This window comes from Chenopodium album, chromosome 20 (genome assembly GCF_948465745.1).
Source record: "Chenopodium album chromosome 20, dcCheAlbu1.1, whole genome shotgun sequence".
Lineage (NCBI taxonomy): Eukaryota > Viridiplantae > Streptophyta > Magnoliopsida > Caryophyllales > Amaranthaceae > Chenopodium > Chenopodium album.
The window spans coordinates 18,178,770-18,250,858 of NC_137853.1; the positions used below are offsets into that span (position 1 = coordinate 18,178,770).

Consider the following 72,089-nt stretch of genomic DNA (forward strand, 5'->3'; position numbering starts at 1 on the left):
CCCCGCATTTGACTTCGGAGTAGCTTGACATTAGGCAATATACATTCAATTTCCATTCCTTTGGGTTCGACCTTGACTTACCACTAAACTTCCATAGGGGTTTGATGAGTTATAAATATTGTTTGATTGGGTGGGGTGGTAGCCCAACGACCCACCATTTCTTGTCCCATCAAAATGGCCCCGTTGCCGGGAAATGGTGTCTTGAGTGCATATTGTTTTGAGTCTATTCCACTTTATTTGCAAAATACAAAAAGATTTTACTCTTTAGGCTACACTTGTAGCCGTGCTACTAATATTTTCTTTGAGTTTTGTATGCATAGGTCCTGAGATCGTTCAATTGTTCCCTTTGATCCGGAGATTGAAAGAACTCTCTCAAGGAGGAGAGTAGCAAACAAGGCATTGGATTGATTGAGCAAGAGCAAGTCATGGGAGAAAATCCGAGAGTTGCCTTGAAGGAATTAGGAGTGCCCGGTGCATATAGGTTTGAGAGCGGCATAGCTCCACCTACAACACCGGCAAACGACTTTGAAATTTGGGCGGCAATGATCACCATAATTGAGAGGAGACAATATAGTAGGGCTAAGAATGAGAGCCCATTGAACCATCTTAAGGAGTTTGAAAAATATTGCAACACAATCAAGGTCAATGGAGTGTCTCAAGAGTTTATCCGCCTTAAGTTGTTCCCTTTCTCTCTCATAGGAAGATCTTTGGAATGGCTAGACAAAGAAGTGAAGCCCAACTCATTGAGAACGTGGGATGATGTCACTAAAGCTTTCTTGTCCCGTTTCAATCCTCAAAAGAAGACGGCGGAGGCAAGGGCTTTAATTCAAGGGTTCAAGCAAAAGCCAAATGAGAGTCTCTATGAAGCATGGGAAAGATTTAAGGAGTATCAAAGAGAATGTCCTCACCACGGAATTCCAACATACCAAGTGATCCAAATCTTCTATGGTGGTTTGAGTCCTCAAGGCAAGTCATGCCTTGATGGAGGGGCCGGTGGTGCTATCATGAACAAGACCGAAGAAGAAGTTGTGGACATTATAGAGGATGTGGTGACTTACTATAGAGATTGGCAAGATGGGGAAAGAGATTCTTCAAGCAAGCAATCTTCATTGTATCCGGTGGACCATCTCAATGCCATCAACAATCTTTCCTCTCAAATGACAAACTTGGGAACGGAGGTGACCACAATCAAAGCCAAGTTGGAGAGTGTTTCTTCCTCTTATCAAGCTTCAAATCTTCCCTCCCAATTTAAGGGGAGAGGTACTTCTTCTAACTCTCAAACCCCTCCCACTTCACATAATATGCCTATGGGATGTTTGTTTTGTGATGCATGTGGATCATATGATCATGACTCTAGCAATTGCAATAATGAATCTGTTGATGAGTTTGATAACAATGAGTGTGAGCATGTGAATTTTGTGTCAAACAACAATGTTCAAAGGTTTGATAATCAAAGAGGTCAATGGAATAGGAATTACCAAAACCAAGGCAATTTTGACAACTATAATCATGGTGGTGGTTATAGGAACCAAGGGAATCAAGGTTGTCGTGGTAACCATAATAACCAAGGTTATAGTGGCCAAAATCAAAACCAAGGCTATGGTAATCAAAACCAAAGTTATGGAAATCATAAACAAGGTAATGGTAACCATAATCAAGGTGGTGGTAACCATAATCAAGGTTATGGTCAAAATCAAAATAGGGGTACTTGGAACAATCAAGGAAGGGATAATTTTCAAAACAATGCTCAAAGAGGTCCCCCACCCGGATTTGTTCCAAAGACTCAAGGTGAAAATTCCTATTCACAACCTTCTTCTCCTAGGACTAATTTAGAAGAATTGATTGATAATCAAACCAAGATCATTAACACCTACATGGCGGTTAGTGATAAGAAGTTCAATGAAATGATGACTCACAATAAGATGCTTGAGACTCAAATAACCCAACTAGCAAATACTCTCAAGGATTATGCTAGTCCTTCTTCTTTACCTTCCCAAGGTGTTGAACCAAAGAAACCCGTTTATTCTATTACCACTAGTTGTGGGAGTGACCTTAGTGAGGGAGTTTCTTGTTCAATGGAAGGAGAAGATGAGAGGAGTGCTTTGGAGAATGAAGTTGAGAGGGTTGAGTCTAAGGAAGTCTATTGTGAGGATGAGGAAAAAGAAGAAAGTGTTGTTGAAAAGATGTGTGAGGAAGAGAGATTTCCCGATCTACCATACCCCCAAAAATTCTTAAGATTCAAAATGGATGAGCGATTTGGGAAGTTCCTTGAAGTTCTTAAGGAAGTTCATGTTTCCACACCCTCTACCGAGCCAATTCCCGAAATGCCTAAGTACTCCAAGTTTCTTAGGGAGATACTAGAGGAGAAGGAAGATTGTAATGAGGGCAATTCAGTGGAAGGAGGGAAATGTTTTAGTGCTCTTGTCCATGGTGAGCTTCCGGAGAAAATGGAAGATCCGGGAAACTTTTCAATTCCTTACAAGATCAAGAAAATGATGTTTGAGAATGCTCTATGTGATCTAGGGGCTAGTGTGAGTATCATGCCCTACTCGGTTTTCAAAAGACTTGATCTAGGTGAGTTTCAACCATCCAATATAACCCTTCAATTGGCCGATCGCTCTATTAAGTTTCCTAAGGGGAGAGTTGATGATGTCCCTCTTATGATTGGAGAGTTTGTTTTTCCCGTAGATTTTGTGGTTTTGGAGATTGAGGAAGATGAACATATTCCAATCATCTTAGGGAGACCTTTCTTAGCTACCTCAGGAGCTTTGATAGATGTGAAAGGAGGCCGCATTACTTTGAGATGTGGTAAGCTAGCAGAGAGTTTTAAGTTGAAACCAACGCATGAGTCTTTATCTTTTGTGCAAGATATAGCATGTGCTAGTCTTTCTCATTCTATTGACAATGTATGCATGGTTGATTCTTCTACTAACAATGCTCTTGAGAATTTTGATGATGTTTTTGCAAGTTTTGATAGCATGAAGGTTAGTGAAGAAGAAATTGTGATTCCCAAGCTAAAAGATGAGGAGGAAGTTGAGATTCCAAGGTTGTTTGAGCTTAATTCTCAAGAGGAAGAGAAAGTTTCTATGGTTGTAGATGTTGAAGTTCCATCTACATTGAACAAAAATCCGAATAAAAAGGCTCGTGATTCAAAGAAGTTGAGAAAAAGAAAGAAGTTGAGAAAAGAGAAAAGTGAATTTGAGAAGAATTTTGTGGAGGTTTCATCAAGCAACAATGAGAAGTTGCTTAAGATTGAAGAAGATTTTGCTCTTTCAACTACCTTGAAGAAGGTGGTGTTCTTTAACCCTCCATGATTTGGACGAAGGGTCGAGCTTAGGACCTTAAGCAAGCGCTTCCCGGGAGGCAACCTAGAGATTCTAACTTTTCTTTTTTATTTTTGAGTTTTCTTGTTTTTGTTTCTTTTATTACCTTTTCTTTTCTTTCATTTTTTCTACTTGTTTGGATTTTTAGGATGAATTTTGCGGGATTGGATTTCTTCAAGAATGCATGGTGAATGGAAGGATTTTGTGGCACCACTAGGCGAAAAATAGGGTTGGCCACCGGTTCAAAACCCCCCTTTGCCACCGGTTTTGAACTGCTGGCCAGTGGGGGGGTGGCAAAACCTAGCACAAAAGGCCACCGGTTCAAAACCGGTGGCAAAAACAAGAATTGCCACCGGTTAACCGGTGGCAATAACCTTTCCCGCTTTTTTTTTTATTGTGTATTAATGAGTATTGCCACCGGTTAACCGGTGGCAATAAAAGCCCTTAAAAAACAAAAAAAAAAAAAAAATTTTTTTTTTGCATTTTTTTCACTTAAAATGTGACAGAAACATATTTATATGTATAATATAAATAAAAACACATATATTCATGAATATGCAAGTAATTGTATACTTTTAAGAGTGAAAAACTAAATTAATAAATACAAATAAATTCCTCGTACAACAATTCCAATTTAGAAGATCTAAATTAATCAAATTATACAAAACAAAAATCAAATATAAATAAAAAAAATTACAATATAAATAAAAAAAATTACAATATAAAAACAATATTCCTTCATCTTGATTCTTCGATTCCATTTAAGATCTAAATCAATAATATTTCCTGCATCAATCAAAACAAAAAAAAAAAAATTCGATTAAAACAAACACCCACAAAAATGCAAAAACCCAGGAAAAAAAAATCCACAAAAATAAAAACAAAAACAACTGAAAACCCAAAAAATCTACAACTAGTAATACCTAGGAGAAAACCCAGAAAAAAAAATAAACAAAAATGAAAATAAAATCCCAGAAATAATTTTAAAAAACCGAGAAAAAAAAATCAAGATATTGATTCACGAACTCAAACAACAAAAACCCAGAAATAAAAAAAAAACCCAGAAAAATCAATTAATTAAAAACAACTTAAACCCTTTAAAAATTGAGGAAAAACGAATTAAAATCCCAAATTGATTATAATCGCATAATTAAACCCCAAAAAACGCATGCAATTTAAACAGAAACATCAAAACATCACACCCTCAAAACATCACACCCAGAATCTGATTATAATCGCATAGTTAAACCCTAACCTCAAAACATCACACCCAGAAACTGCGAAAAAGGGCGTAAATTGCTATTGATGATGTAGATCTGTCGGTGTTGTTAATGTTGGTGTTGCTGGTGTGGTGGTGGCGTGGTGGTGGTGGCGGCGATTTCGTGGGTAATGGGTAGGAGGATGCAGGAGGAGAACGGAGGAGAGAGGATGAAGGAGAGATTAGAAAGAGATGGATGAGAACGGAGGAGGACGCAAGAGGAGGGAGGACGACGCAGGAGGAGAACGCAAGAGGAGGGAGGACGCAGGAGAGATTAGAAAGAGAAGAGAGCTCAGATCGAAGAAGGAGATGAGAAAATGAGAAAGAGAAGAGGAGATCGAAGAAGGAGGACGAAGTGAAGGAGAAAGAGGAAAGGGGAGAGCAGGAGAGAGAAAGAGGAAAGGGGAGAGCAGGAGAGAGAATGAGAAAGAACGGCTGAGGGATGATGATTGAGGTAGGGTTTGGGGTTTATAAGGGGGGGCTTTTTTTTATTATTAATTAAAATGGCTATTGCCACCGGTTCAAAACCGGTGGCCTTATTATTATTGCCACGGGTTTGGTTTGAACCGGTGGCAATACCGGTTTGCCTCATCCCGCCCATTATTATTGCCACGGGTTTGGGTTGAACCGGTGGCCAATTAGCGGTGCGTTTTTCAATTTTTCTACTAGTGCACATATCATATTTTGTTTGATCCTAATTCAAAATTGAGGTAAAAGGGGTAAGAATTTTAGAGAGGTAAGATAGGAAATTCATGTTTTAAAGGTTGGAGGAAATTGATACTTAGTGAATTTTTGTTGTGAGCACATGAATCTTCAACTTTGAGATCTTTAAAAATGTTTTTAGCTACTGCCTATGGTGTTCCTCATCACCATCATGATTCATGTGCGCACCCAATTAGGCAGTAAGTATCAAAGAAAAAGAAAAAAAAAAGGGGAAGAATAGGAGCTGCAGTGTGCGGCCGCACACCCATCAGGTGCGGGCGCACTCGATGCGTGTGCGGGCGCACAGCTGCTAGGTGCGGCCGCACGTTTTGCGCCGTGCCCCCCTTCTTATTCTCTTTCTTCTTCTTCTTCTCATTTCCTTATTTCCCCTCCTGTTCTTCACGGCTATCCTCCCTTCAAACCCTCCTTGTGCGCACCTCCTCACTCACCATAAACCATCAAAAGTCCTTCAAATCTTCACTAAAATCACTCCATTTTCATTCAAATTCACTTACAAACCTTCCTACACATAAAATTCCTCACATTTTGACCCAAATTTCACTCAATCTCTTTCCTACAATTGGTGATCGAAATTTTGGGGCTTTTGTTTGGGATTGAAATTGGTGGGTCAAACTTAGTTAATCTTGCATCTTGTATGGTATAATCACTTATCCTTGCTTTAATTTTGTCAATTATATCATAATTTTGCTAAGATTGAAATTTTATATGAGCATGAATAGTGTAGTATGGGTTTGGTGATTTTTGATGCTTGATCTTGATATTGGATGTGATTTTGTGATGTTTGTTGATTGATTTTGCATAACATTGTGTTGTTTGTTGGTTTTGTAGCGATTTTCATCATCTTTGGTTGATAATTTGTGAGTTGGATATTTTGAAATTGGGTAGTAAGTGTTGATTGTTGGTATTGGTTTTTGGTTGTTCTTGGAGATTGTTTGAAAGGAGTTTTTCTTGGATAATTGGTGTTTTTGATTGGATTGGAATTGATTTTGGTGGAAGGAAGTGTGAAGTTGTGAATTGGTGAATTTGGTAGTAAGTTGTGATTTTGGTGTGGTGTTCTTGGTTCATTGGTATTGCTCTTTGATTGTTATTGGTGACCTTTCCCAAAACCTCAAACATGTCTAAATACCTAAAGAAACTCACCAAAAAGAGAAAGACCGATGTTATCATCGAGGAACCTCGCCCAAGTACTTCTTCAAGGCCTAGCACTTCCTCTAGGCCAAGTACATCAAACCCCTCTTCCTCTCAAACATGACCACCCACCTCTCTTCCCAAAAAGAAAAACTTCACAAACGAACAAAAAACCTTCTACCAACAATTGAAGGAAGAAAGAACCCTCAAACAAACCCGCCACTATCTCCAGCGTGATATGGTTAAATTGGGGATAGATGATGATGTGCGGTCCTTGCTCTTGAATCTACGAATGGGGTCTTTCATCAACAATGCCTATCGCACCTACAAGGAGCCAACGTTGGAGTTTTTGGCTACCTTGGAGCTTGTGCCCTTGGGAGGGCAATATAGGGTGCGCTTCCAAATATTCAACCACTTCTTTGATCATTCTTTGGAAGAGTTCAACGCGGCTTTGGACTTTGATCCCCATGGGGATATCTTGAACGTTGAACATTACATCTTCCCGGAGTACGACCATAACTCTTGGTGGGAAGACATTTCGGGTGGGAATGAATTCATTACCAACAAAGCCAAGATCTCTTCGGTGTACCAACCTTGCCTTAGGGTTGTGCACCGCCTTTTGGGCTATGTGGTGTTCCCCAAGCAAGAGTTGGGGAAGATGAGCAAGCTTGAGCTCAAGGTGTTATAATTGTCTACTCGCCCGGAGTATGTGGGCCGTTTGAACTTGGGGTACATTTTCGCCCAATATTGTTTTGATCTTCGTGGCCGGAGCACAGGAGAGATTCCATGCGGGGGCATGGTGACTAAGCTCTTGACTCGCCTTCGCCTTGATGCATATCTTCCCTTTTACAAGGAGATTGGAGACAACACCACCCTATACCTCGACTTGAGGCAATTGGGTCAAATTCAATTCATCTCCAAGAACTACAGGAATAGGAGATATGAGTAGTTAAGGAACAATGAGCATTGGTTCTTTTTGCCTAACCCCAGTTGACTTCATTGGCCCGGATCGCCGACAATGTGTGGCATGTCCCTAGGTCGTTTCGGCGTCCAACTTCGACTCCGAAGAGGATGATGAAGATGATGATGGAGAGCTCCAAGGAGCCCAACAACAACAACAACAACAACAAATTCCACAACAACAAGTTCCTGAGGAACAACAACAAGAAGGGCAACATGCTTATGAAAATGCCGACATGAGGGCTCTTAGTGAGCAAATGAGTGGATTGAAAATCCATTTGGACGGCATGTATGATCAAGATTTTGGGGCTATCTACGAACAATTGACAGGTATCCAAGAAATGCAACAAGGTATGTTTGCACAACAACAACAAATCTATGATGCGGAAGTTGACCGCGGGAACATTGTTCCCCCAGTTAACTATCCGTACTTCCCGCCCCAACAAGGTCCTCTACCTTCGTATGGGCATCCATATTGGTCGGGTCCTTCCGACCCCCATACCGAGCGTCGCTACTACCCAGATGAGCATGGTAACTATGATTACAAGGCTCCGGGTGGAAGTGACTATAGGGGTGATCCTAACTACCCCCATGTCCATGAAAACCACCCCTACGAACTAACCTTGCCCGATAACTTCACCCCTCTTGCTCCTTGGCAACAAGACCTTTTCAAGGGGCATTATGGGTGGCCCGAGGGTTACACCGGGGGATGGGAGCCTTAATCTCATCCCTTCGATGACCCCGAGCGCAACATTGACCCCAATGGGGCCGGGCCAAGCGGTAGTGGTAGTGGTGGTGGTGATGGTAGTAGTCATTAGTTCCCTTGTGCTTTTTGTGCTTTTTGCCTCCATCCCTTATATTTTTTATGCTTGTTTTATATTGATTGGGATGTTGAGATATATTTTTATCTAGCTTGGGGGAACTAATGCTATGCTCGGTGACCAATATTTGTTGTTGTGTACATACCTTGGTTGTTTACATGTTCATTTTTGTTCCTCTTGTTTGATTTCCTCTTTTTCTTGATCTCTAGGCTACTTTCCTTGTAGCTAGTATGCTCGCCCGATTTGTTTGGATGCTTGTTGTATGTGTTGATGCTTTGCTTGAGATGTTGTTGTTGTGGTTGATCCCTAATATCCAAATCCCTTTAATCCAAAACCCTTTGATCCAAATCCCTTGAATCCAAATCTTGTAGTTTAGTTTAGTCCTTTAGTTAGTTTAGTTACTTTCTTGCTTTCTTAGTTTCCTTTCTTTTATTCTTTTTATTCTTTGATTAGTTTAGCTTTTATTTCCCTTAGTTGTATATACTTTTTGCTTAGTTTAGCTTCCTTTTATTTGTTGTTTTCTTTTCTTTGTTTTGAAGTTACTAACCATTTTCTTTGTTTATAGTTTCTTTTATTTTCCTTTTCTCACTTAGTTTCTTGAAGAAGCTTTTGGATATGGAATGCAACGAGGTGGTTTCTACTTGCTTTGTTAATTTTTGCTAAGCTTGGAGCCCGGTGAGATCCTTCTTATTTTTTTTTTCTTTATTTGTCTTGGTTGCATAGAATAGGATTAGTTTAGGGGAAGTTGAATGGTTCGAGGATGGATGCTTGTTAATACGTAATGTGTTTGGGATCGATGACAATGATGTCGATCGATCACTTGTTTGTCGATTGGGAATCTTATGTGTTTAACTTGCGTTCTAGTCCATTTCATATTATTTCTCCTATTTTCCTTTTCTATGTCTCCATTTCTTTTCTTTTATTTTCTTTTATTTTCCTTTTCTTTTATTTCCTTTTATTTTTATTTTTCTTTTTATTTGTGGTATGATTTTGAGGCCTTATTTTTCATTTTTCTTTTGAATTGAACTTTGTACATTGGACTTGTCTTTTGCATGATTTTCTTCCTAGGTTGTAAAGGTATGCACGGTTTGAGACTATGTTTGGTTGAATATAGGATAGGTGTATGCTAGGGCAGTTGGTTTGAACTAGGAGGATCATGAAGCCGGATTCTACTTGTTTGTGGCATGCTTGGAAGTTGCTCCCGATAGTCAATTTGACAACATTAGTGAGTTTTTGCTACATCCTTGTGAGGTTACTTGTTTTTCAAGCGTTCAACATTCTTTGTATGAGCGGCGTGGATCTTTGACTATGCAAACCTAATCTAATAAAGCTTGATGTATGATTCTTAAATCCGAGACCGAACTATCTAGGAAGGACAAAGGCACGTTTTTCGGGGTGGTATTTTTCATTTTTGTTATATTTTGTATTTTCTTTATTTTTGGGTTTACATTTGCCTTCTTGCAACCATTTGAGCCTTATACCTTCTTTTCAAGCCACATACTTAGTTCTTTGACCTTTTGTTTCATTTTCTTTCTATTCTTGGTTTTTGTGAAGTAAACTGATCATTTGTGATGGAGTTTGTGGTAGATGAGTTGGAGTTTTCGTTTTTATGAATGCAAGTTTGTGATATCATTTTCTTTGTGAATAATGGCAAATATTTGAGAAAAAGCCGTCCTTCTTTATAAAAGGCATGGACTAATAAATTGCATAATAGAAAAGGTCGTCCGAATTAAGTAAAAGGCAAGGACATTGCAAATTCAAATATAAAAAATTGAAAAAGTGAAAAAAATCAAAAATATTTTGATGTATTCTTTTCTCCTTCTAAGCATTGAGGACAATGCTTCATTTTAGCTCTGGGGAGAAGCGTGTACGCTTTGTATATATTTCTTTGTGAGTATAGCTTCAAGCTAAGTAAGCTTGGGGGTGTTGTTTTTGTTTGGTAATTTCTTAATTGTGGTGTTAAGGATTGATCAACCTTTTGCTTCACTTTTTAGGAAAATCACCAAATTTTAAATTTTAGCCTACCTTCACCCTTTATGCCTTATGTTACAATCTTGGGGAAAGACCTTTCGACCTTGATAGTTGAGTCACTATTCGGGGGAGGGCATCATGGGTCATTGCCTAAGGAAAGGGGATGCATAGTCGAGATTGTCGAGTAGCCTAAATAAATTTTTTGTTCCGGTTCCTTCGAGGAATCATTGGGATACTCACTAAGGGGAGATTTGAGACTAGTGGGGAGAACGCGGTAAGATTGTTTGGGATGAATATGGATTGTGATGTCTAGTTCCTATGCCTAGCATACCCTATGTTTCAATCAACCTTAGATATCTTGAAAAGTGCATACCTTAACTACTTGAGAAAGATTTTCATTCATTTGCATTATAGTCTTTATGTGAGTTCATTTCGCAAAGTTTAGTTTTCATTTTCTTTTCTTTTATTCTTATGGTTTGCCTCATTGATGTTTGGTGGAGAGTTATGGGTCAAACTCTTAGGATACCCATACGAGACCTCACTCGTCCTCATTGGCGACTTTGGGGTTTAAATGGCTTGTTGTAGCTAAAAACAACCGTGATTCCTATGACAGTGAGTCTTAGTGTATATTCTTATCTTGAGTCTTTCATTTTCTTTTTCAATAAATTTTCATCCTTGATCTTTCTTGCTTTGTTTTGCTCGAGGACGAGCAAAAGTTTAGCTTGGGGGAATTTAATGAGTGACATTTATGGCACTCATTTGATCTCTTTTTGGATTAATTTCATTTCATTTTATTACTCTTTTCTTTAGTTTTCCTTAGTTTTATTCTTATTTTCTTCATTGATACTTTTCTTAGTTAGTTCCTCTATTTTGTGCATTTTCTAGTTTACTTGTTGTTTTTCCCTTTTATTTGCTTTTTCACCTTTGTTTCTAGGTTGTGATTGATTGTCCAAGAATTCCTGACCTTCCTCTCCATGGTTTTTCATTGCTTTTCATGCCTTATGCTTGTGCAAAGAGTTTCAGTCAAGGGGGATCCGATGAGCAAGCTTCAAGACCTTGGTTATGCTCTTTTCTTGGCTTATATTCTTCAAGAATTCCAAGGAAGTTGCTGCGTACCTTGTCCTCCATCACCATCATCTATGATGTGTGCACCACATGAGCTAGGACGAAGAGAAGAAAGGGTCTCTACCCAGATTGGTGCGGGCGCACTCGGGGAGTGTGCGGCCGCACATATGTCGAGTGCGGCCGCATATCTGGTGCGTGCGGGCGCACCTATCTGGGTGTGTTTCCTGTGCGCGCCACTCTCTCTCCTACGTGCGACCGCACCGGCGTGGGTCTATTTTTGGGCGTCAAAACCGACCTCCTCTTTGTATATATAGTTATTTCCTTCTATTTTTGGAAGAAGTTTTTACATTAGATTTCATTTTGCTTAGTTTTTTATTAGAATTTTAGAGAGAGAAACTCAAGGATTGAAGAGAGAGAAACTTATGGTTTTTGGTTGATTGTTCAAGAATTCTCCATTGTAATTGTTCTTTTGATCAAAGTTTGTAAGGATCTTTCATCTTTGATTTCAATATAAGTTTGTTTTTAGTTGATTTCATTTGTTTTTCATATTATTGTTGATTGATTGAAGTTTGTTTGATGTTTGATTGGAGTTAATTGAAGTTTGATTGATTGTTGATTTGATCTTTGATTTCTAATATGTTGATGATGAAATTGTTGATTATTGTAGTTTTGATCTTAATTTCCATGGCTAGTGAGTAGTTTTCTAGCTAGGGAAATGGTGAAGCATGTATGAGTGATGGATTAGGGTAATTTGGGGATAATTAATGGAGTTGATGATATGATTAAATTTGGTTGATAATTCATGTGCATGTGTGTAATTGATTGAAGCTTGGCCATCTTTTATTGTTGCACTAGATTGCATTGTAAGCTTGCTATGATACGGACCATTGATTAGTAACTTGCAATTTCTCGATTGAGGTATCTTGTGATGTTTCCTAGTTAGTGTTTAGCGTAGTTGGTGCTAGTTAGACCTCTAGGAGAAATATCTTGGTATGCTCTTTTGGATACATGTTTGATCTTCCTTCATATCACTTGACTTAGTTGGTTTGACCTCCCAAATTACCATTCTCCATTACAATTACATGTGGATCCATTCCCCTAGTGTCTTTTATATTGATTTTATACAAGTTCATTGCATCGTTTAGCTCTAGCTCTAGTTCTTACCATAAACCCCGCATTTGACTTCGGAGTAGCTTGACATTAGGCAATATACATTCAATTTCCATTCCTTTGGGTTCGACCTCGACTTACCACTACACTTCCATAGGGGTTTGTTGAGTTATAAATATTGTTTGATTGGGTGGGGTGGTAGCCCAACGACCTACCGTTTCTTGTCCTATCAGTATTTTTATAAGTATTTTATTTAAAATAAATATTTTGTGAAGTATATAAATAATTTAAAATATTTTATTATGGTATTTTAATTATTTATTTTAAGTAAATTTGGAAATAATTTTTAAAAGGAAAGTTTGTTTAAGTATTTATTTTATTAAAATTGGGCCTTAATTATTTAGGAAAGGGATTAGGAAAGAGTAAAGAGGGAAAGTTTAGGTATGAAGGGTTTCTAGAGAAAAGGGCTAGACATGTTAAGACTCATGGTATGATCGTATGGGTAGACGTGAGGACGTTGTGAAAAAAACAAAGGACACAAGGATCAAATAGCACGAAAGACCAAAAGACAAACTAACTTGATTAATTTTGTTTAACTTTAATGTTTAAGCTGTTTACTAGGTGAAAAAGGTACATTGGCAATCGTTAGTCATAAATAATATCAACCACAATCTAAGGCAAAGAGCACATGTTAAGGTTAGCACAAAAAATCACAAGAACTAGGAAGACGAGTGGAATTCTAGAAGAGTTAGGACTCATGGGTATAAATAAATAAAAATATAAAATTCTATAATCCTATGTTATATGAGATGACACGGATTAAAGGACTTGGCTAAGACTAGCTTGACACGAAATGAAAAACAGAAAAATAAAAAGTTGCACACTAAAAAGACACCTAAACTAGACATGCTGTAGCATATTGGTTATTACGTTTGATATTGGACTCTGATTGTGGCGAAACCAACGCCAAATGAAACATAAAACTCGGGGCTACAGATTCATAGGTGGCATGACACGTAACTCTTTTTAGAACTCCGACTATGACCAAAACAAGTCGACGCTTGTGACGGATACGAGAATAAAAATCGGGGTTGACTCAAAATAAAAAATAAAAAAACTATAACTCGACTCTAATAAAAAGAAAAGGGTTTGATAAGAGAAGAATAAATAATTAGATAAAAAGCCAACAAAAGAAAAGCACATATAAGCATATTGTCAAGCATGATGTAATGAAATTCGCAACTTAAAGTCAAGTTCTATGTTCCACTACGGTCAAGCTTTTGGGTGTCAAAGGGTACCATGGTTAAGAGTTTGGACGCATTAGCAAGGCAGCCTCCCAAGTTCGTGATGAAATCGAATTCGACTCCATTGTAATACCCCGTATTTTTATATGTATTTTATTTAAAATAAATATTTTGTGAAGTATATAAATAATTTAAAATATTTTATTATGGTATTTTAATTATTTATTTTAAGTAAGTTTGGAAATAATTAATAAAAGGAAAGTTTGTTTAAGTATTTATTTTATTAAAATTGGGCCTTAATTATTTAGGAAAGGGATTAGGAAAGAGTAAAGAGGGAAAGTTTAGGTATGAAGGGTTTCTAGAGAAAAGGGCTATAAATACTCAACACTTGGGCAAATTAAACTTTGCCCAGAGTGGAGAAAACACAAGGTAAAATTTCTCTCCCTTATCCTTTATTTTCCTTTTCTTTTTCTTTCTTTTTCCCCTTCCCCTTTTATCATGGTCGGTCGGCTCCCCCACCACTGGTCGCCACCACAGCCACCGGCGCAAGCGCGAGCAGCCGCAGCGACAACGGCAGGGCGCGACAGCAGCCCAGTCGTGCCGTGGTGGCTGCTACCTTACGGTTTTTCGCAAAAAAATAAATTAAATCTTTGTTTTTAAATCTTGATTAAACCTCTGATATAATTATAAGGGAAATTCTACATGGTGGCGTCCAGGTTTCAATTTTTCTACGTGGAAGACACACTTTTTTCCAATTCTCTCAAGTGGCACCCAAGTTTTGAAAAATTACGTATAGTCCCTTTTTTTGGGTTTTATGGATAACCTTTTGATTTTTTGGTTAACCATAATTAATTTTTTTCTTAAAAAAATTAATTTTTTCAAAAAAAAAAAAATCACAACTCCCAACCTACGACCACCCTCCCTACCACCAGCCCTAGCCACCACCCCACTGCCACCATCAGCCGCGCCTAGAACCTTCGCCACGCCCAGACCTAGCGTCAGTCGCCGTTCCTCCCCCAACCCCCTTCCATCGCAACTAAATCACCCCCAACCCCCTCCCGTCTCCACTAAACCACCACAACCAATCAATGATTACCGGATTTTCACCCTAGCTAACCCCAAAACCCCTTCGAAACCCCACAAACCCTAAGCCTTTTCGATACCCCACCAACCCAGATCCCAAGAAACGGAGTAGTTGAAGGTAAGTGGGGTCGGAGTTGGGACGGAAAAAGGGTAAGGGGGCTAAGATTGAGACGGAGAAGGAGTTTCGAGGGTAGAGGGATGGTTTTCCTGGGTTTTTGTGGGGATTGGAAAGGGGTTGGTGGTCCGATTCGTGGGTAGGGAGGGATAGGGGACGCCGCGCTGGGGGAGGGGGAGTTTGGGTGGCTAGAGTCGCGGCGTAACTAGGGGAGTTAGGGCGTTAGGCAGAAAGCCAGCGGAGACGATCCAGTTTATTTTTTAACTTATTTATTTATTTTTTTAACAAAAATTTAACATTTTTTTAAAACATTTTATATAATTTTAGTTTTATTGTTTTAGACCAATCACAGGCTGCCACATGTCAGGTTAACCATTTTTTTTTTTTTATAAAAGTTAGCCATAAACTAAAAAAAAGGACACTATACATAATTTTGCAAAACCATAGTGCCACTTGAGAGATTTGGAAAAAAGTGTGTCTTCCACATAGAAAAATTGAAACCTAGAGGCCACCATGTAGAATTTCCCTAATTATACATTAAGGGTTTTGTGTTAATATTATGATGTTTGATTATAAGTAGTATTTAATTTTATTTTCAGAGTTTTAATTCTAATTCAAAAGCCTCAACTTTGAAACCCTAGATTCATAAATAATTGATGATTGAAGGATTATGATTTAGGGTGGTTTAAACCTTTAATTTAAGTGTTGAAAAGTATAATTACAGCAAGTTTTTTATATAATTATAATTCCGGAATACTTCGTAGTATGCTAAAAATCAAGTTTCTTTAAGGAATTTTAATTACTCAATATTTGGGATTAAAGTATGAGGTTTTAAATAAAATTTTATCTTGTTTTCAATTAATTTATAGTGGTTTTATAAGAGTATATATTGCGGGAAATTTGTGTGGAGTAAATATTAATGCTTCCTTATAATTTTGGTTTGTAGGTGTAGCCACCCATTTGTGTCTCCCCAAAACCAAACCCAGTGATGAATATATTTCGCGTCGAATCATATTCGAATAAAGTGAAAGTGTGAAAAGTCAAGTGTTGCGGATAGTTTTTATTAAAATTCTTTCTCTCTGTTTTTGAAAACCACTCTATTTTATTAAGAAAGACAATCCAGTTTAGTTTGGTGACATGGATCCAATAATAGTGTAGTTGAATGGGGCTCGCAAAGACCTTTCCAATGATATATTATAAGCCCAATTCCGATAAATAATGAGGAAGTTATGGCCAAAGTACTAAACAGGGCTCGGTTTGTTCATTACAAGCGGCCCAATGATCTAGAGGAGGGCCCAATGTTAATTATTAATCCTAAAATTATTAGGATTAATTATAATTTTCTAGAAGTCTCTAGAAAGTTCTTTTAAATTATAATAGAGTTAGGATTAATGATTATATTATGATGAATTTTTATTTGGAATAAAATATTATTATTTTAATATTTTATTAAAATACGATTTTAGCTTTTGTACGGATTCCTTAGATCAAATTCGGTTAAAGAGTAAAAGCCAGGTTGCCGCCAAACGACAAGTCTGTCGCCTCGCGACAGACCCTGTCGCCAAGCGACATAGTGATTTTGCGGCGACAGCGTGTAGTTTTATTCCTTATCATATTCTATGCTTTTCCGGACTTTTTTTCTTATAAATCGGGTCCTCGACCTCCGTTTTTCAATCATCAACTCTCATTAAAGATTACTTCATATTTTCTTTCTCTTTCTAAACCAACTCTTTTGCAAACACAACATCGCATACACAAGGTCTTGACACACCTAGCCAAGTTCGAAGTTGCGTTCGCCCTAGACGAGAAAGGTTGATAATTTTTGAGGGTTTGGTCCCAAATCCAGTTTAAACTTTTTAACTCTTTCTTTTTGTTATTTAATTTAATTCTTTAATTTATTATTTTCATTGAAATTTACTAACGCGTTCATTTTGTTATTAGAAAGAGGTACGGGGCTTCGTGATGGGAGAAGAAACGGTAGGTCGTTGGGCTACCTCCCCACCCAATCAAACAATATTTATAACTCAACAAACCCCTATAGGAGTATAGTAGTAAGTCGAGGTCGAACCCAAAGGAATGGAAATTGAATGTCTATTGTCTAATGTCAAGCTACTCCGAAGTCAAGTGCGGGGTTTATGGTAAGGACTAAGGCTAAAGCTAACAATGCAAATGAACTTGTGTAAAATCAAATGTAATAGGCACTAGGGAAATGGATCCACATGTAATTGCAATAGAGAAGGGTAATTTGGGAGGTCAAAATAACTAAGTCAAGTGATATGAGGGAAGATCAAACATGCATCCAAAAGAGCATACCAAGTTATTCTCCTAGAGGTCTAACTAGCGCCAACTACGCTAAATACTAACTAGGAAACATCACAAGAAACCTCAATCGAGAAATTGCAAGTCACAAATCAATGGTCCGTATCAAAGTGAGCTTACAATGCAATCTAGTGCAACAATCAAAGATGGTCAAGCTTCAATCAATTACACACATGCACATGAATCATCAACCAAGTTTAATCACATCATCAACTCCATTAATTATCCCCAAGTTACTCTAATCCATCACTCATACATGCTTCACCATTACCCTAGCAAGTAAACTACTCACTAGCCATAGAAATTAAGATCAAAACTACAATAATCATCAATTTCATCATCAACATATTAGAAATCAAAAGATCAAATCCAAAATCAATCAAACTTTAATCAAACATCAAACAATCAACAATCATAAGAAAAACAAATGAAATCAACTAAAAACAAACTTATATTGAAATCAAAGATGAAAGATCCTTACAAACTTGATCAAAAGATCAATTACAATGGAGAATTCTTGAACAATCAACCAAAAACCATGATTTTCTCTCTCTTCAATCTTGAGTTTCTCTCTTTGAATTCTAATAAAAAACTAAGCAAATGAAATCTAATCTAAAACTTCATAAAAAAACTTAGCCAAAAATAGAAGGAAATAACTATATATACAAAGGAGAGGTCGGTTATGACGTCCAAAAATAGACCCACGCCGGTGCGGTCGCACGTAGGAGAGAGAAAGGCGCGCACAAAAATGTACCCAACTAGGTGCGCCCGCACACGCTTGATGTGCGGCCGCACGCGCCACCTGTGCAGCCGCACATCCCTCGTGTGCGCCCGCACCTGCTTGGGTGAACTTCCTTCCTTCTTCGTCCTCGCTCATCTGGTGCACACACCATTGGTGATGGTGATGGTGATGGGGAACGAAGTAGGAAGCAACTTTCTTGGTATTTTTTGGTGAACACAAGTCATGAAAGGTGCACACACAAGGTCTTGAAGCTTGCTCTTCGGGTCCCTCTTGACTTGGAGCTCTGTATACAAGCATAAGGCATCAAAAGCAATGAAAACCATTAAAAGGAAGCTCGGGAATTCTTGGACAATCGATCATAACCTACAAATAAAAGAGAAAAAGCAAATAAAAGGGAAAAACAACAAATAAACTAGAAAATGCACAAAATAGAGAAACTAACTATGAAAAGCATAAAATGAAGAAATCGAGAGTAAAACTAAGGAAAACTAAAGAAAAGAGTTATAAAATGAAATGAAATTTATCCAAAAAGAGATCAAATGAGTGCCATAAATGTCACTCATCAAATCCCCCCAAGCTAAACTTTTGCTCGTCCTCGAGCAAAACAAAGCAAGAAAGATCAAGGATGAAAAATTTATTGAAAATGAAAAGAAAGACTCAAGATAAGAATATACACTAAGACTCACTGTCGTAGGAATCACGGTTATTTTTAGCTACAACAAGCCCTTTAAACCCCAAAGTCGCCAATGAGGACGAGTGAGGTCTCATAAGGATATCCTAAGAGCTTGACCCATAACTCTCCACCAAACATCAATGAGGCAAAACCATGAAAAAAAAGAAAAGAAAATGAAAACAAAACCTTTGCGAAATGGACTCACATAAAGACTATAATGCAAATGAATGAAAATCTTTTTCAAGTAGTTAAGGTATGCACTTTTCAAGATATCTAAGGTTGATTGAAACATAGGGTATGCTAGGCATAGGAACTATACATCACAATCCACGTTCATCCCAAACAATCTTACCGCGTTCTCCCCACTAGTCTCAAATCTCCCCTTAGTGAGTATCTTAATGATTCCTCGAAGGAACCGGAAAAGAAATTTATTTAGGCTACTCGACAATCTCGACTATGCATCCCCTTTCCTTAGGCAATGACCCATGATGCCCTCCCCCGAATAGTGACTCAACTATCTAGGTCGAAAGGTCTTTCCCCAAGGTTGTAACGTAAGGCATAAAGGGTGAAGGTAGACTAAAATTTAAAATTTGGTGATTTTCCTAAAATGTGAAGCAAAAGGGTGATCAATCTTAACACCACAATCAAGAAATTACCAAACAAAAACAACACCCCCAAGTTTACTTGAAGCTATACTCACAAAGAAATATATACAAAAAGTGTAAACGCTTCTCCCCCAATCTAAAATGAAGTATTGTCCTCAATGCTTAGAAGGAGAAAAGATTACATCAAAATATTTATGAATTTTCACTTTTTCAATTTTTTGTTTTTTATTTATTATTTGAACTTGCAATGTCCTTGCCTTTTGCTAAATTCGGACGGCTTTTTCTATAGTGCAATTTATTAGTCCATGCCTATTATGAAGTAGGACGGCTTTTTCTCAAACATTTGCCATTATTCACAAAGAAAATGATATCACAAACTTGCACTCATAAAAACCAAAACTCCAACTCATCCACCACAAACTCCATCATAAATGATCAATTTGCTTCACAAAAACCAAAATAAAAAGAAAATGAAACAAAAGGTCAAAGTACTAAAGATGTGGCTTGAAAAGAAGGTATAAGGCTCAAATGGTTGCAAGAAGGCAAATGTAAACCCAAAAATAAAGAAAATAACAAACTAAGTCAAAAATGAAAAATACCACCCCGAAAAATGTGCCTTTGTCCTTCCTAGATAGCTCGGTCTCGGGTTTAAGAATCATACATCAAGCTTTATAGATTAGGTTTGCATAGTCAAGGATCCACGCCGCTCATACAAAGAATGTTGATGGCTTGAAAAACAATGAACCTCACATGGATGTAGCAAAAACTCACTAATGGTGTCAAATTGACTATAGGGAGCAACTACCAAGCATGCCACAAACAAGTAGAATCCGGCTTCATGATCCTCCTAGTTCAAACCAACTACCCTAGCATACACCTATCCTAGAGTCAACCGAACATAGTCTCAAACCGTAATCACCTTTACTACCTAGGAAGAAAATCATGCAAAAGACAAAGTCTAATGTATAAAGTCCAATTCAAAAAGAAAATAAAAATGAAAAATATGCCTCAAAATCATACCACAAATAAAAAGAAAATTAATAGAAAATAAAAGAAAAGGAAAATAAAAGAAAAGAAATGGAGACATAGAAAAAGGAAAATAGGAGAAATAATATGAAAGGAGTAGAAAGCAAGTTAAACACATAAAAATCCCAATCGACAAACAAGTGATCGATAGACATCATCGTCATCGATCCCAAACACATTACGTGTTAACAAGCATTCATCCTCGAACCATTCAACTTCCCCTAAACTAATCCTATTCTATGCAACCAAAGAAAAATAAAGAGAAAAATAAGAAAGATCTCACCGGGCTCCAAGCTTAGCGAAAATAAACGAATCAAGTAGAAACCACCTTCGCTGCATTCCATGATCAAAAGCTTCTTCAAGAAACAAAGTGAGAAAAAGAAAAATAAAAGAAGCTATAAACAAAGAAAATGGTTAGTAACTTCAAAACAAAAGAAAGAAAATAACAAATAAAAGGAAACTAAACTAAGCAAAAAGTATATACAACTAAGTAAAAATAAAAGCTAAACTATCAAAGAATAAAAGGAATAAAAGAAAGGAAATCTAAGAAAGCAATAAATTAACCAACTAAAGAACTAAGCTACACTACAAAATATGGATTTTAGGGCTTTGGATCAAAGGGTTTTGGATTAAAGGCATTTGGATATAAGGGAACAACCACAACAACAACATCATAAGCAAAGCATCATCACAATCAACAAGTAACCAAGCAAACCGGGCAAGCATACAAGCTACAAGGAAAGTAGCATAGAGATCAAGAAAAAGAGGAAACCAAACAAGAGGAGCAAAATAAACATGCAAGCAACTAAGATATGTACACAACAACAAATATTTTCCACCGAGCAAAGCATTAGTTCCCCCAAGCTAGATAAAGATATATCTCAACATCCCAAACAATACAAAACAAGCATCAAAAATATAAGGGATGGAGGCAAAAAGCACAAAAAGCATAAGGGAACTAATGACTACTACCATCACCACCACCACTACCACTAGGCCCGGCCCCATTAGGGTCAATGTTGCCCACGGGGTCATCGAAGGATGGAGGTGGATAAGGCTCCCATCCTCTGGTGAAACCCTCGGGCCACCCATAATGCCCCTTGAAAAGATCTTGTTGCCAAGGAGCAAGAGGGGTGAAGTTATCGGGCAATCGTAGTTCGTAGGGGTGGTTGTCATGGACATAGGGGTAGTTAGGATCACCCCTATAGTCACATCCACCAGTAGCCTTGTAATCGTAATTACCTTGCTCATCCGGGTAGAAGCGACGCTCGGTATCGGGGTTGGAAGGACCCGGCCAATATAGATGCCCGTAAGAAGGTATAAGACCTTGTTGGGGCGGGAAGTAAGTATAGTTAACCGGGGGAACAATGTTCCCGCGGTTAACTTCCGCATCATAGAGTTGTTGTTGTGCAAACATACCTTGTTGCATTTCTTGGATACCTCTCAATTGGGTGTAGACGGCCTCAAAATCTTGATCATACATGCCGTCCAAACGGATTTGCAATCCGCTCATTTGCTCACTAAGAGCTCTCATATCGGCATTCTCATAAGCATGTTGCCCTTGTTGTTCTTGATCTTGAGGGACTAGTTGTTGTGGAATTTGTTGTTGTTGTTGACGTTGTTGTTGTCGTTGTTGTTGTTGTTGTTGGACTCTCTGGAACTCCTCATCGTCATCCTCATCAGAGTCAAAGTTGGGGCGCCGAAAGGACCTAGGGACATGCCAAATGTTCTCGGTGTTGATCCGGCCCAAAGAAGTCAACCCGGGGTTAGGCAAGAAGCACCAATGCTCATTGTTCCTTAACCACTCATATCTCCCATCTTCATAGTTCTTGGAGATGAATTGAATTTGCCCCAATTGTCTCAAGTCAAGATATTGGGTGGCGTTGTCTCTAACCTCCTTGCAAAAGGGAAGATAGTGGTCAAGGCGGAGGCGAGTCAAAAGCCTAGTCACCATGCCCCTGCATGGTATTTCTCCCGTGCTCCGGCCCCTTAGATCAACACAATATTGGGCAAAGATGTACCCCAAGTTCAATCGGCCTCGATACTCTGGGCGGGTAGACAACCAAAGCACCTTGAGCTCAAGCTTGCTCATCTTCCCCAACTCTTGCTTGTGGAACACAACGTACCCCAAAATGCGGTGTACTACCCGAAGACAAGGTTGGTATACCGATGAGATCTTGGCTTTGTTGGTGATGAATTCATTACCACCCGAAATATCTTCCCACCAAGAGTTGTGGTCATACTCCGGGAAGATGTACGGCTCCACATTCAAAATAACCCCATGGCGGTCAAAATCCAACGGCGCATTAAATTCTTCCAATGAATGATTAAAAGGATGGTTGAAAATTTGGAACCGCACCCGGTATTGCCCTCCCATGGGTACAAGCTCCAAGGTAGCCAAGAACTCCAACGTTGGCTCCTTGTAGGTGCAGTAGGCCGTGTTGATGAAAGACCCCATTCGCAAGTTCAAGAGCAAGGACCTCACATCCTCATCTATCCCCAAACTAGTCATGTCACGTTGGAGATAGTGGCGGGTCGGTTTAAGGGTTCTTTCTTCCTTTAGTTGTTGGTAAATGGTTCTTTGATCGGAGGTGAGGTTTTTCTTTTTAGGAAGAGGGGTAGGTGATCGTGTTTGAGAGGAGGGGTTTGAAGATGTGCTTGGCCTAGAAAAAGTGCTAGGCCGGAAAGATGTACTTGGGCGAGATTCCTTGATGGAAACATCGGTTTTTCTCTTTTTGGTGAATTTCTTGAGGATTTTAGACATTTTTGAGGCTAGGGAAAATCACCAAACAAACAATCCAAGAAAAATTCCAATAATCCAAAGAACACCACACCAAGAGTCACACCTTACTACCAAGATTTTCAATTCACAAACTCACACTTTCTTCCAACAAAATCAATTCCAATTAAACCAAATACACCAATTACCCAAGAACAACCTCTTTCAACAATCCAAAGAACAACCAAATAACCAATACCTATTTCAACACTTACTACCCAATTTCCAAAATTCAATCTCAAAAATTATCAACCAACAATGATGAAAATAGCTACAAAACCAACAAACAACACAATGTTATATAATTTCAATCATCAAACATCACAAATTCACATCCAAAATCAAAATCAATCATCAAAAATCACAAAACCCATACTACTACTATTCATGCTCATACAAAAAATTCAATCAAGCAAAATTATGATATAATTAACAAAATTGAAGCAAGGAAAAGTGATTGTACCATACAAGGAGCAAGATTGACCAACTTAGAGCCTCCAATTGCAAGGACACACAAAAGCCCAAAATTACACCCAACAATGAAGGAGAGAGAATGAGGGTTTATTTGGGTCAAAATGTGTGGAATTTGATGAGTAGGAAGGTTTGTGAGTGAATTTAGATGAAAATGGACTGATTTTTATGAAGTTTTCTTGAAATTTTGATGGTGAATGGTGAGGGTTTGGTGCGCACAAGGGAGGGTTTGAGAAGGGGAGTATGCGTGAGAATGAATGAAGGAATGAGGGCAAAATGAAAGAGGGAAGAAGAAGAAGAAGAAGAGGAATAAGAAGGGGCACGGCAGCAGGGGAGTGCGGCCGCACCCACGAGATGTGCGCCCGCACCATGCGCGTGTGCGGCCGCACATCAGCTGTGCTTTCTCTTTCTTTTTTTTTCTTTTCTTTGATGCTTACTGATCACTTAGGTACGCACATGAATCATGATGGTGATGAGCAACAACATAGGCAGTAGCTAAAAACATTTTTAGTGAGCTCAAAGTTAAAGATTCATGTGCTCACCACAAGAACTCACTAAGCATCAACTTCCTCCAACTTTCAAAACATGAATTTCCTATCTTACCGTCCTAAAATTCTTACCCCTTTTACCTCAAATATCAATTGGAATCGAACACAACCATGATATGTGTCGCAAACACCTTCCATTCATCACGCTATCTTGAAGAAATCCAATCTCGCAAAGTTCATCCTAAAAATCCAAACAAGTAGAAAAGTGAAAGAAAACAAAAGGTAATATAAGAAACAAAAACAGGAAAACTCAAAAATCAAAAGGAAAGGTTAGAATCTCCGGGTTGCCTCCCGGGAAGCGCTTGCTTAAGGTCGTAAGCTCGACCCTTCCTCCAAATCATGGAGGGTCAAAGAACACCACTTTCTTCAAGGTAGTAGAAAGAGCAAAATCCTCTTCATTCTTAAGCAACCTCTCATTGTTGCTTGATGAGATTTCCATGGAATTCTTCTCAAATTCACATTTTTCTTTTTCTCAACTTCTTTGAATCACGAGCCTTCTTCTTCGGCTTTTTGTTCGATGTAGATGGAACTTCAACATCCACAACTATAGAAACTTTCTCTTCTTCTTGAGAAATAAGCTCAAACCAACTTGGAATCTCAACTTCCTCCTCATCCTTTGGCTTGGGAATCATAATTTCTTCTTCACTAACCTTCATGCTATCAAAACTTGCAAAAACATCATCAAAATTCTCAAGAACATTGTTAGTAGAAGAATTAATCATGCATACATTGTCAATAGAACGAGAGAATTTAGCACATGCCATATCTTGCACAAAAGATAGAGACTCGTGCATTAGTTTCAACTTAAAACTCTCCTCTTGTTTACCACATCTCAAAGTAATGTGGCACCCTTCCACATCTATCAAAGCTCCCGAGGTAGCTAAGAAGGGTCTCCCTAAGATGATTGGAATATGTTAATCTTCCTCAATCTCCAAAACCACAAAATCTACGGGAAAAACAAACTCTCCAATCTTAAGTGGGACATCATCAACTCTCCCCTTAGGAATCTTCATAGATCGATCGGCCAATTGAAGGGTTGATGAGTGACATTTATGGCACTCATTTGGTCCCTTTTTGGATGAATTCTATTTCATTTTATCTCTCTTTTCTTTAGTTTTCCTTAGTTTTATTCTTGTTTTCTTCATTTTATGCTTTTTGTAGTTAGTTTCTCTATTTTATGCATTTTCTAGTTTACTTGTTATTTTTCTCTTTTACTTGCTTTTTATTATTTGTTTGTAGGTGGTGATTGATTGTCCAAGAATTCCCGAGCTTTCTCTCTATGATCTTTCATTGTTTTCATGCCTAAAGCTTGTGCAAGAAGTTTCAAGTCAAAGGTGGATCCAAGGGGCATGCTTCAAGGCCTTGTATATGCCTTTCTCATTGCTTATACTCTTCAAGAAATTCAAGAAAGTTTCTGCCTACCTTGTCCTCCATCATCATCATCTAGGATGTGTGCACCACTTGAGCTAGGACGAGGAGAAGAAGGGGGAAAGACCCAGCTAGGTGCGGGCGCACCCAGGGAGTGTGCGGCCGCACATTGGTCGGGTGCGGCCGCACACCTAGTGCGTGCGGGCGCACCAATCTGGGTGTGTTCCCGTGCGCGCCACTCTCTCTCCTCCAAGCGCCCGCACCGACGTGGGTCTATTTTTGGGCGTCAATACTGACCTCCTCTTTGTATATATAGTTTTTTCTTTTTTATTTTAGAAGAAGTTTAGATTGGATTTCATAGTTAGTTTTTGGTAGAATTTTAGAGAGAGAAACTCAAGGATTGAAGAGAGAGAAACTCATGGTTTTTGGTGATTATTCAAGAATTCTTCATTGTAATTGATCTTTAGATCAAAGTTTTGTAAGGATCTTCTTCTTGATTTCAATACAAGTTTGATTTTGGTTGATTTCATTTGTTTTCCATGTTATTGTTGATTGATTGAAGTTTGTTTGATGATTGATTGAAGTTTTATTGATTTTTGATTGATTGTTGATTTGATCTTTGCTTTCAATTATGTTGATGGTGAAATTGATGATTAGTGTAGCTTTGATCTTGATTTCCATGGCTAGTGAGTAGTTTTCTAGCTAGGGAAATGGTGAAGCATGTTTGAGTGATGGATTAGAGTAATTTGGGGATAATTGATGGAGTTGATGATATGATTAAATTTGGTTGATAATTCATGTGCATGTGTGTGATTGATTGAAGTTTGGCCATCTTTAATTGTTGCACTAGATTGCATTGTAAGCTTGCTATGATACGGACCATTGATTAGTAACTTGCAATTTCACGATTGAGGTGCCTTGTGACATTTCCTAGGTAGTGTTTAGCGTAGTTGACGCTAGTTAGACCTCTAGGAGAATTATTTTGGTATTCTCTTTTGGATACATGATTGATCTTCCTTCATATCACTTGACTTAGTCGGTTTGACCTCCCAAATTACCATTTTCCATTACAATTACATGTGGATCCATTGCCCTAGTGTCTTTTAGATTGATTTCATACAAGTTCTTGCATCATTTAGCTCTAGCTCTAGTTTCCTTCATAAACCCCTTTACTTGACTTCGAAATAGCTTGACCTAGGCAATATACACTCGACCTCCATTCCTTTGGGTTCGACCTTGACTTACCACTACACTTAATAGGGGTTTGTTGAGTTACAAATTTTGTTTGATTGGGTGGGGTGGTAGCCCAACGACCTACCGTTCTTCATCCCATCAAAATGGTGCCGTTGCTGGGGAATGGTGCTTTGAGTGCATGTTGTTGTTGAGTCTATTTCACTTTATTTGCAAAATACAAAAAGATTTTACACTTTAGGCTACACTTGTAGCCGTGCTACTTATATTTTCTTTGAGTTTTGTATGCATAGGTCCCGAGATCGTTCAATTGTTCCCTAGAATGAAAGAACTCTCTCAAGGAGGAGAGTAGCAAACAAGACATTGGATTATAGTTCCTCAAGCGAAGAAGAGATTGAACAAGAGCAAGTCATAGGAGAACAACCAAGAGTTGCCTTGAAAGAGTTGGGAGTGCCCGGTGCATATAGGTTCGAGAGTGGCATAGCTCCACCTACAACACCGGCAAACGATTTTGAAATTAGGCCGGCAATGATCACCCTAATTGAGAGGAGACAATATAGTGGGGCAAAGAACGAGAGCCCATTGAACCATCTTAAGGAGTTTGAAAAATATTGCAACACAATCAAGGTTAATGGAGTGTCTCAAGAGTTTATCCGCCTTAAGTTGTTCCCTTTCTCCCTCATAGGAAGGTCTTTGGAATGGCTAGACAAAGAGGTGAAGCCCAATTCATTGAGGACGTGGGATGATGTCACTAAAGCTTTCTTGTCCCGTTTCTATCCTCAAAAGAAAACGGCGGAGGCAAGGGCTTTAATTCAAGGGTTCAAGTAAAAGCCAAATGAGAGTCTCTATGAAGCATGGGAAAGATTCAAGGAGTATCAAAGAGAATGTCCTCACCACGAAATTCCAACACATCAATTGATCCAAATCTTCTATGGTGGTTTGAGTCCTCAAGGCAAGGCATGTCTTGATGGAGGGACCGGTGGTCCAATCATGAACAAAACCGAAGAAGAAGTTGTGGACATAATAGAGGATGTGGTGACTTACTAACGAGATTGGCAAGATGGGGAAAGAGATTCTTCAAGCAAGCAATCTTCGTTTTATTCGGTGGACCATCTCAATGCCATCAACAATCTTTCCTCTCAAATGAAAAACTTGGGAAAGGAGATGACGGCAATCAAGGCCAAGTTGGAGAGTGTTTCTTCCTCTTCTCAAGCTTCAAATCTTCCCTCGCAAATTAAGGGGAGAGGTACTTCCTCTAACTCTCAAATTCCTTCTACTTCACATAATATGCCTATGGGATGTTTGTTTTGTGATGTATGTGGATCATATGACCATGATTCTAGCAATTGCAACAATGAATGTGTTGATGAGTTTGACAACAATGAGTGTGAGCATGTGAATTTTGTGTCAAACAACAATGTCCAAAGGATTGATAATCAAAGAGGCCAATGGAATAGGAATTACAAAAACCAAGGCAATTTTGACAACTATAATCATGGTGGTGGTTATAGGAACCAAGGGAATCAAGGTTCTCGTGGTAACCATAACCAAGGTTATAGTGGCCAAAATCAAAGCCAAAATTATGGTAATCAAAACCAAGGCTATGGTAATCAAAACCAAGGTTATGGAAATCATAACCAAGGTAATGGTAACCATAATCAAGGTTATGGTCAAAATCAAAATAGGGGTAATTGGAACAATCAAGGGGAAATTTTCAAAACAATGCTCAAAGAGGTCCCCCACCCGGATTTGTTCCAAAGACTCAAGGTGAAAATTCCTATTCACAACCTTCTTCTCCTAGGAATACTTTGGAGGAATTGATTGATAATCAAACCAAGATCATTAACACCTATATGGCGGTTAGTGATAAGAAATTCAATGAAATGATGACTCACAATAAGATGCTTGAGACTCAAATTACCCAATTAGCAAGCACTATTAAGGATTATGCTAGTCCTTCATCTTTGCCTTCCCAAGGCGTTGAACCAAAGAAACCCGTGTACTCTATTGCCACTAGTGGTGGAAATGACTTTAGTGAGGGAGTTTCTTGTTCAAAGGAGGGAGAAGATGAGAGTGGTGCTATGGAGAATGAAGATGAGAGGGTTGAGTCTAAGGAAATTTATTGTGAGGTTGAAGAAAAAGAAGAAAGTGTTGTTGAAAAGATGAGTGAGGTAGAAAGATTTCCCGATCTACCATACCCCCAAAAATACTTGAGATTCAAAATGGATGAGCAATTTGGGAAGTTCCTTGAAGTTCTTAAGGAAGTCCATGATTCCACACCCTCTACCGAGCCAATTCCTGATATGCCTAAGTACTCCAAGTTTCTTAAGGAGATACTAGAGGAGAAGGAAAATTTTGATGAGGGTAGTTCGGTGGAAGGAGGGAAGTGTTTTAGTGCTCTTGTCCATGGTGAGCTTCCGGAGAAAATGGAAGATCCGGGGAATTTTTCGATCCCTTGCCAAATCAAGAAGATGGTTTTTGAGAATGCTTTGTGTGATCTAGGGGCTAGTGTGAGTATTATGCCCTTTTACGTTTTCAAGAGGCTTGATCTAGGTGAGCTTCAACCATCTAATATAACACTTCAATTGGCCGATCGCTCTATTAAGCTTCCTAAGGGGAGAATTGATGATGTCCCTCTAAAGATTGGAGAATTTGTCTTTCCCGTGGATTTTGTTGTTTTGGAGATTGAGGAAGATGAGCATATTCCAATCATTCTAGGGAGACCTTTCTTAGCCACCACGGGAGCCTTAATAGATGTGAAGGGAGGCCGAATCACTTTGAGATGTGGAAAATAAGAAGAGAGTTTTAAGTTGAAGCCAATGCATGAGTCTTTATCTTGTGTGCAAGATATAGCATGTTCTAGTCTTTCTCGTTCCATTGATGATGTGTGCATGGTTGATTCTTCTACTAACGATGCTTTTGAGATTGTTGATGATGTTTGTGCAAGTTTTGATGATGTTAGTGAAGAAGAAATTGTAATTCCAAAGCTAAGGGATGAGAAAGAAATTGAGATTCCAAATTGGTTCAAGCTTAATTCTCAAGATGAAGAGAAAGCTTCCATGGTTAAGGATGTTGAAGTCAAGCCGAAGAAAAAAGGCCCGAGACTCGAAGAAATCAAGAAAAAGAAAGAAATTGAGAAAAGAGAAGGAAGAATTTGAAAAGAATTTTGTGAAGATTTCATTAAGCAACGATGAGAAGTTGCTCAAAATTGAAGAAGATTTTGCTCCATCAACTACCTTGAAGAAGGTGGTATTCTTTGACCCTCCATGATTTGAAGGAAGGGTCGAGCTTAGGACCTTAAGCAAGCGCTTCCCGGAAGGCATCCCGGAGTTTCTAACTTTTCCTTTTGATTTTTGAATTTTCTTATTTTTGGTTTCTTTTATTACTTTGTCTTTTCTTTCACTTTTCTACTTGATTGGATTTTTAGGATGACTTTTGCGGGATTGGAATTCTACAAGTATGCATGGTGAATGGAAGGTGTTCATGGCACAAATCATATTTTGTTCGATTCTAATCGAAATTTGAGGTAAAAAGGGTAAGAATTTTAGAGAGGTAAGATAGGAAATTCATGTTTTGAAAGTTGGAGGAATTTGATACTTAGTGAATTTTTGTGGTGAGCACATGAATTTTCAACTTTGAGGTCTTTGAAAATGATTTTAGCTACTGCCTATGTTGTTCCTCATCACCATCATGATTCATGTGCGCACCCAAATAGGCAGTAAGTATCAAAAATATGAGAAAAAGGAAGAAATGGGAGACACATAGGGGTGTGCGGCCGCACACGAGGCTTGGCGGGCGCACGGCATGCGTGTGCGAGCGCACACCAGTTTTGTGCGGCCGCACATGGCTGGACGTGCAATATATCTTCTTCCTCCTCCTTCTTCCCTTCATTTCATCACTTCCCCTTATCTTCCTCACGCATAACCCTCCTCCAAACCCTCTTGTGCGCACCTCTAACCCCCTTATTCACCATCAAAAATCTCTCAAATCTTCACTAAAAACACTCCATTTTCACTCAAAATCACTCATAAACCTTCCTATACTCAAAATTCCTCACAAATTGACCCAAATTTCAGTCACTCTCTCTCCTACTCTTGGTGGCCGAAAATTGGGGCTTTTGGTACTCATTCCATGAATAATTGAATATTAATGTATACAACTGAAACCGAAAATCTTACAACTTTTACAACCAAGCAGCCTTTAGTTTTACAAGTCCACTTCAATAATCTGAAGTCTGGGCAGTTTCAACAGAATTCACTATTATGATTATACAATCTTCATTGCAACTCGTATGTTGAAAAACTGAAGCCAGACCTCCCTTCATTACTAGATTTTAACTCCAGCTTCTGGAAAGGACTGCAAAACCAAATTCATGATAAAATCAAGACTACAAGATCTACAAATAGCACGAAGTTTACATTGAAAGCCCCTCTCCCCAACCTTGCCCCAGTTTTCATTTTCATCTTCAATAAAATATAATGAGAACCTGTATTATTGTTAAAAGAAATATGTTAATACCTGCTATTAGGATCGTAGTAGAAGCCATTAATGGAGCCATCCTTACATGAGAAGCATACATAATAAAAGCCCGCTATTGTTAAGCCGCAGTCAGTACCAACATTTACAAAATACTGTTCCTTCCATCTCTGCGTTAGACCCACAAAAAAAATGGTTTAAATTATAATTGATATCCTCCATTTCTGATATAGCAGGAAATCACACTAACTTACCATGAATATGTATGGATAGTTACTCAAGTCCAGTGACTTCCCACCATCAACCTCCGCTTGACTCTAATAAGACATCATATCAGACTACAAAGATCATATATTCTGCTCAGGCACAAAATATATATTTTGGAATTACTTACCAAAAGGGGTGCAAAGGACTGAAATTTTGTCCAGTGCCTAATATCATCCTCAGGCCTACAACAGTATTTCAAGCCAAGAGATAATTTTAATTAGAAAATGTTAAACCGACCTCATATTTATAGCCTAAATGATCCTCACTATGAAAAGATAAGGAGCCTAAATATAAAAAGAAACCTCCCACATTCTTTCAAGTAAATGGATAGAAACCTCACGTTGCCTCCCATTTTCCAGTGAAGAAGGTATAATTCTTGGTATCAACAATTTCTCCTTCCCAAAAAGTCACCACCTGTATGTTGTAAACAGAGAAGCTTGATCAGCAATGCATCATACAAATATTCTTATAGACTATGGAAGCAGAAAAAACAATTTATGCTAATATATAAAAATTATTAGTCAGTAATAGGCCTGTCTCCCCCTCCCTAGATAATTACTTCATATCATCCTTTGTGCTGGTTCTCCATCATAAATATTCCTTACATTCTTGTTTCTCTTCTACTAAATGACTTTTACCCTTCTCTTTCTTACTCTGCTCGTCCCCAATTTGAAAAAACCCAGTGTTACAAAGACAAGCTTCCATTTGCTTCATACATTTCAACACTAACTAGCCTTAGCAGCCTAGTACTCATTTCCCCAAGTTCCAATCAATGTTTTACCAGTCGTTATGAATCTTATGACACATACTTGGCATTCCTTTTTTTTTTCTTTTTTCTTTTTCCTTTTTCTTGAATATTAAAAATCCTATTTTATAACTCTGCATGGCATTCACTGCCGGGACTCTTGTGGTAACTCTATGCGGACGGCATAAAACCTTAGTCACATCTTATGGACATTAAATGTGAGGATTATTAACACTTATGCCAACATAAAATATTGATTAATATTTATGTTGGCAAAACAAAATGAATTCATTTATCAAGGAATGGTAGGAGAAAGGGTCATATTGATTGTAAGTTAAATCCTGGTGAGAGTACAACCTAAGTACCTAACATAGACTGATTGTGGTTGATTTTTGTTGTAAGAGATATGTAAGACCACTCTTAGATCCTAAGCTTAAGTGGTGGAATTTTCAAGGGGAAGAACCAGCAAAAATTTGTTCAAACTATCAAGGAATTTTTTTTTCCTTATAACATGGATTTGGATATGGATTTAGTGTAAATTAAAATGGAGCATAACAAAAAGGAAGTGGTAGAAAAGGTCCTACAAGAATCTTAAAGGAAGCATGTTGCCAAGTAACAACACATCTTGGTGTAAAGCGCAAACGAGAATAGTATACAATGTATGGGAAAGATAAGATTTATAAGTATAAAGAAGCTAGAAGGGAATTAAATAAAGTTGTACGAGAAACAAAACCGAAGGTGAATTTAGAGCTGATGCAAGGTTGGATATGAAAGAAGGAAAAGAGCATTGACTTGCTCATAGACGAGGGATATAGGAAGGTCAAATGTGTGAAGAATATCAAATACAGAGTTTTGTTTGGAGATAAGGGCATAACGGTCTTACTTAATATTTTATTCTATTAGTTATTAGGATTATTCAAAAGGGAGAGAAGATAATATAGCATTCAATAAAAAAAGAATTAAAGAAAGCATTCCTATTAAGGTTGAAATATGTTTGAGGGAGAAAGGAATTGAAGGTCGACAAGATATACAAATGTAATAAGATGCCATTGAAGTGGAGGAAAAGCACTCTAATCCCTTTGTACAAGAAAAAAAATATAATGTCGAGGATTGTGCAAACACTTGAGAGATAAAACTAATGAAATTTACAGTTATACTAACAAACTTTGAAAGCAAGTGATTGGACAAAGGTTAATGAGAAGAGTGAAATATCAAAAGAGCCAATTTAGCTTTGGGTTTATGCTTGGACGGAACGATCATGGAGGTAATTTATTTCATGAGATAGTCAATGGAGAACTATTGGGATAAGGACTAACTTATGGTTTTCATCAATATGAAAAAGTCCTATGACAAGGTCCAGTGATACTTTGGTGGGTTTTAATAATTAAAGGTATTTTTGAAAAAAATATATTGACATCATTAAGGGCATATATGAAGGAGTTAGCACGAGAGTGCAAATCTGGGAAGATATAAGAGCTCGCTATTACAATTTAGTACATCAGGTTTTACACTTGGCCATTTTCTTTTAGCTATAGTCATAAACAAATAAACGAATTCAATTAAGATGTTGTACCTTGTGCATGATGTTTGCTAATGAATGATGCCTAGATGAGAGGAAAGGGGGTGTTAAAAGTATAATGGAATGTTAGAGATGGAATCTGGAATCATTGAATTTTCTATAAACATTTCTCTATTTCTCCTTAGAAAAATACCTTTTATTATCAGTGGCATTTGTATAGGAAACACTAATCTGGTGTTAACCTGAAACCAACGAAACACAACTTGTTTATCTTTGAACAGGTGGGCATGAATTTCTACCATGTTCAAAAGCGGAAAAAATCTCCAATTACATGAGATTGTTAATTACCAAGATTCTTTATCAATTCCTATCTAGTATCTACAAAAGTAATAAATAATAATTCTGATAGAGTGCTCGTATAAAAAATCATATTATCATCATCATTCAGAAGAATGGCTTACCGGTGTATCTGCCATCGGAACATTAAGAGCTTCCATTGTGCCACACAAATATCCATGCTCTAGGTCACAACCTTGTATACGTACATTGACTCTCCAAGCTTCGTCCTTTTGTACACTGGAAACATTTTGAGTTCCAGAAAATGCCTAAAACAGAAGAGAATCACAATCATACATCGTATATTAAACTACACCATTACATCACGCATAACACTAGAATATTGTGGTACTCATACTTCAATCTTGCAAGCAAGTAGCAAAGTATTAATGGCAGTTAATGATTTTATAAGATAAGAAAAGAAATCACAAAAGAATAAAGTGAAATTTACAGTATATAAGGAATAAGAGTCCTCCCATTATGTACAATATTAAAATGCAATCAATATCTGCCAATAAAAAGATCATTACTCATGGCTAATATATCAAGGAAAGATTGTATTGATTTCACATTTGATAGGATGTTTGGTTGGGAGAGGTTTGAGGCAAAAGAGAAGTTTAACTAACTCAAACCTGTAATAGGAGTATTTAAATGAGAGAAAAAGAGCTTTGTGCCCATAAAGCTACTATTAGCAGCTGTTTGATGAGAGAGGTTTATGAAAGTTAAAATGACTCTTTTATTAAAGTTGGTCAAATTTGTTACCTATTACAAAAGTTGCTTAAGAATGCACATAATGATAAACTAGGCATGTATGATTATTGGTTATTTTACATAATATAGTAGCTATTGACCACTTACCAAACACTTTTGCATAGACAACTAATACAACCAGGTAGTGAGACCCTCTAATACAAATAACAACTAATACTCTTTAATAATTAGTGTGTCGAATCCTTATTTTTTTATACAGTTCTTATATCTGTTGTCAATAAAATTAGGAAAGTGATAAGAATAATCCCACCTTTGCTCTCAAAATGAGCCAACCTTTGCGTACTCAGGAAATGAGCCAACCTTTGCCCTCTATTTTCTCAAAACAAACCTTTAACCGATTTTTGGTAACCGATATTAGAAGGTGACATGTGTCAGCTTAATTGGTCTGTTTTTTTTATATAAAAAAAATCCAACAAAAAAGAAAACCCAAAAAAATAGGAACCTCCTTCCTCCATCCAAGATCCCTCACCTGACTCACCCCCCACCACCCCCGGGCCACCCCCATTAGCTACCCCTTTCCCCGCCGGCCGACCCATCACCACGCACCTTCCCTTCCTCTTACAGCACTGACTTCCACCATAAGCAATCAACAAAGCCGCACAACCATCGATCTTTCACCACTATCAGCAGCCCCACATCGACCACCCTAGCAGCCGCCCAACACCACGCACCCTCCTTCCTCGCACAGAAGCATGCCACCATCCCACCACCAGCAATCAACAAAGCCGCACAAGGACCGCAACAATCACTCCTCAACCACAACCAACAGCCCCACACGGACGTCCAATCACCGCACCTAGTAGGTTAGCAGCCACAACAAAAATCATCAAAATAACAACCATCTTCCCAGGAAGCGATTAAACCATCAAAATGGGATGAATTTTAGAACCTTCTTGTAAATGACAATACGACGTCATTTAATCATCATCAGAAGTCAAATGATTCGTCACTCGCCACTTACATCAGCTATGATATTACAGGGCTTTCGAAGTTAGCATCCGCCAAGCTTCGAAATGTTTCTAATAACCTCAACAATCACAGCAACCCATCAAAGAAATGCCCATTCAGTCCAGCGGTCGGCAAAGAGCTGAAACGAGAAAACAACAACTGCAATCGGCATACGTTCATACATTGGCGGAGCGAGATTAAAGAGAAAAAAAATTTGAAAAAAAAAAAAAGAGAACGAATTTGCTGCTGATTTTGGTTATTGCTTCCTGCAAGGGGTGGGGATTGCCGGGGAAGGGAATTGTGTTGTGGTGGTTTTGGTGGAAGAGAGTGGTAAGGTGGTACGGGAGAGATTAAAGAAAAAAACAATTAAAAATAATTTAACCTGTTAAGAAGGTTGTTGGTAAAAAGGCTTGTTTTGAGAAAATAGGGGGCAAAGGTTGATTTGTTCCCTGAATACGCAAAGGTTGGCTCGTTTGGAGCAAGTCGAACAAAGGTGGGATAATTATTTCCAATTTTTCTTTTAAATTATTGAACAATCGCGCATCTATTGCACGGGGTTATTGTAGACTAAATAATGAACTCTTATCCTACATTTTCTCTTATTCTTTATTATTTAGCATCCCATAATTATTCATTGTCATGCATTAATATTATTAAATCATCTTGTTTTTTTTAGCATTTTAGCATCCCATTATAGATTCTTTAGACATCATCTCAAGTTTTTCTGACTCATGTCTTAGAGTTTGAAGGCAAACCTTCTTTTATCTACTTATTCCTTCATTTAAATTTTAAAGAGTGTCCCATGCTTGTTTAAAACTAGTCAAGTTAGCAACTTTCTCCAACATATCATCATCCAAACCTTAATGGACAATCGTAAGTGCATTTTAGTGTTTTGTTCTTGCCCATCCAAAGGTTGTTCCTCTGTTTGGTTCAATTTTAAAGTTTTAGACTCATCTTCATGTTGTGCATAGCCATTCCCAATTATATCCACAACTCCTTGTGCACCTAGAATAGTTTCATGCAAAGAGACCATTTATCATAAGTTTCTTTTGTGAGTCTAGGTCATTGAAAAACTATGACATTATTTTTTTCGCAATAGTTTATAAACCGTCTTTTGATACCACTTTGTTAAAAGACACTCACAATAATATAAAGAGAAAATATATGGACTTAAAATAATTCTATCTTAATGTTCATACTACAAAAATCAAATACAAAATGCATATATAAAATGTTGTTATAAACTAAATAATGAGTTCTATCCTATATATTATCTTATTATCTAGTATTACAGCATCCCATAATTTTCTCATTGTCACGTATTAATAGTGTTACCTTATTTGTCTAGTTTAGCTATTCCCCCCCCCCTCTCTCTCTCTCTCTCTCTCTCCACTTCCCCTTCATATTCTCTCTTCTTTTTAATTCTCTCTACAATAAAAAAAAATTTAAAACCTAACAAATATAGCACTTGAATTTTGAAGAGAAGAAACAATGTTCTTAGTTTGCAAATTTTTATTTGTCATACTAGAACAAAGTTAAATTATAAAATTTGTTATTGATATGTATTAAATAGAAAAACTAGACCTAGGATATAAACATAAGTCTATTTTTGGTACATGAAGTAAAACAAAATTACATTTGGACAAACTCAATTTTGGACATTCATACTCTAAGTAACTAAGATTCATAATGATGTTTCAATTTAAGACCTCCACTCTTTTAACTCCTTTTTGCTCACAATAGCCTAAACAATTAAAGACGGGGAAATTTGCAACGATTTGGAAAAGGCATAAACTATACTTTCTTGTAACAGTTGGTTATACTTTATAAATAGGAATTTTGACAGCCAATTTAATGAAATAATGACATCTTCAAATAGATAACTCATCTGGGCCATCCAAATTTGTAATATAAGAAGAATGTTACCCTGTTTAGGGAGGTAACCAAGTAAGTCAACTACTATTTTATGAACCTGGTTGCAAAATAGAGATCACCAAAGTGGAATTTTATTTAACAGCTATTGCTGTTAATCAAATGCAATTGTGTCATCCCCATTGAACTTCATATTTCATAACCAAAATCTATGACAATAGATTAATATCTTGCTTCTTTGAAAAGTGGAGGGAGAGAGAGAGAGAGAGAGAGAGAGAGAGAGAGATGAAGTCATTATGACAAAGGAGTGAATGACCGGATGATATGAAGGCATAAAGAGGAAGGAGTGGAGAAAATATGACTTGCTAGTGGGAGGGGATTCATTCAGTATGTGAGCTGAGGGATAACTTATTATATTGAGGAGATAACAAAAATAACAAAAGAAACAAACAAAGAAAAGATTTATGCAACTAGAAAACATGCAAATGGATAATTCGGGGCCTAGCCATATAGTCATGGTCACACTGTGTCGTCTGTGCAACGCAACAAGAGAGCAAACCAGGTGCAGAAAGGGGCTTGTGAGCACAGCATTTGGGAAATAGGCGCTCTTGCCGATTGGCAACAAGAGGGGTAAAGGGTTGATCGAGCTTGTGAACGCAAAGTTTGCCAAAGGAAACAAGCAAGATAACGACAATATTTTATCTTGTAAAAAATAAGGCTTTAAAACAAGCGAGCTATAAGAAAAATTTTACCCTGATTAGTTAGACATTTTAACTATGGAACCTCATACCAAGAGGGCAAGAGGGTTCTAACTCTACCCTATCCCCCTAGAAATTCATGCTTACCTCATCCCCTAAGAATAACAATCCATTTGTTTAATGAGATACATAAAAATTCCAATAATAAACCAAACAACTTTAAACTAATACCGGAATTCGTATCCACACCTCATTAATATGAGATTCCGTACCATTTTATTCCAATATAACGAACCCAACGGCCCCTAAAACACAATAAAAAGGAGTTTGATTCAAACACAAATTCTTGAAAAGCTTTCAAAAGCCCAATTATCACTAAGCCTTCTAGGCCGACAATTTTAGCGATTATACTTAGTTTTAAAAGGCGCAAGGCGCACCAAAGCGCAAAAGTCCTTGGAGGCTTGGAGCCTAAGCGCACAGCAAAGGCGCTCACCTTTTGTAGGTGAGGCGCATTTTATTCATGGAGAAAAGAAATAATAATTTCTATTAAATAAGTGTAAAATTGGAATTATGTGAAAAGGTGAAAGGGCCATGTGACCAATAGTTAGGGGTTCTTCAAAATTGAATTGGGGGATATGGGATTTCTCTCTCCTCAAAAAATGAAATAACCTGCCCATCACAAAGTCCCATAGTGTTTTGTAGAAAAAACTAACTTACACGATAGCTTTTGATGTTTTGCAACATAAGGCGCAATAAGAAGCCTAGAAAAAAACTGCAAGGTGTGTGCCTTCTACGGAGCTAAGGTGCCAACTCTTAAGACTTATTGTGCCTTGCGCCCAGTTGCGCCTTACGTGCGCTTTTTAAACTAAGCAATTATATAGTAAGTTTCTAAGAAGCCAGCTAAGAAAATATATGGATAGGAATGAAGGTTGTGGGGGCAGGTCTCCACTCACTTCACTTAATCCCTAACCAAGACGCTAAGTGCCTTAACCAGTATGCCTATGCAACTGAAGCCAACCTATATAATTGAAACATGGGACAAGTGTCAAGTGCAGGTACAGAATCGTTATCTAACACGTCCATACTCTTAATTTGGACACAGGTGCGGGGACACAACACAAATGGAACAAGATGTTTTGCATGATATTGAAGAATTACATATACACACATGTTAAGCTGACTTAATTGTTAACTCTTGTTGATTTGCTGGTGTAAAGCCAATTAACTGCTTATATAAAGCCAATTAACTGCTTAAATTCTACTTTTCCTTCCTCTTATTGTCATTTGCACATTAATATCACATAGCTTTAGTTACTAACTACTCATATAGGAAAACATTGGAGAAACGAACAATTTACAGAAGATTTCAGTAACAAAGCTACTGAAAAGCTTTTTGAGCACTAAGGCTTTAACGTGATGAAGCATACTAGGGAAGGAATTACTTTGTTAAACCAAATACTCAGATTTCAGTGAATAGAAGGCAACCAAGAGAAGATGAAAACATGATCAATGTACAAAAATGGCTAGTTGAAGGGGGGCGAATCCCTGATTTAGAATAGATATTGATTGCACGAAAACATAAATCACTAGCCAGACTCCAACAAAGATATCATAACAGAACAAAAACAATGATAACCGCTACGAAATATATCATGATTTTTCTCAAAGAACAGCATACACACTAGCTTTAGGTTCTCCAAATGTCCAGTAATGCTAGTAGGATCTTAATATTAATAACATTGCAGAACATATCTTGTAGAAATTCAATGCCCATGTAACCAAACAACCAAACCTCAGAATTCATAATTGAAAACAAAATTCAATTTCGCAAATTATGAAACTAGGGTTAAATCAAAATAAGATAATTAATCGTAAAATTAAGTACAAATTGTGAAAGCAGTGTTCAATCAAAATACCTGCCCAACGCTAAGTAAGGTACAGGGTGGAGGAGAGGTGTGCCCAGAACATGAACCTACAGAAATTGACCCAAAATTACATATATTAATATAATTGAGACGGAATTACAAATTCAGAACAATTTTGAAGAACATTGAAACTGTGGCAGATTGCATTAAAAAAAATGTGGGGAATACCTGGAATTTGCGAAGGTATAGAATTCTCGGAAACTCTCACCGGCATCCTTCAAGAATCGAGACGGATGGAATCGACTACAGTGCGATTGATTTTCTTAACCTCCTTTCACGGGTTAAAGTCTTGAACGAACTAATACAAAAAGGTTGGAAGTCTTGAACGAACTAACTTATTACGTGAACATTGAATCTAAGGGTGATCATGAAGGGTGATCATGAATCTAAGCAATTCGTCAACTATTTGAGCTCGGTTTGGCCAAAGCTCACATGAATTTGAGCTCGGTTTGGCCAAAGCTCACACGACTCGAGTTCGGCTTGGAACCTTAACGAGCCGAGCCGAGCGAAATAAACTTATTGTTTAAGTATGAAAATTTAAAATTTGATTTAGAACCACACTTTAACCAAATCTATTTATATGAGTTTGTTTATTTTGGCCCAATAATAAAAGCCCATCTTCACATACTTTTTGGTGTTTTCATATATAAACTTTTTAAAAAACTAGGGTGGCCCGGCGCGCGCGTTGCGCGCGAGGTAGTGTGGTGTTGCTAGTTATTACAGCTAGATGTGTGGTTTTCTAAGGCTAATGTGTATTATTTTTAAGTGTAATTATGAATAAACTAGTTATTGGCCCGGGCGATGCCCCGAGTCATTATAAAATTTATTACTTTAATCAAAAAATATATTTTTTAAGCTTGTTTGTCACTAAGAGTTTAAGTGGTTTATAATTATTTTTTTTAAAAAGGTGATAGTTTAAGTAATTTTTTGTTTGTTTGAGCTGATTTGACTATAAAAACAATTTTTTTGCATTAATAAATATAGGGTAAATGATAAATCAATTAATTTGTTGTTAAAAAAATTGATAAATTAAATCTATAAATTTGATGTCAATATATACACTACGTACTTAGTAATGCACAAAAAAAAAATTACTCAATAATATAATCACAATTGTAATATTTTTTTTTTAAAAAAAAAATAATCACAATTGTAATATATGTATATATGAATCAACTCGTTTATTCTATAATTACAATTTTATTAATTAATGCACAAAAAATGGAATAATTTTTAATTTCTTACAATTTTTATTATTGTGCAATTATTTAGGAGTTACATTCAAAGGGAAATTTAAATAGGGTGTTATGCACATGAAGAGTTTTTCAATTAAACTAAACATTAATACTATTAATGCATGGAGTTTTACAATCATTTATGGGCTAATATGATGTGGCGCCAAATGGCAAAATCGGTGACACATGACAAAATAGCATGTTTTCCCATGGGTTTTAATATATATATTGATTGATTGATTGATATAGATTTATGAGTGAATGTATATGTCGTTAATAGAAGTAAACTAAAATAAGTGATTGTACATGATTGTGTAAGAGTACTAACTAAGTTGGTTTACTTGAGTATTTATTTTGAACTATACATATATATAGCTAGATAATTGAAGAAGTTATAAACTCTTTTGTAGTGTAGTGTACCATTGTAAAACTGTATTAAAGGCCCAATTTTTTTTTTTTTTTTGTGGCTTAAAAATGGCTTGGGCTACCATAAAGGCCCAAAATTCTAATGTGGATTAATAACTTGGGTTCTCAAAAGTCTTCACTTGATTTCTTGCTTAATTTTTTTACATTTTTATTTGGCTAATGCTGATTTGTTCTTTCTTTATTTAGTTGTTATTTGACCATGAAAGTCCTCTGCTTGTTTTCTTTTCCTTTTAGGAGGTTGACTTATGATTATAATAGTTAAATTATTTATCCTTTTCTATTATGGTTTTATTATTTATCTTTTTCTATTATGTTTATTAATTAGTATTACTTTTAAAAGGTTTCAATATATAATAATGTGGTTTCTTAAACAATAATTTTTAAAAAATTATAAAAATTATAAAAATGGAAATTAAAAGGTTTTCTTTTATTTGATTTTTTAAAAGAAAAATATAATTGTTTTTCCTATGTAAACACTTTTCATCTCTGTTTCTCTTTGAACCTTTCATTTCTCTAAAATACTCCATTTATAAAAATTTTACTCCATAATTGCTACATATTTCATCCTAAAAATTCTCATATTTTTCTTAGTTGACAATTGATCATGGCAGAAAATGAGAACATGTTTTCTAACCATTTTTCTATGTCTCAAAAACGTAACGTGCAGTCCAAGCTGGAGCATCTTCAACTTAGAAAGGCTAATTTATAGGGCCAATTAGCAGATGCAATAGCAATTCGTTTTGAAGTGGGAAAGAGAGTTGTGAAGATAGAAAAGGAGTTGGCTGAAGTAACTATTGAAATTGAAGAAATACAAAGCTGTAATGAAGGGAAAAAAAAATAAGAAGAATAATGAAGATGTCCCTGATGATAGTGTAGCCATGATATCTGATGCTGCTAAGAATCAGGTGGCACTTAAGCACAGTGAGGATGTTGAGAAGATTGAAAGTGAAGAGGGCAAAGACAATGTGATCTCAGATAAGACCTACTGGTTTTGGTGATAGGTTAAGGTGCTTTAAATGGTTAGGCTGCTAGCTAACAGCAGGTAAATGGCTACATTTATTGTAATGCAAAATCTCTCAAACTTATGGAATGCAAATCTATTTTTATGCAATTAGTTGACTATTTTAGTAATAATATACCTGGCCTTTTTATGCAATTTCGATCCATGGTTTTTTCTAATATCAGCAGAATCACAGACATATAGCAAGACATGTGTTCTTGTGGCAAACACAGAAATCTCTCATGTCAACTGCCACTTCATGCACATTAGATTGCAAAAAAATCTGTTTTGGATTGAAGCATGATAATCAGAAGCCAATCAGTTGACTAAAGCTGGGATGTGATATGGATATCAAGCTAAGAAATTATCATTTAAAGAGACTTGAAAAGCATAGCTAGCAGATTGGCAATTAAAGAAGCAGAAGTATCACAATAGTACAATAGGTAATTACCTGTAGAAGGGTCAATCTCCACTTAAAAGTATCCTAATTTGTGATTCCAAGTATCCCAAAAAATGCCATAGAACTCTTTGATAGACATACTTAATTGATTGTGGTCTGTGTGGATTTAAGTAAAAGATACAACACTGATTTGATAGTTATTTGATTGTTGCTTCCATGACATTCAGACCACAGAACACTCTGAAATGCAGGCCTCCATATTACAATGCTCAGATTATAATTTAACAGTGTAAACTATAGAATTAAACAGAGTAAATTATATAAAATTAATTTTAATTACATATAATAAGAGTAGCACCATACGGTATACATGTACTTCCTAAAGTTGTCATTCATTCACACAATATTACTTAATGATAGACAATACACTAAAATTAGCTCTAGTGCCATATATTGACACAATACATCTTATTGCTAGATATAGTACATTAAAAGTAGCTATAGTTTTGCTTGACTTCATTTAATAATTTTATAAGTTGTTATAGCTTAGGAGGTTGTCTTGGCTGCATGCTTGATCTTCTAGTAGTAAGACTCACTACTATTTGAATCATTGATGCTATCTGAGTAGTCTTGTTCTTGTCCGGATGATGCATTGTCTTGGTTGGAAGATGCATTATCATCATCAGCATTGTAGTCTGGATCACTGCTATGGTTGGTACCCTTGGAGTCAGAACTGAGACGTTGGAAGCCATTGTTGTCGGAATAGCTTAATGTTTGTTCCTTGTCTGAGTCTGAACCGAGGATAAAGCAACGCTTCTTTGGTGGCATTTGTTTTTGTTCTGGCTCAGAAATCTCCCTTAAGGTGGTTGCTTGAAGGTGCTGCAATTTGTGCTCTAGCTCTTCCACCTGTCTTGCAAGTGCATCAACTCTTTCTTCCATTATTTTCAATGTTAGCTTTCCTGATGAGCGTGATTTTAGTTCTACAAGAAGCTTTCTCTTACCATTGGCTACCATTTTTGTATTTGTAATTTGATATGAGAATTAGGATTAGTATATGAGGGTTTAGTAGTGAAGTGATGGTACTTATAGCAGCAACATCTGTTCGTTTAATCAGTTTGGAAGAGAGCTATCTGTTCTTTCTTTACACTAGATGGTTGCAGCTTCTACTTTTGTGTATTATAGCCATGCTTCTTTAATTTTGTTTTACTCAATTAACATTGAAAGATGGAATAGGCTATAAATTTTTTTTTTTTTCCTTTGGGTAAAGGTAGTATTCTTTTTTACTTTTGATAAACTTATTTTGGTTTTATTATTTATCTTTTTAGTGCTCCTTTAGTCCCAATTGGCATAAAGTTTAAGGATAGTAGCTAATGTAAGATAGAGTGTTGTGTTAGAAATTAGAGGGATTGAGAGAAATTAAGAAAAGTGATTATAAGAAATTGTGTAGAATAGTCTGTAATACCCAAAAACAGAAAGTGTGAAGATATATGACACTTAAGAACATTATACTACCATCAACATTCTTAATTTTGATTTCATAATTGATTTGCTCACCAATATTTAATCTCTCTCTATAATAACAAAGGGGTTTAATTTCCTTAAGTTTTCTCTCTCTTCTCCAACAACAAAGGTGAAAATCCAGGTGGAATTAGAACCTTAGAAGTGAAATATATATACTAGTAATGCTTCCGCCAAACACAATGTATAGATTAATGAGTATTAATTAGTTTAAATATATGCATCATCAACTTTATAATTATGCACATTCACTTAAAAATTTATGCATATTCTTTTTGAAATTCATGCACATTGATTTATAGAAAATATGCACATATAAATACAAAAATATGCACGTTTACTTAAAAAAAATATGCACATAGAAAATGATATCTCGTGGAGTTGGAACCCACATTATAACATATTACAAATTAGTGACAAAAGAATCAGTAATTAAGCAATCCCACTGATTATTTATTATTACTTGTAAAAGTAAAAAGGTAAAAATGGAAATTAAAAGGTTTTGTACTTGTTGCTTTTTATTTGATATTTTGAAAAGAAAAATATAATTGTTATTTCCTATGTAAACACTTTTCATCTCTCTCTTGCAATTTATTCAATAGCTAAGATCGACTATGGGTGATTAAATGAAGACATTTCTTAGTAGTCCATGTAAGCGTTCAATATAACAATAAATATCAAAGTTTATTTACAAAATTAACCTCTCATTGATCGGTCCGTTATTGCAATTCATTCAATAGCTACGATCGACTACGGGTGATTAAATAAAGACATTCCTCATTAGTCCATCTAAGCGATCAATGTAACAATAATATTAAAGTTTACAGTTATTAGGGAATTAAGGTATTAAATTCAAATAGAGCAATTGAATAAATTTCAACAACATGATAATATTGTATGTGAATTTGCATTGAGTGAGTTTGTGATGTTTATATATTCATAATTGCTTCACTTGTTTTGATGGGAAAAGTCGTCTGGGCAAAATCATGATACTACTATCTTGGTTTGGATATATATATATATATATATATATATTATATATATATATATATACGAAAAAAAAGAAAACAAAGAAAAAGGAGACTAAAGTCAAAACTTTAAGGTCTATAAAAAAAAAAAACAGGAAAAGAAAAAGGAGACTAAAGTCAAATTTTTAAGGTCTGTCAAAACAAAAAAGGAAAATAAAAATACTACAGTAAATTTTTCAATCAAAAAAATATTTTATGATCATTCTATAAATGGCATGTACATTGAAAATACAATAGAATAAAAATTTTGTTTGAACTATAAAAAAGGTTGTTTTTAGAAAAGGACTTTTATTATTGTTATAAGTACTTTGTAACTTTCTCAGGTAGAGCTAAAACAGGCCTTTATATCCTTGCACAATTAATATCCAGTTTATAAAAGACAATCTTTCTATCTCTTGTCTTTTCATTCCTGTAAGATTCTTGTGCTTCTTCTCTCTCCTTTTTTTTTTTTGCTCTGAATTTCACTGGTTCAAAAGAATGGCAAACAATAATGGTGCCTCTTCATCTTCTTCACAAGCATCAACCAACTGCCCTTTTGCTGGCAATTCTCGTAGCCAAGAGTTGGCTTCTTTGTGTGAGAGGATGTGGAATTTACAAGCTCGCAAGGATGAATTGGAGAGGGATTTATTTAGGGTTCGAGTTGCAATGGTACATTTGGAAGCTCAAATAGAAAATACAAGGAGGATAATCGAAGAAGAAGCAGCAGTTGATGCTCCTGTTGCTGCTACTATGATGGGAGAGGAAGAACGTGGTGAGGAGGTTGTTCAAATGGAGCTTGATCAGGCTGAGGAAGAAGAACATGTTGAAGCTGAGGTGGGGGAGGAAGATGTAGCAGCTGAGGTAGAGGAGGAGGATAATTCAGAAGCTGAAGAGGAGGAGGAAGAATCAGAACATGAAGAGGACGAGGATGAGGAAGAGGAAGAGAATGAACAGAATCCTGTGGATGATGATGAAGAGAATGAAGAAGATTAAGGTGACAGTTCGAATGATTCTGATTATTCTGGTGATGATGGTCTTAGTGTTCCTGAAGGCTATCAGTCGGCCGATTCAGCAGAATTCTCTGATATGTATGCCTTTAATGTAGCTCATTTTCAATGAAGTTTATTCTAATTGTAGTTGCTTGTTTTTGGTGGCTTAATCTGTTTGAAAGCCTAGGTCTAAAGTTAATAGTAGTTGCTGTTTTTTGTTGGTTCAAATTGTAAGTCATGCAGTAATTAGTATGAATTATAGTATGGAATTGTAATATATATATATGATGTTTTATTTTTCTTTGCTCCATTATAATGGTGTAAACTTTACCAAAATTGAGAATGCAGAACATTTAGCTATCTGAACAAATGAGTCAACCACATTGCACATTCCTTGGCTCACCATGTGCTGCAATGTAGCATTACCACTATTTTTATCACTATAACTAATATTTAGGTGAAGAGTTGGTTTCTTACTAAGCACCACTCTTGCTTGCTTTAACTAAACTTTGCACAAATTAAATCAATGCAAACCCAAATAATGACTTTTATACTACTGATCTTTCTTTTTTATAACAAAACAAAACTAAATCAAGTTCTTTAGAAGTACATGAAATTAGACATGCATAATATAGTTCAGAAGGTTTCTAGCTAGTGGTTCTGATGATTTCCAGCAAATATTATTAACAAAATTACAGCTATATTATTTGTATAATAAACATAATGGAGCAATCATATTATTAGCTATATTAATCTAGCATCCTTAATTTTATAGCAAATCACAAATAGTAATCCAATGTAATATATAGTTGTTAGCTAAATTAATATTTGAGAGAAAAATGTTTAAAATCATTAGATAGTTAATAAGCTTAGATTAATGTGGTAATGGATGACCGAGGTTTTTAAATATGTCCAAAAGATTACAACTGTTTTGGGGTTTTTTGTACGTACCCGAATGGAGGGTGTGTACGTCCCTCGGGAGACAGATCCGCAATGCAACACTCGAACGGCCCGGACACCTGCAAAACAACGGACCCCGGGGGGCCGGAGGTCCGCCTCCGACGATCAAGTCAGTGATCGAAATAATGTATTTTAGAGAGAGAGAAAGTAGAGAGAAGGGAGAGTAATTGTGGGGGGCATTTCCCTTGGAGAGAGAATTCGATCCCTTGAAACTGATGTAAAGATCAGTATTTATAGAGCATTGGGATATGTGCCTCTTAGGTTATTTAACCTAAGTAGATTGGCTTTCCCTTCATTTTACGGTTTCTAGGGTTGTGGGCTTTGAGCCCATTTTCACCCTTCTATCATTGAGTGACACGTGTCATGCTCTAATTGGCTCATTGAGCTTGCAGACAGGTGTCGAGGTGGCATTGGTCCACATATAGGGGGTATTTTTACCCCAAACATTAGCCCCTCGAAAGGGGTAATTTCTCTTTTTAGAGGAGTTACTCCTTTTGAAATCAAGGCTTTATTATCCGCTTGTTCAAAAGCTCTATGGGCGGCATATGTCTAGTTCAACAAAAGAGAGATTTGATTAACTTGGAAAATTTGATACCTTAAAGGGTATGATATTTTCTAAGTTAATCAATCATAATAATGATTGCCGCCTGAACTAGACAGATGACGACTTTTATTTCTTTTAGCCCCACTATGGTGGTGATATGACCTTTGGGTGACTTAGAATATTTTTGAGACGTTTGACATCCCATAAGGCAAGAGGCAAATGGCCTCCTGGGGGCAGGAGGCAAATGGCCGCCTGACTCTTCACAGGGCAGGAGGCGAATGCCGCCTGGGGGTAGGAGGCAAATGGCCGCCTGACTTTTCACAGGGCAGGAGGCAAATGGCCGCCTGACTTTTCACAGGGCAGGAGGCGAATGCCGCCTGGGGGCAGGAGGCAAATGGCCGCCTGACTTTTCACAGGGCAGGAGGCAAATGGCCGCCTGACTTTTCATAGGGCAGGAGGCAAATGGCCGCCTGACTTTTCATAGGGCAGGAAGCGAATGCCGCCTGGGGGCAGGAGGCAAATGGCCGCCTGGGTTGTTTGTAATCCAATTATATGTCCTTTTACCCCATTGGGAGGACTTGTGTAATTTCAAAAGGTAATCTAAGTTAGAACATCGGTCGGTCACCGGCTGATGTCTTTTGGACATCCGGTTGTCGAAACTTGGTCGTTCCTTAGATTGCTCAGGTCAGACGGCTATGGATGGCTGATTCAGCCGTCCAATTGTGGCCGCCTGCATTGGTACGTAGAGTAAGCAGGTTGGCTTCTCTCTACGACGATTGCACCCGGAGGGGTGTCGCCGGACGCCTTTGTCCATGTTGGGACAGACGAATTTGTGAAAAAAGCAGCCATCCGGCCATTGGCCTCTGGTCTAGGTTGAGACCGGCTGTATAGCCACTAAGCGGTTTTGTGCTTAGCTTAATTATCTGGCCATTGGCCGCATGTCACTTGGACGTTGAATTTGATACTAAGTTTCAAACTTAGTTTATTATCCGGCCCTTGGCCTCACATCTCTAGGACGTTAATTTAGCTACTAAGTTTCAAACTTAGTTTATTATCCGGCTCTTGGCCTCACGTCTCTAGGACGTTAATTTAGCTACTAAGTTTCAAACTTAGTTTATTATCCGGCCATTGGTCTCACGTCACTTGGACGTTAATTTAGCTACTAAGTTTCAAACTTAGTTTATTATAGGAGTTTGGACGGTCCGTCAGATTATATTGAAATTCAATCAATGAATCAATAATAACAATTATAATAATAACAATAATAATGAAGACTATCATTACTATCTTAATGCATTAATATTATTGGAGGGAATAAAATTGTATCATATGGTTACCTCCAATATTCAAATGCTTGGTGCGGCTTTGAATTGCTTTGAAAGCTTAAGAATCGGAGCCGGAGATATCGCAAGCTCCTTATTGTAGTGCCATATGGCATTTGTCATTTTATGCCGCTTGCCTTGAAATTAATTTGCCGCCTGTGCTAGCTTATACACGCTTGAACACAAGTTCTTGAAGCTTGGTTGGCTTTGAGATGTCAAGCAACTAAGCTTGAAGAATATTTTGATCACTGATTACACATGCGGTTATTTTGCATAATAATGATGAACATAGTAGCCCCTGCTCACATAAGAGAACGCATCCACATTGGCTTTAGAGCCGTTTGAGTGCAGCCGGGCTTGGGTGAGGCAAGAAGCAGCCCCTCATCCGGGCTTAGTTGATGAACAATGATCAAGTGTTGTCTGCCGCTTTAATAGTTATTTATACATGCGGCAAGGCTTCGACCCATATACAGACGAATCTCGTAAATTATTGAGAATGCAGCTTATAGATGGAAGATGAAAAATAATTCTAGCTTGTACATGCGGCTTTCCCATCATCCATCCTAATACCATCTGCTCTGTTGCAAAAGGAAGATGAATAAAATAATAGACAAGCTTGTTCCACTAGTTAATGAAATAGTAGTAGAATAAGTTTTTGTGAATTAATGAACAAGCTAGCTGTCAAAAGCAACCGCTTGATACTATCAATTATGCAAAGCATTTTATTGATAATTTTGATGACATCCCAATATAATTGTAGGCTCATGTAACCAAATAGGCTTGAGCAATGATGAACATAGCAGCCACGCAGCCGGCTTTGATGAAGAACAAAGCAGCCGTTTGCAGCCTCTTTGAGTATGAACCAAGCAGCCCCTAGAGCTGGCTTTGATTAATGAATAGATAAGCCCTGCAGCCGGCCTTAATTCGAGAGCCAAGCTGCCCCTAGAGTCGGGGTAAATTGGCAAGGGAAGATGCTCATACAAGCGGGATAAATTGATGAGCGTGGATGCCCATACAGCCGTTCTTGAGGATGCACAAAGTAGCTCATCATCAATGCCGTTTAGGCACAGCCGGCTTTGAAGCCGTTTGTCTGCCTCAAGAAAACTCCAAGCATGCTATTGAGTGAGTTGTATTTATTCTCATCATGTAACAGCAAGTTTTTTTCTTTTTTTTTTTTTTTTTTTTTTTTTTTTTGAAATCATAATAATGATTTGCAATTTTGCATGGTAGCTCAACTGACTTCACACAAATGAGCTGCAGTGATACGGTATTAAATACCACAATAAGCAACTCACATTAGTGAGGTTCTTCGATGCTGATACAATCGGTATTGAGGACCGTCTCACTACCTTGCTCACCCTCAAATTCTTGAGAAAACATGAGCATAGACAGCCCCTACATCTGGCTTTATTGTCGAGGAAATTTTCCCATACAGCCGCACTTAATTGATGAGCAAGGATGCCCTTTCAGCCGGCTTATGTGACGAGCAAAGCTGCCACTACAGCCGGGCCAAATTGGCGAGGGAAGCTGCCCCTTGCTTAGGTGGGCTTTTGCTTGAACAAGTTTACAATCGAGCTCTTGCTAGCTCACCTCACAGCCGGCTTTGAGGATGAGCAAAGCATCTCCTACAGCCGGAGTTGAGGTTTGAACAAAAAACTATGCCGCCTGACTTGATGCCGTCTAACTTACTCACAAGGTGACTTAGTTTGCTCAATCTTCATGGTGATCCGGCCATCAAGTCGAAGGCAGCCACTCCCATGATGCCGCTTGAGTGTTCAACTTAACAGGAGGCTTTTAGGCTTAGCTTTTACTCTTGCTTGAACATGGTTGTTTGTAATAAAATTTTTACAACATTATACAATCGGCTCTTGATGCCGAGCTGGGTTGCATGGAGTGCCGCATGACTACCAATGCAACTAATATTGAACTCCAAGTGTGTGGGAGTATGCTTTCAAGCTTTTGTGAACATTTGGCTTCATGGAGAATATAGAGCATTGAGATATTATAAGCGACATTAAAGCTCAGCTATAAACATCCATGAGCAATATAGTGTTGGATGCATTTTGTTCACCAAAATATCATGCCTTATGACCATGCAGTTAGGCGGCTTTTCCACTTTTTTTTTTTTTTTTTTTTTTTTTTTTTACAATCATAATAATGATAATTGTTGTCTTCAACAACTCTCATGCGGCCTCGTTAGCCGAATGCAGGAATTGCATGAGTACACTCTTGCCTCATGTATCTTACTGATAACATGAGTAAATATTTATGATAGTATCAATCATAATGCCACCATTCTCATTAAGCTCTCGGGTTGAACCAATGCAAGCTCCGAGTGAATTGGTGAACAAAACAGCCACGCAACCGGCTTTGGGGATAAACAAGGAAGCCCCTGCAGTCGGGCTTAAGAATGAACAATGCAGCCCCTACAGCCGGATTTAATTGTTTACAACCCAAGCGATTGGGAGTGCAAAAGAATTAATTGATTGGTTACAACCCAGCCGATTTGAAGTCAGCTCGAGCTCATTGAGCCAATGCCGCAGCCGGGTAAACTACATTGATGATTGTAACCGGCTGACCATATTGATACTCACAGTCGTTTGCCTTGATATTACAACTTAAGCCAAGCACACACCAAACACTTCTTGACGCTTGTTAAAATCAAAATCGAACGCAAGCGGGCTGACACCATTGATAATGCTGACCGGCTGATATATTTGATGATGGCAACCGGCTGACACCATTAATAACGGTGACCGGCTGCTATAATAAGAGTCGGCATACTCGCCGTTTGTGTATGCCAATGCATGAAAAAGACTTGGCCGCTTGTGAATGTATCAATGTGGTCTTCTAAGTTTGCTAAGAAATTAGCTAAGCTGATTTTCTCAGCTATGGTGAGCTTCGGCAATGGCTGCTCACTCTCTTGTAAGTATACATGGCCGACTCTTAGCTTAAAAGCCGAGACAGTTAAACACGAAGGCACACAAACGGCTGTATCACTCAGGCATCCACTCTCTTAGTGCCGCCTGACTACCATTATATAAGTCGGCTTATTTGCCGCTTATATATGCGGAGTTGGAGACTTCAATTCCTCATATCGACCCCGGCACATAGTTGCCGCGTGTATATGTGGAGCCGGAAGCTTGTTGGTTGCTTAAAAGGCATACTCACGTCTCACGAACTAGAGATGACACTCCATTTCCATGAAATAGTGACTTTCGACCGCTACATGCATGCGGCTTTTCATATATCTAGATATATGGATATTTGTTTGATAAAGATTAGACATTACAATAATGCCGCATGTATTACTTGCTAGTTGGCCGTTTAAGTATCATGTTGCAACTAAGCTACCTGCTTAATATTTTGCAAATGATGTGCTTTGGCTTGATCCATTAGTTGAATAAACTAGTGGATTCTAGTAAATGAAGTATGCTATAGCTGTCATTTACTTATAAAGGTGGCAGTAGCTCTTTAGTAAGGATGTTATTTGTCGGCTCACTAAAGAAATAAAATAGTGTGATTGGCCAATTTGGCCGGCCCACCCCTTTTTTTTCACAAAGACAACTAGTGGAATATATAGATAAAGTAGGATGCCGACTGCTGTCTGTATGCATCCGGCTGGGTGGCCTGAGCATGTGACCGGCTCATAAAATGAGTCGGATTGAAAGTGGAGTTGGCCAATTTAGCCGTCTCTCCCCCAACAAAGTTTAGATTAAACGACATTGCCCTTTAACCTTCAAATATGCATAACTTAGTCTGACAGGCCTTTTTGGCCGCCTGACTCTCGACATTCAGCCTCATGACGCCTGATGTCTCCCAAAGGAGGCTCCCCTCTTGAGTCGGTGATCCACAACCGTTGTGCCATTACTGATGTGTCTCCCCACAGACGGCGCCAAATGTTTTGGGGTTTTTTGTACGTACCCAAATGGAGGGTGTGTACGTCCCTCGGGAGACAGATCCGCAATGCAACACTCGAACGGCCCAGACACCTGCAAAACAACGGACCCCGGGGGGCCGGAGGTCCGCCTCCGACGATCAAGTCAGTGATCGAAATAATGTATTTTAGAGAGAGAGAAAGTAGAGAGAAGGGAGAGTAATTGTGGGGGGCATTGCCCTTGGAGAGAGAATTCGATCCCTTGAAACTGATGTAAAGATCAGTATTTATAGAGCATTGGGATATGTGCCTCTTAGGTTATTTAACCTAAGTAGATTGGCTTTCCCATCATTTTACGGTTTCTAGGGTTGTGGGCTTTGAGCCCATCACCCTTCTATCATTGAGTGACACGTGTCATGCTCTAATTGGCTCATTGAGCGCTGAGCTTGCAGACAGGTGTCGAGGTGGCATTGGTCCACATATAGGGGGTATTTTTACCCCAAACAACAACCAAACAACTTGCAACAAGATACCATAGGTGCACGAGTTCATAAATGTGATGTATCTACCATCCAGTCTAGGCTAAGATAGTTTTAGAAGAACCGCTTATTACCTAAGCAGCAGAATATTAACAAGCAGTGCAGGATCAAAAGGATCACCAGATGAATATGAGGCAACAATTACACTGCTTGCTAAGTGTAGGGAATATTTCAAGCATTATGATCCCAAACTTGAACCCCACTGTGATCATACACTAAAGTACGGTGGCGTTCCAAAGGGAAGGAAAAGAGAGCAAAAGAGTCGCCAACAAGTTTTAGGAACTTGGAAACCCAAAAGACAATCCAAAAGGACCATCAACTCCATAAGGTCTTGAACCAAACAGGGTTCGGGGATGAGGGTACGAATCCAATCTACAAAAGAAAGGACCCGCCCTATAAAATAGGCCTATACTTTGTTCTGCTCGTATTCATGTGCGCTTTTCGAATAACATACAAACATTATATTAAACCTACCCTGTTTATCTATGTTGGTTGAATATTAATGCATAAATAATACTATTATTGGCGATCACTTGAGTTAAAATCACATTAGCCTAAACCAAATTATTAATTATCTTATTAAGCGTGATTTCAAGTACAAATTCCCTTTAACATGCATAAAAGGTGTGATCAAGCAATAACAACAAAATATAATCAAGCAACATAAGGATAAGCAATATATAATAACGATGATAATAGCATGATATGGCATAATAAAGCTTAATAATAATAGTAAGATCCTAGGCATGATACTAACAAGATTAATAACAAATCCTAGTATGTCACTAAGCAATAAAGATCAAAGCTTTAAACCTAGCATAGTACTAACATGCTAACATGATATTAGAAATAAGTAAAGGCACCCTAAACATGATACTAAGAATCATAAAACAATAATAAGCATGCTTTCTAAATTGCTAATAAAATAGGGAGTAAGCTAATCTACTTACTTTGAAGCCTCGTACCTCTTTCTAATAACAAAATACACAAGTTAGTAAACTTCAATGAAAATAATAAAGAATAATTAAAGAATTAAATTAAATCAAATTAAATAAAGTTTTGACTAGATTTGGACCAAACCCTCAGAAATTATCAAACCTTGTACGTCTAGGGCGAAGGCAACTTCGAACTTGGCTAAGTGTTTCTAAATCTTGTGAATGCGAAATTGTGTTTAGTAAAAGGGTTGGTTTAGAAAGAGAGGGAGAAAGAATTAAGCTATATTGCTTAGAGAGAGAATAGAGAGAATTGATAGTAAGAATTGATGAGAGTTGATGAATGAAAAACAGAGATTCGGGACCCTATTTATAAGGAAATAGTCCGGAAATTTACAGAATTTGATAAGGAATAAAACTACACGCCGTCGCCAGGAATTGACTCTGTCGCGAGGCGACAGACTTGTCGTTTGGCGACAACCTGTATTAGCGCGTTTTTTCCACGCGGAATCCGATCTTTAATCAACTTGATCTACGGAATCCGTACAGAAGATAAAATACGTATTTTTAAGATAATAATAATAAAATAATGTTTTATTCCAAATAAAAGTCTCTTTTAAAATAAATTATTATCAAATCTAATAATATTAGAATTAAAAAGAATCTTCTAGAAACTTCTAGAAAATTATAATTAATCCTAATAATTTTAGGAATAATAATTAACATTAGGCCCTCCTCTAGATCATTGGGCCGTATGTAAATAATTAACCGGGCCCAGTTTAGTATTTTGGCCATAACTTCCTCAATATTTATCGGAACTGGGCTTATAATATATCGTTGGAAAGGTCTCTTCGAGCCCCATCCAACTACACTATTATTGGACCTTAATTACATACCAAACTAAACTGGTTTGGCTATTTTTAAATAAATAGAGTTATTTTCAAAAACAGAGAGAAGAGAATTTTAATAAAACTAAACCGCAACACTTGACTTTCAACCACTTTCATCTCATTCGATTATGGTTCGACGTGAAAGGAATTCATCACTGGGTTTGGTTTTGGGGAGACACAAATGGGTGTCTACACTAAGCAAACCTCCATCTAGTTACTCCAATGAGAGAGATTTGAGAGCCCACCTCAGAGCTCCCACCCTGCTCAAAATATTTGCTGGTCCAACACAAAAGTAAGCATTCTTAGTTGATAGTCTAGCTGCTGCTTCATCAAAGTCATCCCAGTATGCCTAGTAAGGTAGCAAATTATAGTAAGTTAATAGCTTGTTGTGTATTAGGCTTGTTAATCTTAAATGTGTGAATTACTTACAGCAGTTACTTTGCTGTATATGTTAGCAAGTTTCATGCCAAAGAGCTTTTCACACTCAGCTTCAAAAGCTGTGACCTTCAATTCCCCTGTTCCATCAGTTATGGTGAAAGCGTAATTTACCCTGCATTAAATAATATGACAGTTAGCTTTCTAATTTAGACATGTGCTTGTTATTGCTGTTACAAGAACATAGGTACCTAGCAGTGGCTGTGCAGACTTTGTTTGGGTAGCTTGAGCATTTGAAGGTCTCACTAATGAACTCATCACAGCGACGGCCACAGTTATCGCAGCCAATGTAAGCAATGATTTTCTTTACATTGGGTTCAGGGATTGTGGCTTCGAGCCACATGCGCTCTTCTTGCATTGTCTCAGTAAGCTGCAATAGTAAAATAACAATTTAGACATGCATATGCTATAAATTTGAATATCAAATACAAGAGTAATGTTTGTAAACCTAAACCTTTTTTAGTTCAAGGTCAACGATAGAAGTTATAATCCTTTCATCAGATGGTTCACGAATTTGTAGAACCTTAGCCATTAAGTCACTTATGTAAGGCTTTATCTCCTTAGCCCTGTTAAAAACAAATACCAAGTTAGCATTATAGCTAAATACATGCTTTGCATATTGGTTGTAGATAGTAACTGACCATTTTTTGAGATGATCTACCGTCTCTCCGGAAGGGCCTAGTATTACTGATGTGGACATAGAGGATGCAAGTGAGAAGCCTGTTGATTCAAAAAAAATTCTATATTGTTAGGCATAGGAGCTTATATAATCTTGCCTAAGAATATATAAATGTAGTAGAACCAGTTACCTTTGTGACCTGTTGGGCGCATGTAGGTGAAACCAGCAATTAGTGGAATTGACGATGACGTGGGAAAATTAGGTCGTTGGACTAATCCTCCTAAGCCAAACAAAATTTATAAACACTCAACAAACCTAAATACAAGTATAGAGGTAAGTCAAGGGTCGAACCCAAAGGAACGGTAATGTCTAAGTGCTTCCAATTATGTGCCTAAGCTAGGTCGAAGACAAAGGGTAAAAGAGGACACTAACAACTACTAAGACAAAGAAACCAAACAAGTAAAATGCTAGGGATTAGGATTCACTTATAATAACAATGAACAATGCAAATTGGTTTAGGAAGTTGACTAAGTCAAGCAATGTGAGGGAAGATCAATTATGCAACCAAAAGAGCATATCAAGCTATTCTCCTAGAGGTCTAACTAGCGTCAACTACGATAAACTCTAGCTAGGAAACATCACAAGACACCTCAATCGTGTAAATGCAAGCCACAAATCAATGGTCCGTATCAATGTGAACTTACAATGCAATCTAGTGTGAATAACAAGGGTGATCAAGCCTAAATCAAACACACACATGCACATAATCAATTAACCAATTTAATCACATCATCAACTCCATCAAAATCCCCAATCTACATCAATCCATTACATAATACAAGCTTCACCAAATCCCTAACCAAACAACTACTCTAGTAACATCATCAATTCAACAAACAACTAAGAAATCAACAATTTACAATCAAAGAATCAACAATCAAAGAAGAACAATAACTCTAATCAAACATCAACCATCAAATCATCAAAATCTAATCAAAATCAAACAATCTAAACATGAATACTAAACAAAACAATAAATGAGATAGAGTTTAGAAATGCTCATTGATAATAGAGTAGATCTCCAATACAATTGTCACCATTGGATCTTCAATCTCTCAATCACCATTGAAATTCTTCACTTTCTCTCTTTAAAATCTACTCCTAAAACTAACCCCTAAATCTAGAGAGAGAAGCTCTCAACTAAGCTAAGAATATGATCTAATTCTATTATGAAAACTTCTTGCTACAAATATAGAAGGAAATAACTATATATACAAAGGAGAAGGTCGGTTTTGACGCCCAAGAATAGACCCACGCAGGTGCGGGCGCTCGGAGGAGAGAGAGAAGTGCGCACGGGACACACCCAGAAAGGTGCGCCCGCACACACCCCATGTGCGGCCGCACACGACATATGTGCGGCCGCACACTCCCCGTGTGCGCCCGCATAAAACTGCAGCCTCCTTTCTTCTTCTTCGTCCTAGCTCATGTGGTGCACACATCCTAGATGATGGTGATGGAGGACAAGGTAGGCAGTAAATTTCTTGAAATTCTTGAAGGATATAGGCCATGGAAAGAGCATATGCAAGGCCTTGAAGCATGCTCCTTGGATCCCCCTTTGACTTGAAACTTCTTGCACAAGCTTTAGGCATGAAAACAATGAAAGATCATGGAGAAGAAACTTAGGAATTCTTGGACAATCAATCACAACCTACAAACAAAGGATAAAAAGCAAGAAAAATAGAAAAATAACAAGTAAACTAGAAAAGGCATACAATAGAGAAACTAACTACAAAAAGCATAAAATGAAGAAAACAAGAATAAAACTAAGGAAAACTAAAGAAAGGAATAATAAAATGGAATGAAATTCATCCAAAAAGGGACCAAATGAGTGCCATAAATGTCACTCATCAGACGACCAAGAAGCTAATTTTTCGCAGGCTTCAATAGCAAGTCCTCCCCAAAGTCAGAGTATTAAAGGCTGGTAAATACTGCATTTTAATCAAAATGATGGGATTCAGTGATCCAATGTTCGCACTGTATATGTAATTAGATAACCATGTGTTAGAATTTACCTGTCATCAGCTATCACAACTTCTCGGACATCCATTACAGCCCCTGATCCAGTTTTGACCTGCCTGACCTTCTCCATGTATACAATCACCCCAATAACATCTGCAAGAAACATAATAAAGTAAACTTATAGTAGGCACTTGATGAGTGGAATTTATGCCACGATTTAGTGCTCATTTTACGGGTTTTCTCCCACTTGTAGCTTGTTTGCCCCCTTTTTCTCCCCTTTTTGTTCTTCTTTTCGTTGTTTGCCTTTCTCCTTGTTTTCTTTATTTTCGTTTTGTAGGAATCAAGGCATTCGAAGAAGAGCAATTCACTCTCATATCCCCTATGTGCGGGCGCGCAACACTTTGAGAACCCGCGCAAGATTGCCTCAAGAACAGAACAGAAACAGAAGGTTTTGTGCGCCTTGTTCGCGACTTATGCGTGGGCGCGCGCCTTTGAACTGTGCCGGCGCGCAGCCCTGTGAGAACCCACACGAGATAGCAGCAGAAGCAGAGCCAAAACAAAGAGTTGTGCGCGCCACATGTGCGACATGTGTGCGGGTGCGCACTCATCTGCGCGGGCGCGCAAGAGAAGGTTGTGCGGGCGCGCAGGCCTGGGAGAACCCGCACAGATTTAAGGCCAATTTTCAGAATCTGGCAGAAAGTTTTGCGCGACGTGTGTGTGACATCTGCGCGGGCGCGCAGTACACCTGCGCGGGCGCGCAGATCTGGGTTTATCGGGGGATAGCTTCTCTTTTTCCCCGATTTCTTCATCATTTTCATACCGATAGCTTCTCTTTTTCTCCGATTTCTTCATCATTTTCACACCCCCAAACACGATTCTCACTCTCTCTCCTCACAAACACAAACCCTAACCACTCAAATCCCTTCTAATCTCACCTATTACCTTGAATTTTCATCAAATCCCTTTCATTCCCTCACTTTTCTCACAAATTCATCACTTTCCCCTCTCAAAATCATCCATTTTTCACCAAAATCGGGCTTCACCATGGTGGTCGAGGTGGTGGTGCGTGAGTGATTGTGGTGGTCTTCAAGCTCTTCAATTGTGGTATAATCCTAAACCTTGACTAATTTGTGGCTTTAATTCATTAGATAATACCATGTTTTAGGATTGTTAAGCAAGATTGAGCTTGTATGGATTTTATGTGATTTAGGGTAGTTTTGCTTGTAATTGTGGCATTTGATATGAATTTCTTGGTGATTTGTTGAGTATTGTTGTTGAAAATTGTTGTTTTTATGCAATTTGCCTAGCAATTACTTGATTTTGGGTATTGAGAATTGTTGAGAGTAATTACTAGCTTGATATTGAGTATTGAGAATTGTTGATGCATGTGAAATTGAAAATTTGTGATGTTGAGAGTTTTTGATACTTGATATTGAAATTTGCTTAGTAATTGTCTCTTTAGTGATTGAGTATTGCAAATTTTGGCATTGAATATTGTTGGTGATACTTGTGTTCTTCTTGTGCTATTTGTATCTTGGAAAGTTGTTGCTACTAACCTCTTTTCAGATAACCGAGTCAAAGTTTCAATTGTTGTTGTTGTTGTGGGAAACGATTGGGTATTCTTAAGTGTTGGATCACTCCATTGGTTGTTCTTGGTACTTTTGGGATTGTTGAGTTAAATTGGTGAAGATGAGTAAGAGAAGGAGCAGGAAAGAGCCCAGGAAAACAATTGATGAACCCCAACCCTCCACTCAAAATCTAAACCAAGAACAAACAACTCTACCCACCTTGATGTTGGGGTTTGGTGAGTCCGACTCACCGCGGAAACAACCTCGACCCAAGGAACCACTCGCAATTAATAAAACCATAAAGCATAAATAAATAATCACAAGAAAGGAAGAACGAATCATACCCTTGAAGCGAGCTTCGCCCTTACAAAAACGGGCTCTTACTTGAAAGCCTCGAGCACCGCAAGCGTCGTGCCTCCAACGGTATCCACCCACAATGGACGAACACGACTTTAAGGTCCGCTACCTTGGAGTTAGCAAGGTCCGACCAAAACCCAAGTGTTATTAGAGTTTAAGAGTTTTCCCAAAATTATGGAATGCTCATTCTAACTCCCACTCAAGCAAAGAATTCTCAATCCATCCCATGACTATTTATAAGGGAGTATGCTTTGTGAATTCCACTCATCTTTCAATGTGGGACATTTCACAAAAAGATCCCACATGGAAAGATTGGTGAATTCAACCTTTAGTTAAATAAACCAAGGAACAAGTAAAAAGTGTCACATGGTTAGGAGTGGACCACTTTCTCACTTGACCCCAAGGCATTTCACATGCAATGTGAACTAACCATGTGTCACCCAACCTTGAGCCCTAAGTTGGGTTCGGTTGGCCCATTTTATTTTGGCCCGTGTCCATGACCCATCAACCCGGGTCCACGGCCCTTGCCACATATGTCGCCACCGTGGCGCGCCGCCACCATGGCGCTGCCACGTGGCATGCTGCCACTAGGTGGCTGCCAATGTGGCGGCTGCCAACGTGGCGGCCACGTGTGCTGCCACTTGTGCTGCCACATGGCGTTTTTTTTGCCATGTGTGCTGCCACGTGGCATGCTTCTATTGGGCATGCTTTCCTAGCCTTTTGCGTAGCTAGGATTTTACTTGTTACTTGATGCATTTTGCCGTCTCGCCAAATCCTAAATTTTGGCTCGACATTTAAGATTCTCCGACGCTCGATTTCGACGCTCCAAGCTCGAATTTTCGACGTGTAAATGTTTAACACTCGGGCGACGAATTAATTTCTTCCGAATTAATTCGTCGAGTCGGTTCGTATATTTTACTTGGGTGTGACCCGAAGGGTTCAGTTAAGATTAAGCTGTAATATTAATTATATTAATATTACTGATCGGAAGCGGCCTCCACCCAGGCATTCCGATCACTTGACCTTTGTTTTGGGGTTTTTTGTCCCTCGGGAGAGTTACAACTCGAAGACTGATCCAGCCGGCTCTGTACCTGCAAAATTAACGGAGACACCAGTTGGATGGTGCTCCGCCTCCAACGCTCAAGTTAGTAACTTGAAGTAGAGTAAAAGGTGCGGAAATTAAGGTGGGGATCTGCTTGGATTCCAAGCTCAGTTGTCTCTATCAAAGGGACGGTTTGCAATGAATACCTTAAAAATATCAACCTCCCCTCCAAAAGAGGGAAATCTCCCTATTTATAGGGTCCTTGGGAATTGCGCCCCTGATTAGGGTATCAAACCCTAATCATTGGTGGGCTGCGCCGTTCTACGGCTTTCTCGGGATTTGGGCCTGAAGGCCGACATTTTCCCAAATATCTGGGATGACACGTGTCAAGCGGGGAATGGTCCACTTTGGACTATCCTTGGGCTGACACGTGTCGCCCTCCGATTAGGCCACATGGCGGGGTAAAAATACCCTAAACATTTGCCCCTCACAGATGTGACGTGGCAATCCGCGTGGCATCTGTGACACATGTCACTCGCTGAATGATGGTAAATTTACCGCCAAAAAATTACTGTTCACCTTCTGGGTAAATTACGGGAGTACCCCTTCATTTACCCTCTTTATATAGCCGTTTGACCCTCATAATTTTGCTACGCCTTGCCAAAATTTCAGAGTTAACTTAGAATCTTGAAAGAGAGAACAGAAGTCATCCGTCTGAGTCAGGCGCAAATTCGAAGAACTCAGCCGCACCAACACAGGCGGAACCGTCTACCTTCAGATATCAAATCTAAAGGTACCGTCTCTGACTCTTTCAGCTCTTTTTTCATTTTTCCGTTTGTATATATTCCTTGCAATAAATGGATTCATCACCAACGCACACGGCACAACCTAAGGTAGAATCCAGCCGTTCACCAGGGACGGCTGAGTCTAGGACTGGTAGTGCCGTCTCTGGGTGTTGGGACCACCCTCATGCTTGGATTCCGACCATCTGCGCGTCTGTGCAGGACACAATGGCTCGGATTAAGCAGACGGCACGAGATCCAAATTACAGAAGCGATGACTCAGGCGATCAAACGTCTGAGGGGGAGACGTCTGGCTCTGGACACCAGACGGCTCCGGAGAGATCCCCTCCGCACGGCCCCCCAACTCCCCCTGATTCCTTTTTGGAGGAGTGTGACCAAAGCGGGGAAGAGGACAATAACCAAGGCGGTGAGGAAGCCGCCTCAGCTTCAATTTCTTTGTCAGGGGAGGAGGCGAGAGATATTCTTAACATCCCCTCTTCTGAAAGCAGTGATGATCTTCCCCCGCTTGACGATAGTGAGGAAGAAGAGAGGAAGACGTGGAAAGAGAAAGATGACCCCTTTAGAATCCACGTCTCCTCAAAAGATATTGACCTTATGGAGAAGGGTCTCAAAAATTTCTTGAAGGCCCACCCAATGGGAGACGGGTGGAGTATAAGGGTGCCTCCCCCAGACGGCACCATTTCCTGGGAAGACTCTGAACGCAATGCAAACGGCTACTTCGGCTGTTATGAAGCAACGTTCAAGGCGGGTCTCCGCTTCCCCCTTCACCAGGCGGTGAAGTCAATCTTGAGAGGCTACGGCCTCGGAGTCTGGCAACTTACCCCCAATTCTTGGGCAAACATTCTGGGGTATGTTGCCGCCTGCGAATTCCAAGGGGTTCACCCCGGCTGGGAAGCATTCGCCAAGATGCACTATCTCAGTCGTACCCCAGGCGGGTATAGAGCGTGGTACACTCTGACCACGTTTCCCCAATACATGATGACCTTGGATAAGGTCTCCAAATTTGACGGTTGGAAGCACAGGTTCTACCTGTGCACGGCTCCTACCAGGCGGGAGAACTATGAACTCCGCCTGTACAATAAGAAGCCCGACCTTATGGGTCGGAAGTGCTGCCTTCCTCGAATCCCGGATGAGGATTTTGAAAAGATAATTGAGGCTGATCTCTTCGGCCTCACAGACGCAACCCTGTCAACCGGGGAAACAATAAAGGTCCCGAAGAACTGGATCCCCAAGAGCGCCTGGCTCAGGGACGAGTGCTTCCTAGCCGCCTGCGGGCTAGGGCACATGTTTGATAGACGTATGCGCCTGACTCACTTCCGTCTGCAGTACTTTTGTATCGGAAATGAATTTCTTGATAATGTTCTAACTGCTTTCCCGTCTGATCTTGCAGAAGAAGCATTAAACATGTTGCCTGAAGAGAAGACACCCAGACGGTCTTCAGCGCAGATCCGCCGTGACTTGGCGGAGGCCCAGGCGCGAGACCTCAGGGCTAAGGTAACGCCTGACCTACTTTGTGAGTTAACTTTCACAGTTTCCTCATTCCGTCTGCTGACATTAAGTTATAATTTTTTCAGGGAGGCAAGGTGGACAAGACGTTTGAGAGGAACCTCAAACGGGCCAGGGAGGAGACCCCCGTCTCTAACCCCAGCAAGTCCTCCAAGAAGGCCGCCTCCTCTGCTACTCCTACTGCTCCGCCTGGGAGGCAAATGAGGATTGGAGGGAGGAAGGAGCAAGTGTCAGGCTCCATTGGCCTTGACTTGGCCCAGCCTCTTCCTGCAACCGGGGGGCTCTCAACGGCTGCCAGCGGCTCCCGCCTGGCCGGCTCTGCAGGTAAGAACCCCTTTGAATCTCCGCCTGAGCTGGGATGGCCGCTGCGAGTGAAATCACACTCTCAGCAGACGTCATCCTCAGACGGTCGGAACCAGATAGGCGCTGCTTTAGTAACTCAGTCTGACGCTGATTGTGATGCAGATCAATCGCCTCGCTGGCCAGACGTCCAGAGGCATGCCAGGGCCATGCTGGACGCTGTAGGCAAACGGGATAAGGATGCTATCCCTGGGATTGAGACGTTCAATCTTGAACGTATCCTTTCCCTTCTGGCTGAGGTAATGTACTTAGCCATTTTCAATAACTTTTCTGTTTTCTGCTCCGCCTGCCTCCTTAACCTTGTTTAATTTGCAGGCCTTGCTGCGGGTAGACGGGCTCAAGCGTCCCTACACCCGCAAACGGGAAGAGGTAAGACGGGCAAAGCAGTCCGCCTCCACTGCCACTGATGTCGCTTTGCATTCCTCCATACTTAACGAACTTGAAACTAAAGCAACAGAAATGACGCAGGCGGCCAATATTCAAGAGCTGGAAGCGGAACTGCAGGCGGTCAAAGAGAAGGCTGAGGCTGCAGAGACGGCCCAGAAGCAGGCGGAGGTGGATCTCCCTAAACTTAGGGAGGACCTCCAGAAGGCCCAAGAAAGCCTCCAGGCTCTTCAAGGAGTCTCTTCAGAGAATACTGATCTGAAGAGCAAAGTGGCCAAGATGGAGGAGGCGGCAGCCAAAGCTCAAGAGAATTTTCGAGCAACCCTCCAGGCGGAGCAAAACCGTCTGGTTGCTGAGATGGCTGCCGATAATGAGGCTATGATGAAGATCGCCTGGGATGCCTTGAATCCTGGAAAGGATTATGGCGTCTGGGCCTTGGCTCACAAGTATGCAGACGAGGTCATCTACTTGAGAGAGAAAGGTGAGCCAGAGCCGGAGTCCTTCCTCGCCTGGAAAGGATTATGGAACAACCTGAGCCTGAAGATCCAGAGGCTCCAGAGGTTGAAATCGTGGATGATGGCGAGGAGAACCAGGAAGGGCCGCCTGCAGGCCAATGATTTAAGCGGCTGAGTGCCAAACAATTTACTTTTCCGGCCTGCGTGCCGAGTATTCTTGTCTCTTTACCGGCTGAGGAGCCGGGTTTATCAAACAATTGATCCATCCCAGCCGTTTGGCTGGGTGGAAAGTTCAATGAATGCAACCGACTGAGTCAGTTTTATAACTTTGCGCATGTGTTTGCACTTAAAAAAATTTTGCATTTGCAATTTTTTCTGCCTAACTTATCAAAAGTATGCGGCTGACCTTGCCCCTGGACGGCTGTGTGGTTGGTTCCAGGTGGAGTCAGTTGATTGACTTGGGGACGTCTGATGCTATAAAGAGCATGATATGTCTGTAAGTCAATCAATCACAGTAGTGATTGCCCCAAACCAAGTACACAGCCGTACATTAACAGGCGTTTCAGCGTCTAACTAGACGGTGTTTTCCGTCTTAGTAGACTTCATATAGCCATTGTACAAATCTTTGCCCCGAATGAGGATGTGTACAATTTTTTTTAAACAACGCTAAGAAATGCAGCCGGTCTCCGACTGATGTCCTTAGACATCCGGGGTCCGAAACTTGCTCTTTTTCTTACTGTTCAGGTCAGACGGCTATGGATGGCTGATTCAGCCGTCCAATGGTGGCCGTCTGCATTGACAGGGTAGGGAGGCAAATAGAGCCGCCTGACCCTTCATGGAGCAGGAAGGCAAATGCCGCCTGGGGGCAGGAGGCAAATGCCGCCTGGGGGCAGGAGGCAAATGCCGCCTGGGGGCAGGAGGCAAATGGCCGCCTGACCCTTCATGGTGCAGGGAGGCAAATGCCGCCTGGGGGTAGGAGACAAATGCCGCCTGGGGGCAGGAGGCAAATGGCCGCCTGACCCTTCATGGTGCAGGAAGGCAAACGCCGCCTGGGGGCAGGAGGCAAATGGCCGCCTGACCCTTCATGGTGCAGGAAGGCAAATGCCACCTGGGGGTAGGAGACAAATGCCGCCTGGGGGCAGGAGGCAAATGGCCGCCTGACCCTTCATGGTGCAGGGAGGCAAATGCCGCCTGGGGGTAGGAGACAAATGCCGTCTGGGGGCAGGAGGCAAATGGCCGCCTGACCCTTCATGGTGCAGGAAGGCAAACGCCGCCTGGGGGCAGGAGGCAAATGGCCGCCTGACCCTTCATGGTGCAGGAAGGCAAATGCCGCCTGGGGGTAGGAGACAAATGCCGCCTGGGGGCAGGAGGCAAATGGCCGCCTGACCCTTCATGGTGCAGGGAGGCAAATGCCGCCTGGGGTGATTGTAATCCAATTATACTTTCAATGTCCTTCTACCCCATTGGGGGACTTGTATAATTTCAAAAAGTAATCTAAGTAGGAACTTCAGTCAGTCACCGGCTGATGTCCTGTGGACATCCGGTGATCAAAACTTGGTCGTTCCTGAGATTGCTCAGGTCAGACGGCTATGGATGGCTGATTCAGCCATCCAATTGTGGCCGCCTGCATAGGTACGTAGAGTAAGCAGGTTGGCTTCTCTCTGCGACGATTGCACCCGGAGGGGTGTCGCCGGACGCCTTTGTCCATGTTGGGACAGGCGAATTTAGGTCGAAGTAGCCATCCGGCCATTGGCCTCTGGTCTTGTTATAGACCGGCTGTATAGCCACTAAGCGTGTCTATGCTTAGCTTACTTATCTGGCCATTGGCCTCTTCGTCAATCAGACGTTAATTCAATTTCCAAGAACTTAGAAAAACAAACAGGTGACCCGTCTGGGTTCAGACGGGAAACAAAATATGATAACAGAAAGCAACTTCTCATTAATGTGCTTCTTGTTTACAAAATTTACAAAATCTCAGAAGTAGTATTTTTTCAAATTATCTACATTCCAAGTTCTAGGCAGGCGCCTGCCGTCTGGAGTTTCCAGGCGATAGGTGCCGTCTCTTACTTCTTCATAAATCCGGTAGGGGCCTTCCCAATTAGGAGTTAGCTTTCCAAGCTCATTAGCCCTACCGGTTGCCTCCATTTTCCGTAACACTAGGTCGTCCACTTTCAAGGGACGCCTGTGTACTCTCTTGTTGTAGGCTCTTGTCATTCTCAGACGGTAAATCTCATGACGCAAGGCGGCATTGCCCCTACGTTCTGGAAGTGAATCCAATGCCAGGCGCATTGCCTCCCAGTTTGCCTCTTCATCATATAACATGACTCTGAGAGTCTGCTCATAGTGTTCAATGGGCAAGACGGCTTCAGCACCGTAAACCATGAGAAATGGGGTTTCTCCGGTTGACCCCTTTGCTGTTGTCCGGATGGCCCATAGGACATGGATTAATTCCTCAGCCCATAAGCCACCGGCTCTTTCAATTTTCTTCTTTATGCCGTCTGAGATCAGCTTGTTGAAGGCTTCAACTTGGCCGTTTGCTTGGGGACGGCCGACTGATGCGAAACAGGTTGAGATCCCTTGATCTCCCAACCAAGTTTTTAGCTGAGGCGTCTCAAACTGAGGGCCATTATCAAACACCATGGACATAGGTACCCCATACCGGGTGATGACATTCTTCCAGATGAAGGAAATGACGTCTGATGTCTTGATATTCTTTACCGCCTCAGCCTCTACCCACTTGGTGAAGTAATCCACAGCCACCAAGATATAACGCTTACCGCCTGGTGCAGGCGTGTAAGGACCTAAAATGTCCATGCCCCATTTTGCAAACGGAATTGGGATATGGATGACCGTCAGATCAGTAGCCGGACGGTGAATAAGTTTGCCAAATTTCTGGCACTTGTCACATTTTCTCACCAATTCTTTGGCGTCTGCCTCTAGAGTAGGCCAAAAGTATTGCCGTCTGGCTTTGACGGCTAGAGATCTGTCGCCTATGTGGGAGGCGCAGAACCCCGAGTGCAAGTCTTCGAGAACTTCCTTCCCCTTCTCTGGGGTTACACACTTCAATAGAGGCTTAAGAAACCCCGCCTTGAAGAGTTCTCCATTTCTCAACTCAAAGCTTGCAGCTCGCTTTTTCAGAACGGCAGCCTCCTGTGGCGAATCAGGGAGCGTGCCGTCTGAGAGGTACGCCCGGATGCCATCCATCCAGGTGGAGCTTCGGTCTAGGACTCCAATAGGATCTTCAAAGATGCTTCTTTTTTCAAGTACTTCCCAGAAGACTGACCGAGGCGTATCATGGCAGGCGGAAGATGCAAGCTTTGATAGCGCATCCGCCTGGTTATTGTCAGACCTGGGCACTTGATTCAGCCGGAACTCCTCAAGTGACCCAGCCTCTTCTTTGACCGCCTGAAGATATTTGATCATAGCCGGGTGAGTTGCCTCATATGCTCCCTGATACTGGCTAACGACCAACTGCGAATCTGAGTAGGCGTCAATTTTTGTTGCCCCTGCCGCCTTACACATACGGATTCCGGCTAGCAGGGCTTCATATTCCGCCTCATTGTTTGAGGCCTGAAAATTGAACCGTAGTGCATACTCATATCTGTCCCCTTCAGGAGACTCATAAATTACGCCTGCACCACAGCCGCTCTTCGTAGAACTCCCGTCTACATACACTTTCCAAACCTGATCAAGATTATCCGGGGCCACCGGACGGGTCATTTCCACAATGAAGTCGGCAAACGCCTGACCTTTCACTGCCTTTCTTGGTTCGTAAATGATTTCAAGACTTTGCATTTCAATAGCCCATTTTAGCATTCTTCCGGATGACTCCAAGGTAGACATTGGCCGCTTGAGTGGCTGGTCGGTGTAAATTACCACCGGATGAGCCAGAAAGTAAGGCTTCAATCTTTTGAATGCCATGTACAAAGCAAAGCCAAATTTTTCAACCAGGGGGTACCGGAGTTCAGCATTTTTAAGAACATGGCTAATGAAGTAAACCGGGAGCTGAACGCCGTCTCGCTCAGCAAGGAGAACGGCACTGAGAGCATGGTCTGAGACGGCCAAATACATATACAACGTCTCCCTAGGTAGAGGACTGACCAACCTAGGCAGAGAGTGCAAATGCTCTTTTAGCTTCTGGAATGCCGTCTTAGCATCGTCTCCCCATTCAAACCTGGTTTTCTTCCTGATTGCTTGGAAGAAGTAAAGGCATTTGTCACCTGACCGGCTGAGGAACCTCCCCAAGGCGGCCAGGCAACCAGTCAGCCTCTGGACTTCCTTGACAGAACGGGGTGACTTCATGTCAATTACCGCCTGTATCTTTTCGGGGTTAGCCTCTATCCCCCTTTGATCAATCAGGAATCCGAGAAACTTCCCAGACTCAACACCAAAGACGCATTTCTTGGGGTTTAACATGACCTTATGCCGCCTGAGGGTGGTGAATGTTTCTCGGAGATCAGCAAGGTGCTCCGCCTGTTGCTTGGATTTGACTATCATGTCATCAATGTACGCCTCCACATTCCTCCCAAGTTGATTGATGAAGACCGTATTAATCATTCGTTGGAAGGTGGCAGGCGCATTCTTCAAGCCAAACGGCATCACAGTATAACAGAATAACCCCAAATCAGTGACGAAGGCCGTCTTCTCTTGATCTTTTTTCCAGAGGGGTATCTGATGGAAGCCGGAGTAGGCATCCATGAAGCTCATCAAGGCGTGACCGGCTGTAGAGTCGACCAGACTATCGATCTTTGGAAGCGGGTAACTGTCCTTTGGACACGCCTTGTTGAGGTCTGTGTAATCAACACACATGCGCCAGGTCCCATTCGGTTTCTTAACAAGGACCACATTGGCCACCCAGTCGGGGAAATTGCAGGGCCGAATGAACCTGGCGTCTAGCAGCTTTTTGATTTTGGCAGCTGCCGCCTGACTTCTTTCCTCGCCATGGTTTCTTTTCTTTTGCCGGGTGGGCTTCTTTTTGGGATCCACGGCGAGTTTGTGGACAGCGAGATCCGGGCTGACGCCTGGCATCTCTTCCACTTCAAAGGCAAAGATGTCTTTGAATTCTTTCAGCAGAAGGTGCAAGTCTGCACCCAGGGCAGCATTAGCAGCCGTCCCAACCTTCACCGTCCGCTCTGGACGGCTGTCGTCCAGAACGAGATCAATGTGTTCTCCAGCCGGTTGGGGACGGAGCTCGTCTGACCGTTCGCCGGCCAGTGATTGCTATTTTTTCTCTTTTTTCACCTCCACCAGCAGAGGCGCTTTTCTCTTCTTACCAACGGCTGGTGGGGCAGGGTTGGCATCCTTGACAGCGTCAAGGTATATTGGTTCCTTCCCTTGGCCGTCTGAGGCCACAGTATCTTTAACGGCTGAGAGATAACACTCCCGAGCCGTCTTCTGATCCCCGTTCAGGGAACCAACAGAGCCATCATCCCGCTCATACTTGACAAGCATGAGAGACGGGATGATCACCGCCTTGGTTTCGTTGAGGGTTGGCCTACCAAGGATAATATTGTAGGCGGTCAACTCCTCCACGACCAAGAACCTGACGACAACATGCCGTCCCTGGCCTTTTTCTCCCAGCCGGATGGGCAAATCAATTCTGCCGGCTGGGTAGACCATCCCACCCCCAAAACCAACCAAGGGGTGGGTAACCGGATGCATGCTGCTGGAGTTGTACTTCAGCTTCTGCAGGCACCGGAGGCTGATGATGTCCGACGAGCTGCCGGTGTCAATAAGGATCCGTCCAACCAGCTGGTTGGCAACCTTACATTCAATGACGACCGGGTCGTCATGCGGACGGCGGACGCTGCCCCTGTCCTTCTCAGTTATGAGGACGTCTGGGAAGGTGGAGGAGGCAGACGCCTGCTCATCATCATCCTTGTCCATCTTTCGAAGATGGCTCTTGGTGCCCCGGATGGTAGGGCCACCACATGAAAATCCGCCTGCTATAGTGTAGACCGGATCCTTATCTGTATCCGAACTACTAGCCGGCTGGGTAGCCTTGGAGGACTGACCCTCGCTCTTCTTTTTTGCCCCGACTGGGGACTTAGAAATGTAGGACTTTAAAAGCCCTTTGTCAGCCAGACGGTCCAACGTCCGCTGCAGACTAAAGCAGTCGTTGGTGTCATGGCCAACCTCCTCATGGAACTGGCAATATTTATTTTTGTTCCGTGACTGGACGGAGCTCTTCATTGGATTCGGCTTCTCAATGGACAACCGGTCCTTTACCTCCATGAGGATGGAGTTGCGGTCTTTGTTAAACTCGTACTTGGGGACGTACGGTTTAACCTCTTTCTTCTTCTTCTGGGACGGCTGCTCAGAATCGCTGACCGCCCAGACTTCTTTTCTCTTTCCGCTCTTTTCTTTTTTATTACCCGGCTGAGCTGGTCGGCTGTCTCTCTGTTTGTCAGACTTCTTGGAGTCTGACTGGCCACCAGGCGTGCAGAGGTCGGTAGCCTGTATATAGCTTTCCGCCTCCCTCAGGGCCGCCTGTAGCGTAAATGCCCCTTTTCTGACAAGGTCGAACTTAAAAGCCGACCCGTCTCTCAGACCCTTGAAAAAGTCTGTGAATGCTACCTCGTCAGACAGCCCCTGGATTTGTATTCTAACTAGGTTGAACCGCCTGACATAGGCGCGTAGCCCTTCTCTCTCACCCTGCCTTACGGTGCTCAAATCAAGGCTCGTTTTCTTGGCAGGAATGTTCATTGAGAAGTTGGTAGCAAACAAGAAGGCTAGCCTCTAGAAGCTATCAACAGAACCGGCTGGCAAGTTGCCAAACCACTGCTGGGCAATGCCCTTCAGTGTAGCCGGGAAACAACGACA

The 72,089-nt window shown here is 39.7% G+C and overlaps 1 protein-coding gene and 2 non-coding genes across 3 annotated transcripts; all 3 read right to left on the bottom strand.

The window, feature by feature from the left end:
* Positions 1-810: 810 nt before the first annotated feature.
* On the bottom strand, positions 811-916 carry LOC145599884 (small nucleolar RNA R71). Its single transcript, XR_014104137.1, has one exon. It is a non-coding gene; the product is annotated as a small nucleolar RNA R71 (small nucleolar RNA).
* A 26,403-nt stretch (positions 917-27,319) lies between these two features.
* LOC145599918 (small nucleolar RNA R71) lies at positions 27,320-27,425 on the bottom strand. The gene has a single exon (XR_014104165.1). It is a non-coding gene; the product is annotated as a small nucleolar RNA R71 (small nucleolar RNA).
* Positions 27,426-30,677: 3,252 nt separating this feature from the next.
* LOC145598949 (uncharacterized) lies at positions 30,678-40,424 on the bottom strand. Its single transcript, XM_081655348.1, has 8 exons — positions 40,249-40,424; positions 40,072-40,127; positions 33,992-34,135; positions 31,607-31,680; positions 31,394-31,448; positions 31,254-31,316; positions 31,042-31,169; positions 30,678-30,879 (listed from the first exon to the last, which is right to left on the bottom strand). The coding sequence occupies exons 1-8, from the start codon at positions 40,292-40,294 to the stop codon at positions 30,801-30,803; spliced, it is 645 nt and encodes a 214-aa protein (XP_081511474.1). The 5' UTR covers positions 40,295-40,424; the 3' UTR covers positions 30,678-30,800.
* Positions 40,425-72,089: the final 31,665 nt, after the last annotated feature.

Coding starts and splice junctions, on each gene's coding strand:
- LOC145598949 (XM_081655348.1), bottom strand. CDS start 40,294: ATGCCGGTGAGAGTTTCCGAGAATTCTATACCTTCGCAAATTCCAG. Junction 34,136..40,071: donor CCTTACTTAGCGTTGGGCAG/GTATTTTGATTG, acceptor CTTCTGTTTTAG/GCATTTTCTGGAACTCAAAA. Junction 31,449..31,606: donor ACTGGAAAATGGGAGGCAAC/GTGAGGTTTCTA, acceptor ATACTGTTGTAG/GCCTGAGGATGATATTAGGC.